Genomic DNA, 72,089 nt, shown 5'->3' with positions numbered 1-72,089 from the left:
ACAATACTAACTTCCTCATGGTCATTGCTCAAATTCCTGCCTATTCTTCTCATTCTCTGTCCAAGAAATGTATGTCACTGATGACTGAACAGAATGCATTGAACAGAAGTTAGTGAAATTTGGCATCAGAGACACATGGATTCAAATACCAAATCTGCTTCTCCCTAGCAGCCCGAAAAAGGACAAATCAATTAGTCCCCTTGCCAGTGGTCTCTGTATTGGGTCTCAGTTTTTAGGTCTTATCATGAATATAGGACCCACACTAAATTTTTCACTAAATAAGGTGAGGTATAAGGAAAGTGGCAAATGGAGTATGTATTACAGAGTTCACCTCACACATAGTAGGTACTTGGGACATGTGAGCATCTAAAGGAATGATCCCTTAGCAAGAGTGCCATTTGGTAATGGTCATGGCATCACCCAGGTTCTTTCAAAGAGGCTTCGTTGGGTCTGTGGCTGTTCCGGAGGCCTATCGTTTAGTTGGGACTGGTGCTTTGTGAAGAAGGAAAGAAGGAACAGATCAGGTCAGGATTGGAGATCTAATCACCCTCTTCTCATCTGTGCCTTTGGAAGAAAATCAGTATCTTCATTTACTAGCAGAGGTATGCCTCATTGACAGCTGCTAACTGGTGAGTTCAAGCATCTGAAGCTGGCCCTCATACTTGACAGTCTACTAAAGATTTCCTGAGGCCCTGCTAAGTGTCAATCTCTTTATGAGACATACCCATTCACATTTGCCCATGTGAATCCAGCAAACAACCCATGAGTAAACTCTGGAAAGATTAAACTGTCCATTTTTAATGGAGGAAATTAAGGCTTGATATCACCCAAGCTTGTTTAACTGCTAAAGTAGGTGGCCACAATTCCAACTCTGCTATTCTTCGTCCCTCCTTCAGGGTCATGATACATAGCTGCATCAAGTCACCATTATGGCAGTACCCAAGAGAAAGTGGCCAGCAGTGTGTCAGGACTGATGATATCCTCAGTACTGACTCAACAGGTAGGACAAGTGGTACCCTTCTCACACTCCGGTTTAGATTTAAGTAAGTATCTACTAAGTGGATGACTCATTTCAGAATTTCACATCTTCTATTGTGCTTTACAGAGAGCCATTTGGAAAATGTCTTTCTTTAAAGCTGACTTTCAGAACTTCTTTTGCAAAGAGAAAAAGCTTTGCTTCATGTTCACCGTCCATTTAGGGTACCATGTTCAGATCTCACGGACAGACAGAACACTCGGGCCTCATGCCTGCCCTTGAAAATCTGATACTCATTTGGACAGAACACACTGCTCTGTCGAAGGATAGCACAATCTGAGATCAGATGGATGCCACAAAAAAAAAGAAGTCCAGAATGTGTGTGCATCGGGGTAGATCTCAAGCTTGAGGGTCAAGGAGCACATATCTGATAAGGTGATACTGAAGAGCAAGCATAGGATTAGCGAGCAAATGGGTGGGTAATGACTCCCAATCGACAAAATGACACTTGTGAAGTCCCCAAGATTAGAAAGGAACATGACACATTTAGGAACAAAAAGAAAGACAGTATGGCTGAAGCGTAGTGGCAAAAAGAGGAAAGAAAATGAGAAGCAGTCCAATGAGAAGACAGCACAGAGTTTTTAAAAAAGAAAAAAGGAACCGGCATTGGCCCAACACTCCAGCCCAAGGCACACTCTGGCATCTGACACTTACCAAAGCCAGCCTTGAACTGAGGAAGGTTCAGTTGCTTGACTCTCTTTCTCTCAATTGACTTCTGATAGCTTCTTTCTCTTCTCTAGAACCATCTTGTTTTATAAGGAGGGGGAAATGGAGAGCAGGGAGCTCCTACAAAACCATGTGGATTGTCCAGCTTTATGCCCTTGTCTCTAGAGGAAAAAAAAGAATGACCAAAGCCAACCAACTAACTTCAGGATCAACACTTTTTTTTCCTTTTGCAGAATACAAGTAGAAACACCTCAGTCCATTTGTGGAAGTGAGTGAGGTAATGGGTCTGGGCCTAACAAGCTTCACCCTCTTTCCTCTGGGTAATATAGGAACCAAGAAAGGTGTATCAATGTGGCAGATGTGGCTGCTGTAACAAACAAGTCCAACTCACAGTGGTTCAAACATCATAGAAGCATATTACGTGATGCTATGATGTCTGAAGTATCTACTATTAACTGGTAGCTACCCTTGTCTACATAGTGAATGGAGTTTTCCTCTCCTCCCCAGCCTGTGCTCATCATGCTGACAGAATAGATAAAACAAAACATGAGTGTATATAGCCTGGGCTTGAAAGTGAAAATATCATTCCCCTTAGATTTGGTCCCATGATCACACCTAAGTACAGAGAAGTGTGTAACGCACCTAGGAAGAAGGAGAAACCATGTAAGCAACTAGCCAACCACCTTGGTACTACACACACACACACACACACACACACACACACACCAGTAGAAAGGTATTGTCAGTAAATCAGTTTGCTTTGTCACTACATTACCTCATCATAAGTAGAGGTGCAGCAATGTGAATAATAAGACAGAACCTTCCAGCCAATGTAGAAATCCCTACTCACATTACAGGAGCCTAGCTCCATTTGCAATCACCCAGTCATAGGATCTATTTGGCTTCTTCCCTTAAAATGCATTTAAAAAAATCATTCCCTCATTATGATATAATCACTGTCCTCTATTTTCTCTCACCAGAGCTATATGATTGCCTTTACATTACCTACAAGCACATTGGCTCCCATCCATCCATCTTCACCTCCTTCTTCACCTCCACCTCCACCTCCAACTCATCCTCCCTAGAGTCCCCATTGCCTAACTCTTCCAAACTGAACCCCCAATGTAGCAGGCACTGCCATACTTCAAATCCAACTTGGCCCATCCCAACCTTCAAGGCAGAGTACAAAATCTTTCGCATGACAACTTCCAGAAACTGGCCCTCCTCCCACACATCCTTCCCTAAACCTTTCTGTACCTTGGGCTCCAACATCACAAAATTATTTCTCGTTTCCTATACTTATTGACATAATGAAGTTTCTCGAACATAATGTCATGACTCCTCTTGACACTTTATGGGCATGTATGCCATTTAATTGTATCTCTGGCATCTCCAAATCATAAAACCTGCCCCTCATCCTCATACGGTTTCGTTGTGCTCCCAAATTTCCCAGAATATAAACCTACCAGCAATTTTTTCAATGCAGCATACTATTTGTGCTTCACTCATCCACCTTATGCTCCCTGAAAGTCACAGAAAGCAGACAATGTTGATGGCATTGAGGGGCATTCTAGAAGTTTGAAGGTTGATCTTGTGATTTAGGGTTTGTGGTAGAGGGAGTGACCTAATATAACCAATGTGTCATGAGATGCAATTTCAGGAAAAACTAATAAGCAAATCCTGGGAAAGCCTGTTGGATGGAAGACAAGTGGTGTGGAGAGGACAGTAGGTAGGATTGCATCAGGGCTGGGAGTGTTCTAACTCTGTGACAGGTTAGCTGAGACTCATTGTGTTTGTGAGCAAAATAAAAATAATAAGTTTTTCTAGACAATCTCAGCTAGCCTTAGGACATTGCACAATAATGAATGCTAATGTGATTTATAAATTGCAGTGGAGTTAGCAGAGCTAGTATTTAAAATGCAAATCAATCTGTAACAAGAGAGGCTCACCAGACCCCCAGTATCAAGTCAAGTCCCTCTTGAAGGGCTAGAAGCCCTCAGTATTACTGAGTGTTATCTGAGCCTAATAATATCCTAGTTTCCCTGTCACCAGAAAGCTGGTTTGTAGTACTGGAAGACCTGTCAGGAGGAAGAAAGCTGAGATTAACTCTACTAGGTTGCATGGCAGTCACCAGGAGACAAATATTGGCTTAATATGGGGAAAACTTTTCAAACTGCCAAAAGTAGCTAAGGGTTGCCCAAGGTTAAGAGTGAACCCCACATGGTTGGAGGCCATGAGGCCAAAGGTGACCACTGTAGACTCTTATGTATGAGAATAATTTGTTCTGTTGGTTTCTGAGCAACCTTCCAATTCTGATATTAAATTGTCTATCCATGCTACCTGCATATACTTTTCTCGATGTATATATTTCTCTGGTTTTAATTAGTTATGTCATAAACTAGTAGATTAAGGGCTATCTTAGTGCATTTGGCCTTGCTATAATAGAATACTTGATCTTTTAAAACTTATGAAGTAAAAAGAGACTTTATTATGACTCAAGGTTGTGCCAGCTAGAAGGTCCAAATAACTTAGTGATAAGGGAAGGCCTTCTGTGTATATGTTTGTCTGATTGGTTGATAAATAAAGCACTGTTGGCCAATAGGGAAGCAAGATAGGTAGGACTAGGAGTCGGGAGGATTCCGGGAAATGTAGTCAAGAGTGGAGAGTCACCATGTGATCCCAGGAAGAGAGGACACTGAGGCTGTGTCCTCGGTAAGATAAGACCTTATAAAAATACATATTAGTAATCATGGGTTAATAATTAAGTCAGAGCTAGCCATTAAGAAACCATAGCAAACGGCCAGCAGTTTCATAATTAATGTAGTGTCTCATGTGTTATTTGGGGACTCAGACAGCAGTGGGACACAGGCAGCTGGCGGGAATCCCGCAACAGCTTGGTATTATCATTTTGATGCTATCTTCTACTCACTTGGCTGTGAAAAAAAGGAACTCAGTGGGGTCACTTATTTCACAACAGCCAATTATAATCATGGAGACTGCGCAGATCATCTCATTTCATCTTTGCACCAAACCCACATACTTATTCACTATGTGTGTAGTTTTTTACAGTGGCTAGGAAACTAGGGCCACCAAGAGGCTTCATGACCTGTTCAAGTTGGGAGGTCCGTGCTGTGGGCAGGGTTCCACTGCAGAGCTCTACCTACTAGCTCCCTCTCATGCGGCACTCCATGCTTCATCACAGAAAACAAATTGATCTATCACAGAGATGGGGACCTGTAGGAGTGAACCCCACAAAGCTATCCGCCCATGAGGGCGGGGATATGTAAACTGACACAGGTAGATATAAAAGGAAGTGAAAGGAAAAGGAACCTCCCTTTTCTCCTGGAAGCCAGCCACGCCTCTAATCCTGGTTTGTGCGACTCTCTCTCTCTCTGGCAAATAAATATATTGTTTTCCTTATAGCATCGAATATCCCTGATAGGGACCTGTCCTGACCCTTGGTGTTTCTGCACCTTTGATGGACCAGTCAAACACAAGAGGTAAGGGTAAGGGTAGCAACTATCAGTGAGCCTTCTGCTCCTTCCCCAAGCAAATGTAGATTAGTACAGTGGAAGTGAACCTAACTGTACAGACTCCCGTAGCCTTGTCTCTCCTGCTTCCTACCCTCAGATATGTTATGCAGTAGAACATTGGGAAGTCTCCCAGACCTCCGTTTCTAGACCTCGCATTTTTCTAGTGTTGACAGCTTAATACATGTCCGCATTTCCTTTTATGGGGAAAGATAAGACCCCGATGGTAATCGGAGCAGCAGGGTAGGAAATGCCACATTCTTCCATGTAAATATTTGACTAAACTTTCTCTAGGCCATGCATCAATGTGCAGAGCCCCAGAGAGACTTTGGGTCCACAGATCAGCAAGAACGATAGCCTGGTAATGAATTATGAGAGAGGGTTGTTTAAAAACCAAGGCCTGAGCCGTGTGTTCTAGGGGTGGCCCTGTGCTACGTGACAAAGAATTGTTCTAAAGCACACAAAGAGAGAGGCTGATCTATTGGGTCGAGTTTTCTTTTCTGGTCCAGGCTTCTATGAAGAAGGAAGTTGCCCAGATGGCATTGAGAAAGAAATAACTACAACCATGTAGCTAATTTTTAGGTCTTTATAAAGTGAAAAGTTGGGAGCAATGTCAAGGTCACTAAGGAATTACTTAGATGCACAAATGCAATTATTAATACTTTTTTTTGTTTTAAAAACAGGGTTTCTCTGTGAAACAGTCCTGTCTGTCCTGGAACTCACTCTGTAGAGAAGGCTGACTTTGAACTCACAGAGATCCACCTGTCTCTGCTTCCCAAGTGCTGGGGCTAAAGGTGCGTGCTACCGCTGCCCAGCTGCAATCACTAATACTTACTACGTGGTACCAGTGCACACAGGACTATTTATTGCCGGATTGTTTCCTACTCTTCATTTTCTTTACAGCACTCGCCTTAACGTCCTTTGCAGTATGTATTCTTGCATTCTATAGCTTCAGAAACAGCAGTAGGCAGAAATTGTACAACTTGGATATAGTCTCACAGTCAGCAAGTCATGGGCCAGGAAACCAAGCCACAAATGGACTTTCATCTGAAGAATACCTTCAAGGTCTATTACTTACAACACATCATTAAGCAGAATAGGTGAATTCCTCATTTGGTTCTCTCTTGGTTTTAATTAAAAGAAAAGGAGGGTCACTGCATATACAGGAGGATAACACCTTTGACACAACAGCAAAATAACTGTGAGAATGTGGAAAAAAATTTCACTCAGCACAGGATTATGAAATGGTGCAAATTCTGTGGGAACCATGTTATATTGTTTCAGAAATGTAAAAATACAAACATATAATAGCCATATATCATCTAGTAAATCTGCTTCCTAATATATACCCAAAAGGACAGAAAACAAAGTAGGTACCATTCACACCTGTAATCTTAACACTCAAGAGGTTCACTTCAAGTTCAAGGCCAGCCTGGGCTACATAGTAAGTTCTAGGCAAATCAGAGCTATGTAGTGAGACCCTGTCTAAAATAAATGGGGGTGAGCTGCAATTCTGCTCTCATGTACAAATGCAATTATTCATGACAGCTACAATGTGGAAACCCACAAATAAATGAATACACAAATAAAACATAGCATATGCTCACACTTGGATCATATCCAGCCTCAAAAACGCAGGTGATTCTGATATAATGTACAACACAGATGAATCTTGACAGTAAAAGAGCTAAATAGTATAGTCACCAGATATCAATTGCTGGATGATTCCATGTGTACAGGATGCCTTAGAAAGACATGTTTATAGGTGGAAATAGAAATATGGGAAGATGGGGGGGTAGAAAATTGTATACTAAGCACCAAGTATCAGTCTTACAAGAGAAAAATTATGCCAGAGATGAGTTGTCCCACACTATGAATGTGCTAAGACTATATGGAATGTGCACTCTTAATTGCTATGGACAAAAGGAAAACACAGAAACAAAAGCAAGAAAGGTGCAAAAAAGAGAAACCATGATTATCGTACTATGATTTTAAAAATGAAATGCCCTACTTTGCCTTGTGTTAAGCTCTTGGACCCCAACTGGTTGTGACAATCCTTTGATAGACACTAGAAACTTTAGGAGGTAACTGAAGAAAGTAGCTCATGTGGAGGCATGACTCTGGGCTATTTCTGTTTCCCCTACCCCTTCCAGCAGAAATGAGTTGTCTCCTCTAGCCCACCCATGCTACCATGATATTCTGCCTTGCCTTGCTCTCCAAATAAGGTACCCAGCCAAACTTGTATACAAACCTCCCCACATCATGAATCTAAATTAGGGTTTTTCCTTTTAGATGGCTTCTCTCAGATGTTTGTCACAGCAATCAAGCTAAGATATTAACCACATCTGGGACATTCCCACGCCCAAGAGTAGTTGACCAGCACAAAACTAATTCATGGTATTTTTGCAGGGTTTGCTTTGTTTCGGGTGCTTTTTTGTCTTATTTGTCTTTTGTTTGTTTGTTTTCATTTTCATTTTTGTGGTTTTGTGAGTTATTTCTTTATGTCTTTCTTGTTGTTGTTGTCTTTGTACTGTTTGCTTTCAGAGAAAGAGAGCATAAACTTGGGTGGGAGGGAGGTGGGGATGATCTGGGAAGAATTTGAGGAGGGGAAAACATGATCAAAATATATTATATGAAAAAATTGTCGATAAAGTGGTTTTAAGCTGACTAAGACATGTAAACACAGGGAAAAGTCGTATTGTGTATATATCACTGAGCTGATAGTGATTTGTGTTGTATCCTACTTTGAACTTATCTAAAATGTATCATTTTTCTATCTATATGTTACACTTGTATAAAGATATTTTAAACAATACAGGAGGGTAATGGAAGAAACATAAGAATGGAATAGAGGGAAAGGAGGGTCCAACTCCTGGACAGACAGACAAACTGAGTTGTAACTTCTTCAAGCAAGCTGTCCAAACCTGGTCAATTCTGCCCACTGCTCAAATTGGATTCTGGCCTCCAGGGCCCAGCCAATGAAAAAGTCTTATAAGGACAGCCTGACCAATCGGAAACAGAGGTCATCCCGTATTTTGGACCAAGTTTCATTTGTGCCTTAGTTTCTTCTCCTGTGGTACTCATAATACACATACCACCTGTATATCCTAAAGTCTGAACAACTCATACGATAGAGCTCCCAACAGCAGCAGAGATTGAATAAAGGATGGTATCTCCTCCATCTTTACAGTTTGTTCAGTAAAAGAGTGTTTAAACGTTCATGCCAGCTGTGCCTATTCCCCTTGTTTCAAGGCCAACTTCTGAACTCAAGGAACAAAGATAAATGAGGGTCATGTGTTTTTTAGATTTGGTTAAGGAACTAATTTGGTAATATTGACCTAGTTAAAAGGAAAAACAATAACAACAACAATAAAATCCTATGAACTACAGCCTGGGGACCAGATTTTTGTAAATAAAGCATTTTTGGGGGGTTTTCGAGACAGGGTTTCTCTGTATTGTTTGGAGCCTGTTCTGGAACTCACTAGGTAGACCAGGCTTGGTCTCGAACTCACAGACATCCACCTGCCTCTGCCTTCCGAGTGCTGGGATTAAAGGCATTTTTAAGGAAGCAATTTTATATACAAAAGGGACCAAGTAAATAAACTTATAAAACATCACTTGCTATAAATAAAGTTTCACTAGAACACAATTATGCGCATTAATTTGCTAAAGACCTGTGGTAGATCTTTGTACAATGGCAGAGTGTACTATTTCAGGCAGAAAACATATAACCGCAACTAAACATGTTGACGATCTGCCTCTGGGGATAAGCTTTGCCTCCACTTGGTTTAAGGTACATGTGGATATATATACAACTCAAGACAAAACGGACCTATGCATTTTCCTCAGCAGATCTCCAATATGAAGACGTGTCAACTGTTAGGACTTGAAAAGAGGTGTCTCCTACGGTACTCACGTGCAAAGCTACAAATTTAACCAAGTTCCTCCCACCGACCCCCCCCCCTTATTTTTTACTAGTGATTGTTGGCAAGTTTCACAAAACCAGAACATGGTTGCCAAGTGGTAGGGGATGGGAAACTTAATTAGTTTTCCACTGATTAATACATGTTAAGTGGTTAACCCTGCGGAACAGAGATGACTGCTCAGCATCCTTAACTTACTACTATTGGTTTCCGTTAGTTTCGCTCTCCATTTGCTGCGGTTCCCCCTATGAGGCTTTGATGAGCAACAGCTACTGGTATGCGCCTGGGTCAGCCACACAACTCTTGATGGCCCTAAAGGTCTCTTTCTGTTTTCTTGTTTCTTTTCTGCGGTGGCAGAGATGGGAAGCAGGGCCTCACACATGCTGGGCAAGCACTCTACCTCTGAGCTACACCTCAGCAATTGGGTTTTGTTCAGATGGGATTGTGCTGTGTAACCCAGATTGACATAGAATATGTAGATCAGGCTAGACTTGGGCTCCAATATTCTGCCTCTGTTGTGTAAGTGCTAGAATTGCACAAGTATGCCAGTACACTGAAGAGTGCTTCTCTCTCTCTCTCTCTCTCTCTCTCTCTCTCTCTCTCTCTCTCTCTCTCTCTCTCTCTCTCCCTCTCCCTCTCTTTGTCTCTGTCTGTCTCTGTCTTTTTGTGTGTCTCTGTCTCTATTCCTCTCTCTCTCTCTCTCTCACACACACACACACACACAGAGAGAGAGAGAGAGAGAGAGAGAGAGAGAGAGAGAGCAGCTGAGTACACTGCTAGTTCCTGCTTTGCTTCACACCTTGTGGTTCAGCTTTGAAGCCACTGATTGGGACGATAACAGCGAGGAGGTGCTAAAAGACTGCCCAAGAACAATGCTCTTCATTCAGCCTGGTGTTTCACAGTCTGAATAGGAACAAACCAGACTCTGCATGTTTCAGGAAGAAAGAACCTTGATGCAAGAAACTAAGGGCATATCTGTTGGGTAAGGTCACAATGGTGAGGAAAGCTCAAAAGGCTGGAACCTAGGAAGCCGTGCAGAAGCAGATGAGCAGGATGGGCAAAAAGAAGCCAATGGGAACATCCCACGCCTCCTGCATGAGCTCTGACTGGTGCTGAGAATAGAGTTCATTGTTTCTTCATGACTTGCAAGTGAAAGTTGAGGAGACGTGACCCAGAAGCATGCTCCTCAAATACTGGGAAGAATGTAGGAAGAAGGAGAAGGAAGGGGTGTTGTTGTTTGATACTCCAACATACTAAAAAATCCGAGAAGACTTCCCAAAGAATGTGGTGCCAGAGGCTCGATTTTGAAAACTTGAGGTCAGCCAGGCCTGGCTTGGTCAGTGATTCATCAAAGGAGTTTCCCTTTCTAGACTGCAAGATCCCAAAGTACGGAAGTGCAGCCTTCCCAAGAAGAACTGGTCTTATGCAACCAAGTGAAGAGGAAGCTATAAATAGCTTGATTTGTTTCCTTCCTGGGCAAAGGCAAGTAAAAGTTGGTTGTTAAAGTAAAACAATAACTCTCATCATTTAAAAATGTATGTAGAGAAGGGTTTTTTCTCACAAGCTAGCCAGGGATTGTGGTACCAAGCGATTGCCTAAGGTAGAAAAACCTACAGACTCCAACAGCTGCAGGACAATGAATAGAGATGAGAGCCCTAGCCCCTCTCTGGGTCCCAGCCTCCCTCCATTTTCTGGCCTAGTTTCCTTCTTTCTAGAGACACATCGGGAACTACCTTTCAGACAACCCCTCCATTGACAGCTTATTCCTTATCTCATAATTCTAGGAGGGGGGAAAAGATGACACAGCATTGGATAAGCACTCACTCTTCCCAGCTAAGTTCACAGCTCTGAGCATCTGCTGTCTTCGAACTCTGCAAGAGACTTTGAGGTGAGCCTTTTGCCCACATCTTCCAGGTGAGAAAGCACAAAACAAGAGGGGTAGACTCAAACATCTGGTGTTGTATATCAAAGGTCAACTCCAGGGGCAAAAAAGGAGACATGTGCTTATCATACCTCTACTAGCAGCAAACCGCGAATGCTATTGGGTGTTCCTCAGTCACAGCTGTATGACACCACGGAGAACCTTATCTGTTGCAGCTTTCTTTCCTACCTCTTCTACCATGCCCCAATGGGTGACAGCGGTGACTTACCTTTCCCAAGAACCGTAGCCACCATAGTGATTCCACAGCTACTTCCCCAACCTCCCTCTCTGCCATTTTCCCACAAATAAGGATTTAAAGTTATAGTGGGCTCTTTATAGATGAAAATTCACATAGATTTAAAGGTCCTCCCCCTCTCTCTTCCCCTGCCCCACCCCAGCCACATTAGCCTTCGATTGTTGTCTTCCTTGTTAGTTTCTATTTTCTTCAACTTTATTTATTATACAAATACTCTTAGAAAGCAGAATGTAGAAGTGCACCTCTGAACCAACAACACAAACACATTACAAAGATAAAATTCTTGCTCCCTCCATAGGACAACGAGTTCATCACATTGTGTTTCCCCATCGCATCCCATCTTGCTATTGCCTTGTCTTTGTTACTACTTATCTGAAGGTCCAGATCATAGTTTTTCATATTATAAACTATCTTCTAGATGACTTTTGTGATTCAATTCAGTTTTTTAACTGAATTTTCTATTCATTTTACATACCAACCACAGTTTCACCTCCCTCCTCCCCTCCCATTCCCGCCCGCACCCACTTTCTGCACTCCTCACAAAGGGTAAGTCCTCCCATGGGTGTCAACAAAGTATGGCATATCAAGCTGAGACAGGATAACCCTCCTCTCTGCTTGCATCAAGGCTGAGTGAGGCCTCCCCCAAGAGGGAATGAGTTCCAAAAGCCAACTCATGCACCAGGGACCGATCGTGGTCCCACTGAATTTAGTGTTCTAGTCGTAACACTGATTTTAAGATTAGGCTCTTCCTTGGTGCCTATACTTACTTTCTACTGGTCCTGGTAGGTTGGACTATTCTTTGTGTGTCTTTACTCTTTGGATAAGATGTCACAGGCAAATGTCTTAGGGGCTATAATAAATACATGTGCTGTCCCTTTTGCTTTCTCGAGGGGTACCCCTCTATACTCTGCATATGTGAGTATGAACTAGAATAGAAATGGACTATTCTTCACTCTCTGTGTGTGTTTTCTGACATTGAGTGTTCCAAGAAGAACAAGATCCTGGTCAAGCTAATGTTTACCTTCAAAACAATTTATATGCCTGGATGTTGATACAATTTTTGTTTTTAACTCTGTAGCCTGAAGCCTTCACCATTCCACATAGATGTAAGACTGACTTTTGAGTTTTCCTGAATTGCAGTCAGCTCTCTGGCCTCTGGAGTATCCCGTTCCTCTTGCTCAGTAACAATAAATGTATCAGGTGGTTCCATGTGCTCCACCAATGTTTCTGCAACTTCCATTATTGTTAATCCTTGTTCCTCTTCCCAAAGTTCAAGGAGAGTTCGTGAACTATGTTCCCTACATGAATGGCACACCTTTGTAGAGCACTAATATGTCCTATGGTGCTGTGTTACCACCAGGGGATTAATTTCTTATCATATCTGAGCATGCAATCTTTTTGCTTTATTTCATCACCATTCCCCCATTTAACCCTCTTTCCTTCCCACATGTCACCTTCAGACACTGTGCATCTTTGTCAGAGAGGCTCTGCTTGCTGTCTGTGACTGTGTAGGCAACTTGTCTAAAATAAGCAGATTCTCTAGTAAAATGTTTCCAGAACTGCCAAGCTTTTTTCAGCTTAGTCATTTCTTCTGCAGTACATTTTTTTGCAACCTCTTGTGGCTGTTGATGTTTTTATTAGTTGTATTCCTCCTCAGACAGAAGGAGGTCACTTTGTCAGTATTTGTTAACTTCAAGAAAAATATTTTTTCAGTGTGCACTGCCTTCATGGTCAATGTCTTCTTTAACTCATAGTTTCTGTTTGTCCGGTGCCTTCCTTACAACCAGCTCTCACCCAGGATGCACCTGCCTTGAATATACTATCTTCTCAATAAGTCCCAACCCCACTTCTGGTACTTAGAGATAATAAAAGAAGAAACAGCTCAATCCTGGCACATAGAGCTATCCCAAGCCATCATTCCTTGAAAGCAAACCTTTAGGGATTTGTCAGGCTCACTTGCTTCCCTGTAGTCCCTTTAATCCCTTTCCATTTTCTGCACAACATTTGCAGCGAGCCCCTGCTTCTGCCTGGATCGCAGGAAATGCTAGGAGAGGGAGTCTGTCAAAGGAGCAAAGATGCTTAAGAGAAAAACACATGAGAAAGAGAAAGGAGCGCCTACTTCATTTCAGTTGACACAAGGCTAGAGCTGAGACTGGATACCGATATGGACAGGAGAAAACAGCATCACTGCCTGTAGGGAGTGGCCCATGTGCAGGCAACATGCTCTATTCTTAAGCCACGGCAGGAGTTCCTCCATCCAGATCCCTCTGCCCTGCCACTAGTGTGAATCATGACAGGTTTCCTCATGAACTTGCACCATCTTGGCTACAGTATAAGTTTAATTTAAAAAGAAAAAGAAAAAGAAGGAAGCTGGATGGCAAGGTTTGAGACAGACCAGCTGTCACTTTTTGAATAAGCATCTTTCTCTGAACTTGTCTAGTTTCCAGGTAGCCATTATCTCAAGGGATCAAAGCAGAAAAAAAAATATTCACTGCACTAAAGCCATGGATGCTCTCTTTTGCCTTTTACCCAAGCTAGCGGAAAACTTCTTCACAGAATGACAGACAAACTGTGCTACCATTATTAGTATTAGTTGTGAATCTGCTTCAGTGTTGGTTTAGTTTTCACTCAATGTCTCATCACTGGCAAAAGAAAAGAAGTGTGCTTTGAATTGCTCCCCCAAGTCCCCAGGGCTAGGTCTGTGAAGTAACATTTCTCAGGGACACAAGATGGGCCATATCCTCCCAGCTAGAGATCTAGTGGTTTATTCATGGAAAAGCAGGCAAAATAGACACAACTACTAAGTATCTGAGAAGCACGCCCACCCCATCCCCCTTCTGACTTTCAGCCATAGATTGAGATTTCCCTGCCACTTATGTGGCTTCTGGTCATCCCAACCTTCCATGAGATTTGCACAATGAATGTAAAAGATAAATCAACACCAGACTCCATAGAACAATACGCAAGCCAAGACAGAAATAAACTTGGAAGCTAACAAGCCTAGCATGAATTCCTATGATGGGTAGTATAACAGTTGAGCTGCACACTTTAGAACTCTCTCTCCAGATTCAAACCCCAGCCCTATCATTTAGCATCTGCCCAAACTTAAGGAAATTATTTCACCTATCTGCACTTTATCCCCTTGCTTTAAAATGTGAAAAAATTACCTACCCAATAGAGCTGTTAAAAGGAATAAGGAGTTAGCATCTTCCCAGTGATTTGAGAGGGAGTAGATACCTATTAACAATTAATAGTGCCTTTGGGGGTGGGTGAGTTCCTTCAGACATGTCTTTGTTAGGTATTCCACATTGCTTAATTCTTTCCAGGAACCTTTGACCACCTTACAACATACAAAAGAAATAACAGGAAATAATGCCAGATCCTTAATCGTAGGTGACAAGCACTCCATTATCACTCCTACTACGAAAGGGGCATTCCCCAGACAAGCCCAGTCATCACATGCTGCTTAGGCTAAGTGGATTCGTCTCCCCACTTTGACTAGAAGAACTGGTTCTACATGGAAAGCCTCCCCCCCCCAATGTGTGTACATATGTGTGGGGGGGGCCAGAGGACAGCAATGGCTGTTACTACTTAGATACATTCATGTTGTTTTTGGAGCAGGGTCTCACCCTTGTCTGGAGATTACTAAGTTTGGCTAGGCTAGCTGGCCATTGAGTCCCAGAGACCCTGCTATCTCTGCTTCCAAACATTTGAATTACAAGTGTGAAACACTATAACCAGCTTTATTTGTTTGTTTGTTTGTTCGTTTATTTATTTATTTACTGTGGCATTTAAGATCAAATTCGGGTCCTCTTGGGTCCTCTTACATGCAACTAAGCCATCCCTTCAGTGCTGTCTGTGGCAGTCCTTGAGTTCCTTCATTCGTATCTATACAGAAGCAAGGATGTCTAGCCTGCATCTCACAGTCCCAGACACTGGGAAATGGCAGTACAATGACTGACACGTTGATGGAGACATGGTCTGCTTGCACATGCTGCCAGATGTAGTTTACTCCGTTTGGGTGTGATCGCAAAGTTTGTGCCTTCTGGAGAGCAAACTAGAAGTCATTTCCTTAAATTTCATTTTCCAGAGAGAGCAATGAATATACTTCCCCTTTCCCAGCCATTTCCATGCTGCTGCCTCACAACCCAGCCGAGTGCATGTGTTTGCTCTCACCGTATAGCTGAGGAAGAAGAGGTGCTGACCTTCAGGGGGAAGTAGGTTCAAGGTGTGAACCAGGTGATTCTTATGATGGCTCCCCTCTACCCCACCAATGACATGACAAGCAAAGGTGAGAACACAGCTGGGCATTGAGAAGAGCCCAGATACGATACAGAGTTTGGGGCGTATGTCAATGGCTCTCTTGTAACAAGCTATGCTAATGTGTCAATCATCCTCATCTTTCTGATGTGCCGAGTCTCTCCTGCTCCTCCTTGCATTCCAGTGGTTAGACACAGTAGCATCATCATTAATAACAATAATAGTGAGAAACCATACTTAATTTCTAAATGTTTAAGTATCAATTCCAGATATAGAGAAACATTTCACAAAGAGGCCCTTTTCTATCTGTTGAAACTACGATAGAGTTCTTTAAAAGGGAACCCATCCTCTCTCACCTAAGTAACAGGTGAGGATGGGAGAGTAAATATGGGCAGAACTTCTTTAGCCCTCTGAACTTCTTCTCTGTACAACGCACCAGCCAAAAAAACAAATTATGTAGCTATATCACTTGAGAAAGGGAAGAGATCCTAAATTATTAATTAGTAGGTTTGTTTCTACCACTGAGAAAGGAAAACTTAATAGATTCAAATGCATAGCATGGAAGAGAAAGGAAACCACACAGCTTCATGCGGGGTCTTACGTTTACTGTGTAATTTGAATTGCTGTGGAATCTAGTAAAAGAATATACAAAATTAACTGCCAACCAGTGAAACTCAAAGAGAGAAACGGGGTCATAGAACGCCCCTCCCTTAATTCCCAATAAAATAAACACATTAGAAAAGACCAAGGCAAACAGACACTGACATGTACCAGAAGCCACTTAATCAGGAAAAAGCTACAATCTCATTCGATAAGCATCAAAAAAATGCTTGATGAGGACAGAAACCTCAGATTCCATTCCACTGGCACGTGTTGTCAAGCTCAATGCCCAGTTCCTTCATGATGGCCTCTCCGTTGGAGAGAGAGCGCTATTAAAATCAATGTAAAAAAGCAACCCACTAGCAACTTTTTGCTAGCTAAGAGGGATATGTCAGCCATGTTAGTGTCAAAATTAAAAGGCAGCCAATGTCGGAGGCTGAAGACAGAGAATGAGTGTGAATGTTGGCCGTGGGGGGTCTCCATCTTCCACAGCAGAGTTTGGAGCACCAAGTCGGTTCCCGAAACACTGACCAAGGAAGCAGTGGCTGCATCTTAGTTGGTTTCCTGGAGGTTTTACTCAGCCTCGGGGACGTACTTGAGGAAACCGTCATTGATGATTAAAAAGTCTGACGCAGATTTCAGCGGTTTCTTGGGTTTCGCTGCATTTTTCTCTGACTGCCTCCAGTTGAACTAAGTGAAGTCCATTTTAATGAGCACACAGAGCATGCTCTCGTTTAGATAGAGATTTTCCTGTCTTCATAGCCCCACCCCTTCACATAAAATGAAGAGAAAACACAAAACTGCGCTTGAATAATTATCTTATGGCTACATCTTTTTTTTAAACTTCCTTTTTTATTTTATTCAATATGTCTTTCAAATGTTGCATCTTGATAGCATTCACCTCCCCATCCCTTCTCATTCACCCTCTGTCTCTGCAACTCCCCCACTCTCCCACCGCCAATAAAACAATTTTTTTTTCTTTTGGTTTTTACGAGACAGGGTTTCTCTGTATTGTTTTGGAGGCTGTCGGTCCAGCCCGGCCTCGAACTCACAGAGATATGCCTGCCTCTGCCTCCCGAGTGCTGGGATTAAAGGCGTGCGCCACCACCGCCCGGCCCAATAAAACAAATTTTAAGAGAAAAAAAGAAAGGAAAAAAATTTTTAAATCTCATCATGGAAGCTACAGTTTGGCACATCAAGTCACACAGTAAGCCCCTTCGTCCATTATCTTCACTTGTAAGTGTTCATTGCAAAGCCATTGGTTTGGTTCGAGGCCTCTGGTTTCTACAACACTATCGATGCTGGGCTCTCACAGGGACTCATCTTGGATATCCTGTTGTTGCCCTGTGTTGTGGAGATCGGGCAGCTTAGAGACCGGGGATCAGTCCCCTTCACATGCTCTAGCAGATCGCAGATGGGGTGGATGTTGGTGCGAGTCAGGTCATAACCCTAGTTCTGGGCCTGAGCAGGTGCAGGGTTGGTCAGCCTGCCAGCTCTTCACTGCCCTCACCACCAGGGAGAGCTCTCCAGCATTGCCCTGGCTAATTCACCCTTGCAGCATTGAGCGAGGAGTTCGCATAGTTCTGCGTTCATACCCTCAAAGTAGGCTCTCCCTTACCTACATCATCAGGAGCAGCTCTACTGTGTTACCCAAATGCTGCAGCTGGTGAGGGGCAGGGACAACCCTCCGGCTCTTATGACCCCAGGGCCAGCTAACCCTGCCTCAGGCATTGGTGGGGGCAGTGCATTTCTCCTCTGCCCATGGAGCCACATGTCGGTACAGCTCACTCTTGCTCACAACATCGGAGCTGGATCACCCACACGTCCTACAAACAGCAGGGCCAGCTCTGATGTGCAGCCTAGGAGGGGAACCTGGTCCACTGTCCTGAGTGCTGCAGCTGGCAAGCAGGAGGGTAATCTCTCTCATCTGTTACAGGTCATAAGGGGCAGGTGGGAGGTGGGTAAGGGGGTATCTCTCCCCTACCAGACAGATGAGCAGGGCCTGGTCTCCTGGAGTGTTGTAGCTGATGGGTCACAGAAACAGCTCTCCAGTTCTGGTGACCTCATGGCCAGTTCTCCCAAATGCCTCAGGGTTTGACTGGGGGGTGGGGTGGAATCTTCCCCACACTCAAGCAGATTTTGTGGCTATTTTTTGGTGTCAGAATTTTGGGGGTCAATTCTTGCTTTCTTTTTAGTGCTGTTTTGACTTTTGTTTGTTTGGGGTTTTTTGTTTTTGTTTGTTTTTTGTTTTTGTTTTCAAGACAAGGTTTCTCCGAATTGCCTTGGAGGCTGTCCTGGAACTCACTTTGTAGACCAGGCTGGCCTCGAACTCACAGAGATCCACCTGCCTCTGCCTCCCGAGTGCTGGGATTAAAGGCGAGCATCACCAATGCCCGGCTAGGGGTTTTTGTTTTTATGTTTGGTTTTTTTTCCTGTTTTTTTGTTTGTTTGTTTGTTTGTTTGTTTGTTTGTTTGTTTGTTAGATGGATGGATGGATGGATTCTTTCTACATAGCCCTGGCTGGCCCGAAACTCTCTATGAACACATAGAGAACCACCTGCCCCTGCCTACTTGAGGGTTGGCATAAAATGTGTGTCCAGGATTTTTTTAAAGAAGCTCTTATTTACAAGGGGAGGAGAGTGTTTGGGAGAAACATGAGCTGAGCTGCTGGTACCACACCAACCCAGCACTGGAACCGTTTCCAGAACAGTGGATAGCTCATATAAACTGCCCGGTAAGCACTGGCCAGCCTCAACTGTTCTCCATCCATATCTATAGTTCACTGCATAAAGGGCTTGTTTTATTTTTAAGTTGTAGACAGAAGAGTTGGCACTGGGTCATGTTCAAAGGTCTACCTGTTCGTCCACTACATACAAACAGTTCAGTGGGGACTCTTCCGGCTAAGGAGGACCTCTCTGTGGCTTGTTGACCTCCCAGTAAATCCATGCTAGGGTAATAAGACCATCTTTTTTAAAAAAAATGTAGAAGGGGCAGAAGAGTCTGAGTCTGGCTACAACATAGATTAGGCTTGAGGATATTGTATCAAGGTTTAGCCAGTCACAAACACACACGCGCGTGCGCGCACACACACACACACACACACACACACACACACACACACACACACACACACACACAAAAACCATGTACTGGGTAATCCCTTGTATATGGCACAGCTAGAGTAAATTATTCATAGGGACAGTAGAGTAGTGGTTTCCAAGATCTGGGGACAGGGGTGAGGACAGCATTGCTATTTAATAGGCATAGAGTTTTAGTTTTGCAAAAATGAAATGGTTTTGGAAATGGACAGCAGCAATAATTCTGGAGTATGGATACACTTAATACCAATGTACTTTACAACAGTCACCATGGCAAAAAAAGTAGCCAAGTTGGCAGCTTTTATAGCATAGCATGTTTCCACAACAAAAGGTTTTATCAAAAGAAAAACCCAATCATCTTAGAATATGGCTAATCTTAATGATGTGATAGGTCACTATTTGAAGCGACCTTAAGGGCTGATTTATTACTCACCAGGAACTGAAGCCTTAAGCTCTTGCTGTGTACTGAAAGGGGCTTTGTAGAAACAGAAGCATTTACTTTGAACCTTGAAGCTGAAAGAACATGCTTGTTATTTAATGACGAAGAAAGGAGAGCTAGCTCATGTGTGCTCAGGAACAAGTATGACAACCACCTATTTGCAAGCTCTGTGAAAAGTCTCAAACCCGTGTTTAAACTCCCAGTCTGTTCATCCATTCATGAGTTTGCTTCTGAGGCTCCACTCTGTCCCACAGATTACACATGACCCTCTGTGGCATAATTTCTAGACTTCCTCCTGATGACTAATGCTGACTGAGAATTTCCTCTTTAGTTTGTTAAAGAAAAGCACATATCAATATTTCATAGTGATTTAGACTCTAATTCATACACTGCCCCCAAATGCTGCACCTATTTTGCTTTCTTTTCATTCTCTCTTTGAAGATGAAATGATTGCCGGTGTTACACATACTCTGCAGATTGAGTTCATTTCAGAGGAAAGCAAAATGATAGAATTAGAACCTCTGTGTTTCCTTAAATTCCTCTGGCTGTACGTCTGTGCTTGCAGCCTTCTTTTGTGTGTGACACTGTTTCACAATGCAAGCAAGGCTTCTGAAAAGAATGATTAAATACAAACATCATTTATCAGCCTTCTTCACTTGATTCAACTTCAGTCTGTGATTAATGGTAAAACACAAACAATTAAACATTTGTATCATTGCATGTAAGATCATGCATTTACCTCTATGTAGTGAATGACTCAATTAAACATTTGTGTCATTGTATGTAAGATCTTCTATTTACCTCTATGTATGTAATAATGACTCCTCAGATTAGTGTCTTATTACAAACAAATCCATAGCCCTCACAGACTCTTCATCCAAAATCTGCGCAGTATTCAATGGCTCACCTTCTCACAGAGGGACAATGATATGTGATTCGGGGTCACCAGAAAGATCCCCTGAGGAACTAGCCATGTAGTTTTTGGCAGCTCATCCACTCTGACTTGTTGTTGATGAGAAAATGTACCGTATAACATGAACTTCTCAATAAAAATATGACAACATGGCAATTTGCTTCTCTGGGCTGAGAAAGAGAAAGGGAAACCCAACATGCAACCATTAGCCTTTTAATAACCTAGTCTCAGAAATTACATCCCAAATCCACTATAGTATTGCATACATCCAATCCTAGCATTAGGGAGTTCGAGACCAACCTGGCTACATGAGATCCGGTATCAAAAAAAAAGTTGTGTCTAGTTACCATTGTTTAATTCTGCTGACCAAAACTGCAGTGCAGAATCTAGTCCACAGTCCAGTGAAGGAGCTGACGTAAAGACATATGGAGAAGGATATAGTGGTTAGGTGTCATTTACCGTGAGGCCACTATTGTGGACTGGCAGGCCATGTCCCAAAATGAGGTTAAAATTCTTGTCGGTTCTCATTTGGTATTTCATCTGTTCCAGGCGTTAAGAACACAGTATAAAAGAAGAAAAAATATCTGCACCTTAAAGATTCACTGCATGGGGTTGAAGAGATCTTTCTGGAGTATTCCATGACTTCAGTGATGTAAATCAGTAAGTGAGCAACAGCTATATATTGAGCACCTGCTGTATGCACACTATTGTTAGCATGGAAGTAGAAGCCACAAAGAGCTTATAACCTAGTACAAAAGAAAATGGATACATAGTTTCAGTAAGAGTGTATCAGGCAAGAAAGGCAAGATAGCTCATTTGGTAAAGAGCCTGCTGCCAAACCTGAGGATCCAACTTCAAGCTGGGGAACCCACATGGTAGAATGAGAGGACCTGCCCCAGGAAGTTGTCCTCTGACCCTGACATGTATGCTATCATAAACATATGCCTATGCATGTGGATAGAGACAGAAAGATACACGTGACAAACACAATGTGACACTTTAAATTTGTTATTAAATGCTGTAGCAAATGCTACAATGAGAAGAAAGACGAAATTAGCAGAGATAGAAGAGCAGATGGAGAAGTAGTCCATGAAACCTCTGTGAGGAAGGCCACACAAAGACCTAAGCTGAGACTCTTGTCAACCAAGGCAAGAGTTTGAAGATGTGAGTATTGTTGAAGGAGAATCTAAACAAACATGAGGGTCAATGACACTACAAGATGACAGAACTGAGAGACAGCAGGCTGAGCAGATGAGACAAGTTAATCAGGGCCAGGTGTGGAGTATGCAAAGCTGCAGACGGCAGGAGAGAGGGTTCGTGCTTAAAATCTACAGAGTAATGACATGGGCAAGCTCTAAGGGTAACATGCTTCCCCCAGGGGAACTCTGACAAAGACAAGATCAGCACCTGGGAAGAAGACGCTGACATCGTGAGTTGAGTTCACCCAGGGATGCGCTCCCAGGCCAATTCCTTCAAATGCTTAGATGGAAGCCCATTGTAGCTCTGTCCAAGCTGACAAAGCTACCTGGTGCTTGAAGAAACCATTCTCATCATGGATTGAGTATGAGAGAAAAAGTAGAACCCTGTAGACAAGTCAAAATGCTCCATCCTAAGTTAGGATCCCCGGAGTTACCTTCTCCTATGGGAATATGTCAGGGAAAGCAATGGGAAGGCTGAAAGAGAGCAGGAGAACATCCTCATTTGCACCATCGAAGGGCAAAGGTCTGAGTTTCTTAGTTGGGAATCAGTGTGACTTTGGGCAAATCCTTTCATCTTTTTGACCCGAGTTTCCCAGCTGTAAAATACACACTATCACTTCTGTTTCATAGAACTTCTTCAGGGATGAAATGACATCATCACTCTGAAAGAAGCAAAGCACAGAGCAGCTGTGGGCACCACGAACTCCACTATTATTATTAGACAGGGCCTGGAGTGTCCTCAGTGCTTAGACTATCAGGCCCATGTTTTACTTCAAATTCCATGCCTTGTGTTTACAGGCTATTTGTTTTTAAACAAGTGACTTAGTCTCACTTATCTACACAACTGAAGAAATTATGGAAGAGTATTATGAGTTACAAATGCTTAACTCCTGGACAAAGCTTAAATATAACATATTGCAAATGTTCAAGCAATGTTAACTATTGCTACTATTGTTGCCATCAAGAGTAATAGTAGTGATAAAGGTAGTAGTAGGAACAGCAGTATTTGGGGGCTCAAGAAGACTAATTTTTTAGGAGATGGCTATGTGGGTGGGAAAGAATTAATGCAAAGGAGCTTTATGTAGCACCTCCAAGAATTGCTGCACATTTTATGGTTTTACAATCCAAGAGTGAAGTTGTGCTTTTATTCTGGGATTAAACATGAGACAAAAGACTTGGAGACATTACTTGAATTTCTTGTCATACAATTAGAGCAGGCTATGTGGAGAGTCAAACACATTTCCCAACACCAAATCCATGCTCTGTCTCATAAACCAAGCTGTCTTTCTGTGTATCATCCTTTAAAAAGAACAAGTTGGAGGGATCTCACCAGGGATTTATTTAGATGGAACTAAACTCAGAGTGTATCTTATTCCTAAGTCTTACTGTCCTCTTACAAAGCCCCGGGCTTCTCTGATACTGTCTTGAGCTTTCTCCTCCAAGAAGGAATTTTCAATTACCCATTAGCTGATGTTGAAAACATTTGTTTTTAAATGCATTCACTCATTCATTCTTGTAGGTGATTAAGGATGATGGGTATATAAATATACAAGTGCATAAATGACAAATCAGACCATGTACATATGGTAATTTAATTTTGAGATGAGTACCATGTTTATGTACTTCTACCAGGCTGCCTACTTTTGATGAATGTGCAATTTCCTACCCACCCTTTTATCACTGCCAATATCTAAGTAAATATCCTAAGTGCAGTACTAGAGAAAACCATCAGTGCCATCCAGATAATTTGTAGCTGGGAAAGATAAGCCATGGACCCTTTCTACATTACCTGATGCTCTCTCTCTCTCGTTAATGCTGCATGTTCAGCAGGCGCCCATTGCTTTGGAATGTGCTACCAGGTGAAAGAGTTTTGATCTGTATCCGGAGTACAAACTTCAGAAGGAGTTACCATGCCCTTGAAGATTTCAAGAGTGTTTTAGAAATTATCACAGATTCCAGTTGATCCTTGGTGTCTGCGGGAAATTGGCTCCAGCACACACAGATTCTACACCATGGATACCAAAATGTCAGGAAACTCAACTCCCGTAAAAAAAAATGATGCTCGTTCTGTATATAATCAATGCTTGACTGCCCAGACACTTTAAATCATCTCTATATTACTTATGGTGCCTAATAGAATATAAATGTTATGCAATGACTGTACCTTACTGCATGGGAGTAACCAAGAAAACAATTCTACATGTTGTTTATGGGTGAGTTTTTCTTTATTCATTCATTTCTGGAGTTGTTGAAACTCTTGGATGTAGAATCCACTGACATAGAGGTCCTAGTATATGAAATATTAGGGTTGTGTAAATAAGGGGAAGCTGCACCAAAAGGAGGTTATCTATGTGGAAAAGAAGGGCTTCAGCTTAGGTAGGGTCTCCACTGCTCTAGTAAAACCCTGATCAAAAGCAACTTGGGCAGAAAAGTGTTTATCTTAGCTTTCACTTGTAGGTAAGGATTCATCACTGAGGGAAGTCAGGGCAGGAATTCGAGCATGGCAGGGACTTGGAAGCAGGAACTGAAACAGAAGCCAGGTAGGAGTGCTGCTTACTGGCTTGCTTTCTCATAGTTTGCTCATCTGGCTGTTTGAGAGGAGTCAGGACCACCTGCCGTTGGGTGGCACCACCGATGTTGAGCTAGGTCTTTCCACATCAACCTCTAATCAAGAAAATTCTCTACCAGCTAATCTGGTCAGGAGAATTTTCTCAGTCGAGGTTTCTTCTTTACAGATGGCTTCAACTTGTATCAAGTTCACAGAAAAAGCCAACCGGGACAGATCTCCAGAAGGGGAGAGTTGAATGAAAATGTTGGGTGGTTCTGTGAAGAACCTACAGGAAATGTGGTGATGCTGAAAGCGATGTGGCGGTGAGGTGTAGAGGTAGGGAGGGCATGGCTGTAGGGGACCTTTGCAGTCCATGCTAGGCAGGGAGTGGCATGGCCAAATTTAGTTTTCAGTAAATAACAACTGTGAAAATATGTAAGATAACTGGAAGATTGTGTCTCATTTATATAATGGGACAGAGCACAAAGCCATCTTTTCCCATCGCTTACTGTTAAGTGTGGTCTGAAGCTGTCCAAGCACATTTGTCTTCTTGCACAGCAAGCAGGCTCGGAGAATCACTCAAGGAACACTCTGGCTTGCTAAACTCAAATGGAAAACCAACCCTGACTATTCAGACAGTCAAAATGTTCAAGGCATCATGAGGTGCAGTAATAGGCTTGGCATGGCTGTGCAGACATGTTGTGAAAGCAGAATTGAGAGTCCAGGTGGCCATGCACTCTCCTTGTAGCTGTTGCACACCCCCCAGGGTGTTGACTAGCACTGAGCTGTTGTACAACTGTGGGTTTTGCAAACCTGGGTTCAAAAGTCCCTTTCCCAATGCCGCCTCCTCCACACACCCCACCCTGTAACCTCACCCATCTGTGAAAATTTGGGGTCTCAGGGTTGAAGTAAAACTGAAAATTCTAAAACAAACAACACAGGAGACCTCTGCTCTATGTCCTCCTCAGTTGCCCTTGACAGTGTGTTATCCAGCTCTGACCACACACACAATTCAGAGATGCATTGAAAGAGCACTGGACTTAGATTCCAGATTCTTGCTTTTGATACTTGACCTATAACTGTTATATATCTGACCAGAAAACCCCTCTAGCCCTCTGAAGCCTCCTATATTCAATCTGTGAAGTGTAAAGCCGACAAGAGAATGCAGCCCTGCATGCTGAAAGAGGATAAAAGGGACCAGCTATGATCCGAGCAGCATAAGATAGCCAAGACAGAGATAACAGACTCCCAAACAATACTGTAAGCAAGTGCCTAGAAACACAGAAATCCCTCAACTCAATTGCCAAAGAAGAGAAATCTGCACAAAAATACCTTACATTCTTATTTCTACAAAATAAGCAGACACATAGAAATACACAGAGAACCTTTTCAAGGTCATCACTGGCCTGAAATGTTCTTTGTTAGGGTTGCTTTTATTTTCTCATAGCTTTTTACAAATGAAGTGCACTACTGTCTCAGCAATAAATCTTGTTTATAACTCCTGAGCATCATGGATTTGTCGTTCATCCTCCTGGAAATCAATGAAGACTTTGAGATAATGTAACATTTAATCTGAAACAAAATAACTAAATAGGAGCCAGTTTTTCTAAGCAACTCTTCCATCTATCAACTCTCTCATTTTTTTTCCTATACACATCTTAAGGCTTCACAAAGATAAGCACTGATGTTCCCGACTAAACTATTTACTTACTGAAAACAAAAAAAGCAATTTTCCTGGCCCTCAAGGACCCTCTCTACAAACCACAAGTGCTTGGTCCCATGAAAACACAGACCATACTAACTTACACTCATGACAGGGGCCTTAGTTGATGGCAGTAGTTGTGAGTCACACCTCAGTCTGTGGGCAGATGTGCAAGAATCTTATCTCTTGTTCTCAGTGGTCAGCGTGTCAGTCTCTCCGAGTCAGGGCTGTGAATTCATTTCCTACATCTGTCATCCTCAAGGCTTTCTTTGTACCTTGGACCAAACTCCCAACAGTATATCGGTTAGCGTACTTGGGAAACCAAACAGAAGCAAAAAAGTGAAGTAGAAAAACACAGGAGGGTGTGGGTGGTCCTTTGTAGGACAGAGAGATGGAAGAAACAGAGAGGACAAGCAGTTCAAATCTCTATTTCATATACTTACATGAAAGTAAGAGAAAAATAGAGCTTGCAGGATGGATCAGTGGGTAAAGGCTGAACCTGAGTTCGTTCTCTAGAACCTTCATGGTAGGAGGAGAGAAATGACTCTTGGAGTTGTCCTCTGACAACTACCCACAAGCATGTTCTCTCTCTCTCTCTCTCTCTCTCTCTCTCTCTCTCTCTCTCTCTCTCTCTCTCTGTCTGTCTGTCTCTTTCACACACAACACACACACACACACACACACACACACACACACACACACCATGGACAACAGAAAAAGGTAATCTTGGGAAAACTCCTAGTGGACACTCACCAACTGGCCTGAAGTTCTTTGTATGCCTTTGTCTCATATCAACAAAACTTAAATCTCTCATCCTGCCCCATTTCCAGAGTTATAAAGTATGACAGTTCACTACCAGATGAATCTACTTAGATACCCAACCCACCCCTCAAACTTAATACATGCTAAACCGTACTCTTCCTCCTCCTCGTCAAAACTGTGCCCCTTGCAGCCTCCACACCGCATAACATAGCCACCTGTCTTTGCTGTGTGTAGATCACACTAAGACTCCAGTGTGGTCCTCTGCTTCCAGCATATTCCACATTCCATTCTTCACAAAAGTCCATCAACTGTCTTCTCCCATCAGCCTTAGCATCACTATCCCAATCAAAATGGTCATCTTCCAGGCTGGAGGGATAGCTCAGCCGTTAAAGGCTAGGCTCACAACCAAAAATAAAATGGTCATCTTCCGTCACCCGTATCACTGGAAAATTTCCCAAGTTTCGCCTTCCTTTCTTCACCCTATAATCTAGCCGAGACTCATCAGCCAAATTGATCTTTTTAAAGCATAGCTTTTGCTACTCCAGGACTCACAATATTATACTGGCTTCTTATGTATTATATGTGAGCATTCATGTGTGTAAAGGCAATGACCTAGAAGACCCTATATGAACCCATCTCCGTTATTTCTCTTACGTCATCTACCCACTGAGCCCTCTTCTAGTATCCTCTTACTACCCATATCCAATGTACCCTCTGCTGTTTACACATGATCACCTAACTGATGACTAGCATGCCAGCTAGTATTTGAAGTCTCACATGCGCATAATACTCCGTAGTTTCCGAGCCATTTCTGTATATATTTTATGTAATACTCACAATAGGGTTGTGAACTGAGTATCATTTTAGAAAGAATAAATGTGAAGTGAGAAATGTTTAAAACTTTGTCCAAAGCATATGATTACCACTTGGTAAATTTGTCTTTTGATATGAATCTATTTGTCTCTGAAAAAATAAAGAAGTTAATGTAGCTTAATTCATTCTGTATTGCTTTACAGTTTAAAGCTCAAGTGTGTTGCCTACAAAGATACATGTATTTAAGGCATGTTTCCCAAACTGATGATACTGGGTAGAATTTTAAGAGGCAGGGCCTGGCAGGAGGTCTTTTGGTCACTGGTGGTGATGTTAAAGAGTATAATGGAACCCTTCACCATTGGCTCCAGACACAGACTAAAATCTGTAAAACTCTGAGTCAAGATAATGCTTAGCTTTCTACAAACTTGCTATCTCAGATATGTTACAATAGAAAGATAACACAAATGTCTTTCTTTGACATTGAATTATTTTATTTATGTGCACGTGTGTGAGCATATGTGTGTAGGGTCACTAAGAGGTTAGAGCAAGGTATCAAGGTATCAGATACCCCGAAGCTGGAGTTAGATTAGTAATGAACTGAGCTCTAAACTTAATCCCTTGCAAGAGTAGCAATCTGTGGTGATACCTTACTTGTACAAATAAAGCCTGTCTGAAGGTCAGAGAATGGAGCATGCCACTAGCTAAACCATAGAGGTCTGGAGGTCTGTACAGGCAGACAGGAAGTGAGCTAGCCAGGTGAAACAAGGAAGCAAGAAGCCCAAGCAACAGGGATAGGCCATGTAGTTGCCGTGGAGGCAAGAGACCCAGGCATCACCTGTAAGCCAAGACCGCATAGAGATACACAGATTAATAGAAATGTATTAATAATTAAGAGAGAGTTAGCCAATAAGAAGCCTGAGCCATCGGCCAAATAGTTTATAATTGATATAAGACTGTGTGTTTATTTGAGACTGAACAGCTGCAGGACCAGGTGGGACAGAAATCACTATCTACAGCAATTACTCTTAGTCACTAAGCCACCTCTGCAGCCCTTCCCTAACAATTCGTTTCATTTCCCTTAGTCTGTTGAATTCTCTACTTTCATTATGTCCTATATCACTATAGGTGATAAACACCATCACCATCACCATCCCCATCACCATCCCCATCACCATCCCCATCACCAAAACCATCATCATATTACTAAGTTTAGTTTACTCTGGTTATTATGGGCAATATCATTTTTATTCTTGAGTTGCAGAGGGGATAGCAAGACGGGAGAATTGAGTTGTGTGGGAAGCCAGTCTTCGTTTCTGCTTCTTTTTGTTTTAACTCACTGTTTTCTCAATACTTGTTCCTAGAAGGATGCTTATTCCATTGAGTCTCCACCTAATTCCCTGCCACCTAGGATTTTAGTTTATCAGTGTTCAACTATGTGGCTCCAATAATCTTTCCCATTATCTTTTGTAAATACATGCCCACTCATCCTTGTCTTATAAGTGGTCAATCTATCTACTTGGGTAGAATTTTTCTTCCCCATTTTGAGTTTGGGCTTTATTTAGTTCTTTTTCAACATATTTATGACTTGGGCAGTAAGTCATTCAACAAATATTTTTGTATCTTTTAATATACACATATAGGCAATCTCTGATTTAGGAAATAGAAATAAATAGATAGAATATTGATCTTGATCTTTTTGACAAAGCAGGGGGTAAAAATAAGAATTGAAGTAGTTTAAATCTATATAAACATTTGAATTTGAAAGTACCTAAAACATTATTTACTTTCCATTTTATAGATAATGAAACTGAGTATCACAAATGTTAAGGCAGTTTTATTTTACTTATATCAATTATTTGATTCCAACATCTTTCAAAAAGATGATACAATCTCTTTAAAAATAATGTTTCAAAACTATTCCAAAATTTCACAGATTTTTAATTGAAGGTGCCAATTAAGTTTTCGAAGGAACATGAGGTAAAGCTGAATGTTAAATTGATTTCATTTTATAAAAATTAGAATAAGATGACATTTTGCTGAGACTGTGCTTTGCTGGGAAAACTAAACTTTTTATTATAATTTGCATAACTTTCATGGGTATCTAGAGATTCAAGGAGCGCATTTAAGAAAACTTGCTAAGATGAAGGAATAATAATGCCAATGTCAAGAATAGAGAGGCCTATTCTCCTAGTCTGACATAACCCTTCATCATTCACTGACTCGGTCCTCTGCAAGAGCAGCAATCATTTTTAAACACTGACCATGTCTGCATGGCCTGCTTTCATTCACTCAAAAGTCACTCCATGAACTCCAGCTGCAATGTGGTCATATGTGCAGATGGTTCTCATCTTGCAACTGTGCCATCTTATGCTTCCACTCAGGGCAGCAAAAAATCAATATACGTACAGTAGAAATCATATTTGAAATGTTGAATTCTTATCTTCTTTCTAGGGTAGCCATATATGGTGTGATCCTGTCTTACAAAGCTCAATAGCAGCAGGTAGCATTGTGATCACAAGCAGAAACAGGCAGTATTCTGTGGTGTACTGAAGTCAAAACACTACATGAGATGCTGAACTGTTATCATAAAACAAACTTCTTCTGCCAAGCGATGTTGTCCAACTGTAAGTTTGTATTCTAACTGTGCTTCAAAGAAGCTAGCATAAGCTAGAATATCAATACATTAAATTCATTTTCAGCTTAGGACATTTTTCAACTTAGGATGACCTTGTCTGAATGTAACCCATGGTAAGTCAATGAGTGTCTACATAATAAATCAGAGCTAGAAAAGTTCATGGGATACAAGAAAGCTGAGAAAGTAGGGGTGTATGAACAACAAATTACTTAAAACAGAAGACACTGATGCAGATGGGTAGAAGAAAAAGAAAGGAGTTTGGTTCCAAGGCATTTATACAGCATAATACTTTACTTTGAATTTTATTTTTCAAGCAGTTGATAAGCACTAGGGACTCAGAATGAGGAAAGGGGTGTCATCACTTGATGTTTTTCAAGTCAAGGATCTGGAGTGTACATGAGCTTCGGGGTGGGGATGAGTGTATGAGAAACAAGGATAGCAACAAAGAAACTACCATGAGAGTCTATGATCTCTATACATGAAGACCAAAACAGCAGATGGTTTCCTGTATTGATCATAACTTTGGCAGAAGAGAAGACTTATAAGGTCCTATGATTTTCCTACACATTGGGATAGCATTCATCCCAGCTTCCTTTCTCAGATCATCATGGTCATATTCCACGTGACCCTTTCCAACTTAGAAACAGAAGGTAGATACCTCACTCCAAAATAGGCCAATTGGTTCTTCACTTTGGAAAGCTTAGACCAAGACTCAGTGAATTATCCACATACTGGAAAGTCTTGGATATTATTAGATTGGGAGCCATGAAGACTTGAGGATTAAAAGCCACCTTGAGGAGAAGAAGGTGGTCTCTAGGCTGGATATAGGAAACAACTAATACAGAGAAGAAACAATAAAGGAGCATCCAGGAGTGGAGCACAAGAGATACTGGGATAGGAAATGAGTTTAATAAGAGATCATAGTCCCTGCATGACAAGAGAATGAATAATGATTATTGTTCCCAAGAAGCTACAAGATGTACCCATCCTAACAGGATAAAAGGTATTGTATTCAATAGAGAGCTTTCAAAAGACAAAAAAGGAGAATCTGCTAAGGTTCATAGAAAGCTTTCTGTCCTAGCTGTCATGACACCAAATATGGCACAATGAAGCTATGGCAGTAAGTGCTTTATGAATGGGACAAATTAAATATTTGCTTGACTTTAAGAAAGAAAGCCTTCTGCAGGAAGAGTTGGGTAACCACAGACGTTATATTTACACATTTCTATAGCAGCAGTAAATTGCAATGCTCATTTGGGGCTTGGGTTTTTTTTTAAGAATGTTTGTGGTGAAGGAGTAACAAAGACTCTCATTGAAGAAAAATGTAAACGCGTATGTGGTAGCCGCTATATCACATGAACACAGAACACAGGAAGGTTGGTGAAACATTCTCTGCAAGGGGACACAGCAGCATGAGGTTAAATATTATGGTGGAAATTTGAACAAGAAACTGTTAGCAACTAGCATAGGATGCTTACAAAAGGGAGAAATATTCTCCATAGAGAAGAAATCTACAGCACAAGTTCACGAGTTACTAGAGTCAAAAAGGGACGTCATGGTGGAGTTACCACACACTTCCTCTCAGTGGTACTTCATAGGTGTGTGCACTGATTCAAAGGTAATAGTTTGTCTCTTTAGAGTATTTAAACTTTTTTTAATTGATCAGATGATTTTTTTTGTTTGAGTCTCTTAACAGTTTTAATACTTAGTCATAAGCCACGTAAACTGTGAACTTTGGAGTCCAACAGACTTGCCCCAAATCCTAACCTTGACATTTCCTAGTTGATTGACATGAACAAGCTACTGAGTATCTCTGGGCCACAATGTAGTGAAACTGAGACTACGCTAGTATTTACTTCATTGCATGGTTCTAGGAATTTACTGTTTTCTTGCAATACAGCAATATTGGAAGCACATTGTTTAAGAAAAGCAGGTATACTATCCACTATCTAACAAAAACATCTCAAAGTTGGAAATATGTTGAAAAAATGGAATTCAGATATTTATTACCTTTTCTAAAATATTGTAGGAAATTTGGCAAAACAAAATATGATGTCATTATAAATAAAACACCTCTCCTTTTGTCTCTTCAAAGAACCCTTTTGATTTTGATTCACCATGGCCTATATTATTAAAAGAGCTAAATTTCTATCACACATCCTATGGCCTTTTCTTTTTTCTCTAGAATTACTGATAGCCTTTTCTTTTTAATCATTGTCAAAATTCTTTAGAACCAGTATTTGAATTATGTTTAATTTTTCAATGCTGGAAATATTGTACTGCCTTCCTTTAGACACATGGCCACTTACTGATTATCCATTAAATACAAGACATTTTACAGTCATGTAGTGTATACGGTGGTTCAAATATGAATGACCCCCATAGGCTCTTATATTTGATTGTTTGGTTGTTAGGGAGTGGCACTATTAGCAGGTGTGTCCTTGTTGGTGTGGATATGGCCCAGTTGGAGGAAGTGTGCCACTGGGGCTGGGCTTTGGGGCTTCAGATGCTCAAGCCAAGCCCAGTGTCTCTCTCTTACTGCTGCCTGAAGATCCGTATGTAGAGCTGTCCACAGCTCCCTCTCCAGCACTGTGTCTACCTGTGTATGTCACCATGCTTCCCACCATGAGGACATGTAAGAAAGTCCCAATTAAATGCTTTCCTTTATCAGCGCTTCTGTGGTCATGGTAACGCTTCGTGGCAATACAAACTCTAAGACAGGTTATAAAGCTGATTCATAGAAGTTCTTCTTACAGAGTTTTAGTGAAGTACAATGCAATTACGTTATTGTGTAGATAATGACATGCAGAAAAAGAGATTGCTTTAAGAGACCTTCAATTACACTTCTCAACAAACGCTTCTTTTTTGTCTACTATTCAGGATTAGTGACGACACAATAGAGATCACACGGCCATAATTGGTACAGACATTTGACAAAAGGTCCTAGAGAGTCGGAGTTACTTTCTACGCATGATGAAGTAGGGACAGGGGAGGCATCATTGAATAATAGTTAAAAGTGAAAAGGTTCAATGATAAAAGGTTTGTAGAACAAATATATATATATATATATATGAATATATGAATACCTTGGAGCTATTGAATAGATGAATATTTAATGACTTGAAAAGTCAGATCACAAAGCAATGTATCCAGTGTGACTCCAAGTTTGGGTCAGAAAGAAAAAGTAGATAAGATCTGAAAAGGCACACACTACCATACCCTTATGATTGTTCCTGAAGATAGGGATTAGAGCGATTTTCTTCCTCCCCTTTGTCCTTTGTTTGCCTTTTTCCAGTTTTAGCTTGGGCGCTGAGGCCACCTCTAAGTGTTCAGGATTTGGATGATGTCCAGATTCTATTACTGCAGTCAATGCTTTGATAAAATGCTTGCCCGTAAATATCTGTGTGTGTCCCCGGACAGGAACATGAACTCGGTGATTTCCTGTCTGTGATCATGAGCAAAGTGCATTGGCCTTCAGAGCCTCATTCACTGTCTTTGCTTTTGTTCTTCTTTCCTAGTCTCCCTATGCTGCCCCTACTCACATCAATTATGCATTCCTAAGTAGCATTACAGGGATGTGCCACTGGGCTCAACTCATGCCATTTCTGTGGGAGCGTGTGAGGGAGGGAGCACACATGTGTGTGTACAGGTGCATGCATTTGTACATGTGTCTGCAAATGGCAGACAGTCTCATCTGTCATTCCTTATGTGCTGCCTACCTTGTTTTCTGAGACAAGATCTCTCACTTGCCCTAAAGAGTGCCAGGCTGACTGAAGAGTAATGGCCTGGGATCCACCTGCCTCCATCTCTCTAGCCCTGGAAAATAAGCATGCAGCACAATTTCTGGTGTTTATGTTCTGAGGGACTGAGCTCAGGTCCTTGTGTTTGCAAGGCTCACACCTTACTGACTGACTTATCACCCTGAGCCCTCATTTCACTCTTCAAAACAAGGGTAATAATTTACCTTCACCAGGATTCTGTAGACCTTGTATATATCAGCTCCTATAAAACATAAAATGAGTATTTAGTACATGTTAGAAATTGTGGGATTTTTATTAATAATGCAAGAAAGTTTTCATATTTTCTATTGCTCTAGGGCAGTGGTTCTCAACATTCCTAATGCTGTGACCCTTTAATACAGGTCCTCATGTTGTGGTGGTCTCCCAATCATAGTTTTTTTTCTTCATTTACACTTCATAACTGTAATTTTGCTACTGTTGTGAACGGTAATGTAAATGTCAGTGTTTTCCGATGGTCTTAGGTGACCAGTGTGAAAGGGTTTTTCAACACCCACGGGGGTCCTGACCCACAGGTTGAGAACCACTGCTCTAGGGTTTACTGTGGTGTTCCATAAGGACCAGTGGGATGGCTCATGAAATTAAGGCACTTTATTCCAAGACTGAAAACCTAAACTGAGTCACATGGTCGAGGGAAAGAGCAGAGGCCCAAAAGCTGAGCTTGCACTTTGACCATGACATGTGATCTATGATGTATGAGCATTCCTAGAGACACCACACACATACACACACACACACAATACACACACATACACACACTACATACACATATACACACTACCCACACATATGCTATACACCACATACACACACTATAAACCACATATACCCACTACATACACACACTACGCATACACACACTACGCACACACACTACACACCACATACACACACTATACACCACATACATACACTATACACCACAGAGAGAGAGAGAGAGAGAGAGAGAGAGAGAGAGAGAGAGAGAGAGGCTCCTTCTTCTTGATAAGAAAACTCATTTGTTGTGTGATATTTATTCTTTTGGTTTTTTAGTCTTTTGGGGGGGGGTCCCGGCACCCAGCTCCCAAATAATTCACACATGGAGGCGTATTCATAGTTATGAATGTCTGGCCTTAGTTTGGCTTATTTCTAGCCAGCTTTCCTTAATTTAAATTATCCCTTTTACCCTTTGTCTCTGGGATTTTCCTCTTCTTATTTCTGTATATCTTGCTTTCACTGTTACTCCATGCTCTCTGAGTGGCTTGGTGGCCAGCCCCTGACGTCCACCTCCCCCTTTTCTCTCATTGCTCCTTGCTGCTCCTTTTATTTATACTCTCTGCCTGCCAGCCCCGCCCATCCTTGCTCCTGCCTCACTATTGGCCATTCAGCTCTTTATTAGGACCATCAGGTGTTTTAGACAGGCAACATAACACAGCTTCACAGGGTTAAGCAAATGCAGCATAAACAAAAGTCATGTACCTGAAAATAACATCCTACCACACTCATTTAAAAACTATTTTAAGCTGGGCAGTGGTGGTGCACACCTTTAATACCACTACTCAGGAGGCAGAAGCAGGCACCTCTCCAGGTTCAAGGCCAGCCTGATCCATGTAGGGAATTCCAGGACAAACAGGGCTACTCAGAGAAACCCTGTCTCAAAAATGCAAATTTAAAATAATAATAATAATAATAAATAATTTAACTTGCCCAATCACTCTGCTTAATATACTTTGGTCTGAAAATTAGTTAGAATGTAGGTCTACAGGGTCAAAATGAATTCTCAAAGAACACTGGGTTCCCTAAAGGATTTCATGCCTCGATTTGCTACCAACATTTCCCGCTGGGGCTTAACTGAGACATAAGATGAAACAAGGGGTGGGGTGTCTTTTTCTTTCTTTAAACAAGCACGAACACACAGCTGCCTAAGGTAGTTACACAGAACTGAAGAAAGCACGATTGAAATTTTTAGAGTTTTGTAGACCATAATCCTATCACATGAAATATTTTGTTAAACAAAGCAGCACTTGCAAGACGAGACTCCTCATTATTCAAACACACTTTGTCTTCAGCAGAAGAAGTAAGTGTCTTTACAGTCCTCTGTGCTTCCCACTACGTGTGGCTCCCATGAAGGAATTTGGACATATGGCCTTTAGGTTTGCTGAGTCACTAATTACGTGGGTGACCTTGTGCTAAAGTTAACAGGTAACTTCTTTGAACTTCCGTTTCCTATCTGTGGAATGAAGCGTGGCATCAGCTGATATCCAAGTCTCCACACAATCCAAACATTCCGTGGTGTTTTTCTGTTGCCTTGTTTCCCTCCAGAATTGTTTCAGAGTCAAGAATGCAGGAGGCAGTCATTAAAAGTTACAACAGCATTCCCCTTGGCGTGAAAAGAAAAAGGGTAGAAATTCACATGCTAATATTTCTTTCCTGACATGCAACCAGTAGTTACAAGGCACCTATTAGGTGTCAGATGTTGTTACATACTAGCATGAACACATGGTGAGCAATTTAGAAATAGCCTCTGTCCTTTGAAGTTCTGAAGATCAGATAAATAAGCAAGTGACAACAATTAAGTTTGATAGGTGCATTGACCTCACAGAGTGCCAGTTTTGAAAGGTTGTGATTTGAAAGCTGGTCCAAGGGGAAGAATAAGCTAATTGCACCGATGTGTCAGCTCCTAGACATCATCTTCCTTAGTCCTTCCCAACATTCTCTGTCCAGGATGGGTAAGCCACTATCTTCTAGACTTTCGGGTGTTTAGGACCCACTTTTGCCTACATAGCACTAAACATGAACATTTGTTATAAGTTGACAAGTTATCAAGCTGTCTCCTAATTACTTAGGTTTATACACACGTGCTACCCTCAGCCTTCTCCAAAGAAGCTTCTTTTTGCAAGGAAGAGCAATTAATGCAGACACATGGCTGCCCAAAGTGAAGAGAACGGATACCTGTTATTTGCTTGGCCATAACTAGGACATCCATCATCTCCTCCAAAGCTCAGCAAACATTGGGGGAGAAGGGGCAGGAAGAATGTATGAGCCATATAACGAAGAGGAGGGCTTTGGAACACCTTCTTACAGGCATGTCATGACTCTGGCATTCACGAACTCACAGCATGCTCTAGTAGGTAACTTCACAGCCATGTAAGTGGTCTTGATTAAACCCAGCAGGCCACAAAGCAAAAACTAAAATAAAACAAAAGCCATGGAATTTGGATGGGACTCGGTGGGAAGAGGGATTTGAGGTGGGAGAGGACGGTAAAGAGGGTAGGGAAAGGAGGGTGACCAAAATTGATTCTATGCCTGCATGAATTTGTCAAAGAATAGGTTCATTTTTTAAAATCCATGCTTGTGTCTATCCTGTTTTATATATGGTCTTCAAGATAGGACATTTGAAATCATATATCTGCATTTCCACCCACTATCCTTTTTTGACACATAGTGTGATCCCTTTCCTTATTAGTGCATGTTGCTTGCACAAAATTTCTTTGACGTTTTTGTACATGGAGACAAGGTACTGTGGTTTGCCTTTATCTCTCACATTTATTTTTCTTTTCTCCTTCTCTTGCTCATCTTTCTCTTCCCAAGTACACTTCTACCTTCATCCTTCCTTTTTTTATTTTTGTGTAGATTCCACACAGTTAAGAAAACATAAACTTGTCTTTCTGAGTCTGTTTGACACAACAGTCTCCAGTTCTACTGCTTTTCCTGAAAAAAAAAATGTGATTTTGCTCTTAATGGTGGTATAACACTTGATTTTGTATAAGCATTGAATTTTTTTAACATCCATTCTACAAAATTGATGGGCATCTGGGCTGGTTCCAGGACTTGGCTACTGTTAATACTGTAGCAATAGACCTAGGTACATGGCCCAATTCTTGATGCCTCGTGTAGGCTTAGAACATGCTATTTGAACAGATATGAGACTCAATCTACATACCACTTGAGAGAAACAGTGGCAGGTGATGGGACTCAGGATCAAATCAGAGACCAATCAATAGCTACTGAGAAGGACCTTTAGCCAATTAAGGGCTGGCTCCCAAGGGGGCTGTATACAGCAAGGCACTACTCCATTGCCACTCCTGTGAAGAGTTGAGAATTTTGTTATTTGTACTGTTGTTGGTTACTGAGTAAGTGTCTCTATTTTTTCCTATAAAGGTCATGTGAGGTCAAGGGAAAGATGCTGGAAAAGTCCTTCAATCACTGAAAGGTTGGTGAATACACATGGGTGTACAGGCACACACATACAAATACAAACACATACATGAATATCCTTCAGTCTTTTCAATATTCTTTTTTATTATTTTTCCAACATAATTTTTATTGATTATTTGGGCATTTAACATCATGTATGCCTATCACACTCACTTTCCAGTTGTCCCGGGTCTGAGGAGGAAGACGAGGAGGAGGAGAAGAAGGAAGAAGAGGAGGAGGACAAGGAGGAAGAGGAGGAAGAGGAGGAGGGAAGGAAGAAAGGAAGGAAGGGAGGAAGGAAGGAAGGAAGAAAGGAGAAGAAAGAAAACAAGCCCAATTTGTATTGCTCATATACTCATTGGATCATAGCCAAATACCAAGTGGCTAGCTGCTTAAAAACTGAGTCCCTCCCCACCTGTACCCTGTCAAGAGTTCTCAGTTGTATAGATCTATATACTTCAGCATCCTTATCACAATTTTTAAGAGTTTTCTTCAATGACTTTCTGTCTAAGGTATTTCTTTGGGAGGGGTTGGAGAGGATGGGGGTTGTTAGTGACCCATGTTGCCACTGAGGTTCAGGCAGATGTACATGGTCTGTGCTGCTGCCTAAAGCCATGTAGAAGTCCATAGGCCAGGATCCATATTGGTGTCTGCAGTCAATGCTGCCTCAGAGGCCTTACAGATGCCCTTGGCCTGTGTTGATGCTGAGGGCTCCAGTGGTGTCCATGGACCATGCTGCGGCAGAGGCCCTGTTGATGTCCACAGTCTGTACTGCCACTGGAGACCATGCTGAGGTCCACGGCATGTGCTGATGCTGGAGACCATGTGGGTTTCCGTGTTCCATGCTGTCACCAAAAGTCATGTGGAAGTCTATGATGCATGTTCCCCCTGACTTAAAGGGCAAGGAAGCTGCTTTTGCCATGATGTCTGTAGAATCAGTTGTGAAAGCGGGACATAGAGGCTTTTCAATGTCGTTATCAACAAGTGTCCTCCTACTCCCACTTAAGGATATTATGCTACCTACCTAGGGACTTTTAGTAAGTTTTAATAGAGTCAGCAGAAGGCTGTAGTAGACCAAAGGTCTGAAAGACAGCTCAAAGGCATTGATCACCTTGCTGATGACAGGAAGTACACTAGCAGCATCCCGTTCAAGTTGGGGAGCTTTACCAGGCTGCCGCCTGCCTGATTTATATCAGGAAAGTAAAGTTTTTTGTTTGTTTTGTTTTATTTTACAGTTTCCTTTCTTCCTTTCCTTTCCTACCTTCCTTCCTTCCTTCCTTCCTCTCTCTCTCTCTCTCTCTCTCTCTCTCTCTCTCTCTCTCTCTCTCTCTCTCTCTCTCTCTCTTTATTTTTTTAAGCCTACAGATAATTTGGCATTTGGTGACCCTGCCTGCTACTCCCTTACCATGTGTCCCTGGCACCCCTACATTTATTTTCGCTCAGTGTTTCCTTGCTCCCAGCATGCCTCACTTCAATTCTTTCAGTGTTCTTCCATCTTGGTGCCTTTGTACAGGCAAATCTAGCAACCAAACTCTTCCACACTCACTTCTCCAACCATCTCTACCTTTCTTGCTCTCAAGGTTCAAGTGTCACTAAACAGTGCTTAGGAGTTTGATACATTTCCTCCTCTGAGCTCTCTGTTTGCCCACTCCCCTCTTGGTGCTCCCTTCACAGTGCTTTATGAGTTCAGGCATGGTTCTTAGCTTCACTGAAGGAAGCTCCATTGTTGGATCTTGAGCTACTATTAAGCAGGATGCTCAATGCTCTGGAGTCCGTAGAATCAACTGGGTTTACCGCCCACCTGATATACTGCTTGCTCTTCAAGATAATTGATGAGTCTGGTCCTTGGAAAAAGCAAGAAATAATTTAGAGGTCTAGTTGCTACAAAGCTTCTCCAAATTGTCTCCATTGCTATGTCTTGTCTTCACATGAATTCAGCTGCTCTTGGGTGGAAAACCTCAATCCTAAGAGAACATCAGGGCTCAGACACAGCCGTATGATCAATCTTTGACTTCCTGTATTGACTTAAATCCACAGTGAGGGAAGAGATGTCACTGGAAAGGCATACAGTGCTTCAAAGGGTAAAGGGTGCCCTACATTAAAGGATGGCATAGGCCACTGTGTAGACCACCTGGTGATGTTAAGCAGGGGAATCCAAGGTGCATTTCCAAATATGAACATGTATACTTTATCAACAGGGAAGTAATCACAGAAACAAGCAAAGGAAGTCTGTTGATGCTCATTGGCTATACAATGGCTTTTGAGTTATCCTGGGGTATAAGAAAGAAAAACAGAAAACTTGTATAAAATGCAAACACTCTTCACAACAACAACCAATAATCTGTGAAAAGGAAATGAGCTTATTGTATTCAGAAGTCTAAATAGAAAGAAGACAACACAGATGTAATAGATGCTTTCCCTCGGGCTATGGGAAGGGCATGACTTCAAATTAAGAGTTCTTTCTTAGTCCTCATATTTATTCATTTCATTCATGCAGTGATTTACACCTTTTTTTTTCTCTTCAAAACACTGAATCTTCCCCCAAAGGGTAGCAAGCTTGAGTAGTTTGGGGGTGGATGGTGCATAACACTGGCTTCATTTGTCATGCTCAGACGCCTTTGTGTAAAGATTGATTCATTCCAGGATGGGATTAGGAGTAGAAGCCAAGAGAACAACTAATGCTCTCTCAAAAAGACATTCTCTTCGTCTCAGTTCCCCTTTTCTTCCGTTTCTCTACTTGCCTCTTGCTTGTCATCTCGAGAGCTCCAAAAATAACTCACAAAAAAAAAAGCTGATCAGTAGAGAGAAATCTGAGGAAAGGAAGGGACTCGGTGTCAGCATCCTGCCTTGATACAATGCTTCACTTTTGATGGAGTGGGGCAGTGAATGAATGTCCACATGGCCAGAGGTCTTTCCTGGGATCTGGTGTGAACTTCTAGACTCATGCTTTGTACTCCATTTCCCACCCACATCACCGGTTGCTGATCCGGTTAGAAGTTCAAACCTCCCCATAGGTTTATGTGTTTGAGCACTTGGTAATGTTTAGGAAGATTGTGGAACCTTTAGAAGGTGCTTCCTTGCTAGGAGAAATGCAGTCACCAAGTGTGTGTCTTGAGGTTTTATATAGCAGTCCCATTTCTTGTTCATGTTGCTTCTTGACTAGGTATTTGGTGTGACCAGCAGCCTCCCAGCATGCTTTGCCGGCCATGATGAACTATAACCCCTCAAAGCATAATTTTAAATAAATATTCTTATGGACACATCCATGTTTTATAGACTACCGTCTTCTTGATGATCGTTGTCACTCCTTATACTCACCACAGAACCCCTCTTGAGAAGTCTGTTTCCACCATTTACCCTCTATTACTCTGTGTCTTCCTCCCTCAGGGTTCCACGTCAGATACTTTACCCTAGCAATGAGAAAGGCTACTAATACAAAGGATAATGATGACACATGTGTATGCACACTACCATCGGGACGGGCAGCCGTGATGCGCAAACAAAATCCAGCATTCCATTTGAAGTAATATGGCTAGAGAACCGAAAATGATTTTTATATTTTTGAAGGACTGAAAAATAATAATGGCATTTCATACCAAATACAAAGGCACAATTCAAAGACATCTGTAAGTTTGTTCAGTTCAATCACTCCCACTCACTGGTCTATAGTGTATAGTTGCTGTCCACTGAGGAGTCATAGCTGAGCAGCTGAAAAGTAGGGACCGTACACCCTCAGCATTTAACATACTTAACACCTGGCCCTTTATAGGCAAACATTGCTGAGCTTCATTTCATTTTTACAACAAGCCTATGTGGGAATTGCTAGCAGTCTTTCCAACTTTGTGATGAGGAGAGTGAGGCATAGGACAGCATCTAATGAATTATCACACATCTAATGAATCATCACACATCTGGAAGATGGATTCAGATCCACACCACCCAAATATTCTTATGGACACATCCATGTTTTATAGACTACTGTCTTCTTGATGATCGTTGTCAATCCTTATACTCACCACAGAACCCCTCTTGAGAAATCTGTTTCCACCATTTAATCTCTATTACTCTGTGTCTTCTACCTCAAGTCTGTGTCACTTTTGAACCATGTCATTCTCACAGGCTCTTGGCCATGTTCTACGAAATCACTTGTTTGGTGGTCTTGCTTCACAGGCGAAGTTTTTATCCTTACCCCTACCTAGCCATTAGCACAAAACCTGACTCACAAAAGACATTAAGAAAATGGGAATTTGTTGTGTGAAATTTAATTAAGCAGCCTCCGATTTGGTGTCTTGTTCTCTCTGCCAAGGTAAGCTACTGTGTGGCAGGGATTAAAACCTCCACCTCAAGGAAGAATGCATGCAAGTTCCCAGAAAACCATGGTTAGAGACTCCCTGCACTGAAACATTAACTTCAGTCTTCCTCAATTAATGTGGATGTTTTTGACCCATACAGAAGATTTACGTCTTTGGGAATCTTCTGGAAAAACACTTCAGTTTCCTCTTTTGTCAATCCACCTTTCACATTGTTAGTTGGCTCAATATCCACCAACATCTACAGAATCACATAGAACTTCTTCACCTCAGCATTTAGGAGCTTCTCCAGATTTTTCCCAAGACAGCTGTCCAGAGACCTCTTCCCCTTTGTTGTCTCACATCCTAGACTCTTCAGTATTACCCAAACTACGACTGCCATACAGTAATCAAGTCTTTGACTGAAAATCTCATCACCCCACGTGTCTATCCATCAACATCTTTAAATACCTGATAGTGTGGTGGAATGTCTTATCTTCCGTGACTGGGACAAACACTAATATCTCTCCTTGTACAGTGTTTGACTTCATGTTTATGAAAAGTGAGTACCTAAAGAAGACACACTTTATTCCTGTTCTTGCTTGGAGCCATGGTAGTCATAGAGAGCTAGGGACATTCTGAAAACACACAAAAAGAAACAAAGAGCTATGTGCTTTATTCCTTAGACTCAACCATTTGCCTATCGTTAGTTAAGGGCCCGTAGTGTGACGGGCACTGTGCTCAGAAGTTTACATTCTGTATCTCTCTTACAGTTTCCACCAATTTGATCAGGTGGACTGTGATTAGCTTCAATGCATACAAGGGGAAACCTGGGCTCAGGATGGTGGCAATTTGCCCAAGGACCCAGAGCTATTTGTGTCTTGACCATGAGACCAAATTCCACTTGTCTTTTCCTCATGTATCAGCAACCCAAGATAAATGCCCTCTGGTTAAAGAGCTAAGTTGCTTGCTGTATTCGTCATTGGTTCCACAACCACTGTGTCGGGTAGCTGGAGCCTAGAAGAGAAGACACAACATTAAATGACAGAAATGAACAAATAAACAAAGAAAAAAGTATACTTTAACGATTATTGGATTATTAGCAAATACTTCATAATTTATTGGAGCTAAAGGGAGTGACACAGAGGAAAGTACCTGGGAGAAACCAATGTTCGATGTAGAATTAAAGGCAGGACTCTTAAAGCAACAGACACTGAACTGTATCATGGAGGACGAGAATGAGACAGCCATAACAAGAAAGCTTTCCAAGCAGATGAACAGCTATGGCAAAGAACTGGGAGCACATGGTACAGGAAGCCTCATCAAAAAATGGAGGATCCCAGTGTGGCCAAGCAAGAAGAGACGGTGGACAGGCAAAGCCAGGTGCATCTGGAAAGCTGAAAAGCAGGTATGATGACACCCAGTTGCTCTGCTGAGAGAAGCCGTCTCTCACCTGAATGTCAGCTCTCTGTGAGTGGTAAGCACACTGGTGAAATCACAGACTGACTCGGATGGACAAACTGCACACATCTTCATATCCTGATGTGATTTGCCAACTGTGGTTTCATGGTTTCTGGAAACCTAAATAATGCACATACAAGAATCACGAAATAGCCCAGGTGTGCACGAAAACATGCTAATTAGCATGCTGATTCTGCCATGACACATATGCGTATCCTTAGTAAGTGTGGTGGCCGCGTGTAGGGAACTTTGTATTAGCTTGGGACAGATGTTGCTGAGGCGTCACTGTCAGGTAGTGGTTCACCCAAATGAGTTGCAAAATTGAGTTCAAGGCTGTACAGGGATCACAAACTGGTACCTTTGCATCGTCTTCTCCCCTTCCTCTGCCCCCCTCTCAGACTGCTTCTCATGTAAGTCCCTTGTATCCACATTCCCAGGGGAACTGGTCCTCTCGGCCTCCCCTGTTCACTGCACATACTGAAGTTGCCTTCCAGAGTTATGTCCCAAGTCACTGTCTGTACATCTCACTGCCCTACGTAGCTCTGAGCCCCTGAGAGTGGCAAACATCTCTCACTCATCTCACAATGGGGCTTCATTCAAAATCTCACTGAGGAAGTGTTTGTCAAGTCAAACTATAATGACCTTCCACCCAGACCTCCTTTCCTACAGAACAATTCTTCAAAAGATTCCCACAGCTTCTTCTCTGGAAAAAGACAACTGTCACAATCTATTTAAGAATTCAGTAAACTTCCCTCGATAAATTTATCACTCAGTTTCTCACCCCACATGAGCCATCAGGACATTCTGCCCCTCATAGTTATTTAGGGCCCTGGTAGCCCTCTATCACTGTTGAGTTCACAGATATGGCATTTTTCACTAGACATTCTGTCTCCAACCATTCGGAAAGGGATGAAGGGGAACATGAGAACGTCTTGCCCCATGTGGGGTAGGTCTGGGATTGTCAGTTACTGGTTCTATCAACTTCACCCTGACTGAGTCGGACTGGGACCTAAAGATGGTCAGGGAATGCCATTCAAATGTGAAATCAGAAAGTGGGGAAAGAGATTCACTGAGCAACCAGTTCATCTCATCCTGGCCTATTTCATACCAGCAAAAAGAATTTTTCCCATGGGGAGGGGAACAATTTATGTTCTCTGAACGAATCCAGGCACTTTCAAACAATCTTATAAACAGCCATCTTCAGTGATTAAAATGCCAAATCCCCATGACTCCTCAAGTCATTCTGTGAGTGGAAGACAAGTTCTAAGAATAGTTCATATTTAGCAAGGCCTATGACACTTTCTCAGTCTCTGAAAATGTTTCTTTAGAGTGGTTGCCCTCACTGATATAGATAAATTGAAATAAATAGATTATATATAGATAGATAAATATAGACAGACAGACAGACAGATGATAGATGCTTTTCATTTTTGCCAAAGCCCTTTGGATAGCTGGTTTCAAATTGGTTAGGCCTGAAGGTAGGGCAGTGCAATAGCTTGACTTGGGAGGCTTTCTCCAACTCAAGAGATAAAAGGTGGGAAACTCCTGCAGGGCGTCATGACTCATTGAGAAGGTAAAACCAAAACTTCTCCACTGGCTTTGGCACATACAACTTCATTTTGATGGCCAAATGAGGAACTTCACCAACTTGGGTGGGGTTTTCACCATGATTGGTGTAGCTGAAACATAGAGAGGAAGTGAAAGCCAAAGAAGGGAAGGAAACACTGATATTCTGTACAAAACCTACACTATCACTAATGGTCTGGGCTGTCGTGTTTGCTCCCCCTCCCCAAAATAATGGATTTCTGCCTTCAGCAGTGAATCTCTTCTCATTTAGAGACTAACCATGACAATGCTCTACACATAGATCTGCTATGGAGGTAACTGACTGTGTGTCTCAGCTGTTGGGGCCTGTTGTATCCGTTGGTGTGCTCTTAGCCAGGGACTAAGTGGGGATCCGAGGGTTGTAGCTCAGACTTCTCTCTGCAATGTGGAGTTGCTTTAATGGATGATTGTGGCTAGAGAAATCCCTGTTGTTAAGATAGTAATCTGAGACTTTTTCAGCCTGATTTCCCTTCTTCCTCCTCCTCTCCTATCACAGATGTGAGACCTGCATGGGGGTCTGAAGCCTCTCCCTACCTTCTCTTACTTCCTCCCTGTTTTCCTTCACACACAGGTGTTTCCTCAAACAAATCTTCTCTTGGGTGCTTGTCAGAGAACCTCAACGTGTGCCTCCTACTGAGATTTTTCAAGTGGTTAGAAGAGAGAGCTTTGGGGACCATCTTCTTACCTTTAGTGTGAAATATATTCATAAGAGTAGCAAAGATGTAGCCAGAGAAAGCCAAGCATCCTCCTGACACACAGAGCGAACTGCTTTTGAGAAAAAAAAAGTCAACTTACTCACCAGAGAATCATTGATCAAACAAACTCATTTCATCTTTGACGGCACGAGATTCCTTTGAAGGGCATGTATGGATATTAACTCACTGTAGAGACCAGGGCTGAAGTCTACAATGATGAGGTAACTTCCTTTGAAGAGCCAAGTTTTAGCAAACAGAAATGGTAAATACCAGCAGGGCCCCCCTCCTGGTTTTAGAAGTTTGCCACATTCTCTGTTACATAATGCAGAATCAATCCAGGCTCTGATTTTTACATCTGTAAGAATGAAGAAATGTCCATTCTGGGAGAGTTTTCATGGCACCATTAGTTGGTGGTCAGTGAAAAATTTAAAAACAAGTGGTCTCATCAAGTGTTCATTATAATTCATGGGCCCAAGGACCATACAAAGAGTCAAGAAGGCTCCTTACAAATACAAGCTGGCTGTTGTCAGATGGACTGACATTGGGCATACTCTGCCTTTCACAGTTAACTACTGCTGTCTTTGCAAAATGTGTATTTCGGTGACTGGCTAAGTATTGCATCATCTGAGACTGTTACGGTTATTTTATATAGCCTTCACTATGCGCTAGACACCACCCTCGATCATTACCCAACTTTGCAGATGTAGAAATTAAGGCCCAGGGACATTAGGCAACTTGTCCAATATGTCATATTAATAAGCGATGAAGATCAGATTCAACCCAAATTAGACATTTTCTGCTACACTTTCTCCTTGTTATGAAAATGGACAACGTAAATGTAGAAATCCTCATCTTGTTCTCACAATGGGAGTAAGATTGAAAATGGCTGGGGAGATGGATTAGTCAATAAAGTACTTATCTTGAAACATGAATACTTGAGCTCCATTCCCAGGGACTACAGTTTGAAACAGCTGAGTGTGGTCGCCCCTTGCATTCTCCATGCTGGATTTTGTCTTCCTTGAGCTTGTGCAAGTCATGTGCATGCTTTATAGTCCCTGTGAATTCATATGTGCATCTGCCCTGTTGTGTCTGGAAAATGCAGAAGTTCTCTTCTCAGCTTGATCTAATTCTATAGTCCTGGAACCCACAGGGAGAGGAAACCCCAATTTTCTTCAATGGAGTTTACACGTATCTCAATCACACTCGAGAACAAGCTCCACACAGAGTAATTGGCCAAAACAAATCTGACTCCATTTTTCTAAGAGAGAGAAGGAATATGAAATTGGATGAGTGATGAGTTGGAGGAGGATCTGGGAGCAGCTGGGGGAGAGAAAAGAATAGGAATAAAACATATTGTATGTAAGTCTAAAGAATAAGTAAAAATACAAATGATGAGAGCTATGAAAAGTGTATCTGTCAGAAAAACCAGGTTGAGTCAGGTATGGTGACATGCAGCAGTGATGATTTAAATAGGTTTGTTAATGTGACAGACTCTGGAATCGTCTAGAAGAAAAGACTGTGAGCATGCCTGTGGTCGGTTATCTAGGTTAGCCTCTGATTATGTTAGGTTAGCTTCTGGTTTTCTGGTTATGTCTCTAAGGGATTATGTAGTTTAAGTTAATTGAGGTGAGAAAACCCACCCTGAATGAAAATTTCACTATTCTGTTGGCTAGTGTATTATATTGCCTAAAAAGAAGATCTTTACCTATATACAATCATTCACTGCCTGCAGTACCCTATCATATATTCCTTCTGAATGGCATTGTCTATGAAAGAATGAAAAGCATGAATAAAGAAATTGTACTCTGCTTCATTATATTCTAGTGGTGTTTTGGTATTATCCAATCACGTCTTCCCACTCTCCCTGCCTGTCTCACTCCATCAGTAGAGTTATCTATTGCTCAACTCTGAGGCCAACATAAAGAGACACAATACAAAGAGATGGTCAGTCAGTAGAACAGAGTTGCTCCCCAAAGTGAGTAGTGATGGAGCTTCAAGTTACTGGAAACTGTGGCTCTGCCAGTACAGGTTTATCTCCAGTTGCCTTCCCAAGGATTTCTAAATCAATGTGTCTATTTTTAGTACAATTCTTCCATTTAACACATCATCTGACAGAGAGCTAAATTCAGAAACTAGATTTAAATCCTAACTCAAATATCAATTGACTACATTTTCCTAATTTACAGAATGGGGATAATTAGACACAGTCTACAGACGTCATTTTACTTCTTGAATGAAATAACATTCAGAAAGTGTCACTCAACCCTAGGTGTAGCATTTCAGTCATTCAATAAAATATGGTGCCACTCATAGACCAGGGCCTAGAAAAATCATCATCAGAGAGGCTTCATCCAGCAACTGATAGAGCAGATAGAGACTCCCAGCCAAACATTGGATAGAGCTTGGTGAATCTTGTGTAAGAGAGAGAAGAAGGATTGTAGAAGCCAGAGGGGATCTTTGTGGCAGTCAATCTCAGAGAAGCTAAATCATCTCCTCAGGGTCATAGGCAAAGCTGACACTCAAGCTCGGGTTACCCCTACTACATTGTATTGTTTGTTTGATTTTAGAGCATGTACAGGACGATAAATAGTAACATTGGTGATTGTAAGATGACAGAGCAATGTCTTCTACAGTAGCAGCTGAAGACTTCCCTAGCTCATTTCTACCCCTCTCAAAGTCTTCTCCCACAGAACAACCAACTTACTGTCCTTTTCTGGCCCCTTTGATTCTGCAGTGTCTTATCAGATGCTGTGGGTTTCCACAGGGTTTTTCTCATGACTCAGAGATCTCTGAAATGTATATGACTCACTCAGGGGCAGATTAACACATTCCACAGGAACTCGGGCACAGGGCTGTAGCCCAATATTGATTATTAGTTATGTTAGGTTGAACAAGTCACTTGACCTCAGTAAGTTTTCTTGGATAAACAATGTCTGTCCTACTAACACATCATGTTCTCGAAGGTGAAGGTAATGCCACCATTTCCTAATTCTCCTCCCATCACAACCTGTGGTGATACATTGTTTATGATCTAGTAAAGCTTGCCTGAAGATCAGAATGCAAAGCTAGCCACATTCATAGAAGCTGGGCAGTTGTGGCACACACATTTAACCCCAGGACTCAGGAGACAGAGGCAGATGGATCTGTGAGTTCAAGGCCACCAGGGGCTACATGAGAATGAATCAGTCTGAAAGAGAAATAGAGCTCATGTCTTTAATCCCAGCACTAGAGAGAATATAAGGAGCTCATTGTAGTCTCAGACAGCAGTCTGAGATCTGGTGAGGAGCAGTACAGTCTGGAGATACAATCTGAGGTTCGGTGGATCGCCCCTTCAGTCTGAGTGTTGGCAGAGGTGAGAGCTCTCTGATGGATTGGCCACTTTGCTTCTCTGATCTTCAAGCAAGCTTTATTAGATCACAAGCCATGCATTACCACAACGACCTATCTAGGAAGATGCTTGCTCCTCAGTTGTGTTTTACAACAACATTCTTGCAGAGCATCTGTCCACGATGCCATGCTCACTTGAGTCCCTCAGATCTGCGTCAGTCTTCCCTCCCCCTTGAGCATGACAGGTTAGCGTAGACTGTCGATCCTTACACTTGAGTGTGCATCAGTAACATTGAGAAACCTATTGAAGCCCAGACTAATGGCCCCGCCCCCAGTTTCTGACTCAGTGGAACCAATAATTTACATTTCTAGCAAGTTGCTGGTGGGCATCAGAACTTCGAGTTCTAGGACCACATTGGAATCCACTGGCATCATCTCTTACCATTGAACAAGTACCCACAGGGATAGAACTAAGAAGCCAAATAGCCTCAAGTGTGTAGGACGTTCATCCACTTTATACCTGTTCAACCATGGGCATGGAAATCTAAGACTCAGTCATCACTGTTAAATGGAAGTTTCAATTATATGAGCCTAAGAAAATAATTCTGCAAGGGACACAGAAGTTCCAATCTATATAGGCTTCAGCATTGTCCCCAATGCTTACTAAGTGTTGCATGTTTGGAAACTGTCAAAACCAAAAGGCCCCTTGACTACTAGGATAACCTCTCCTGCAGGCCATCAGGAAACTATCCAAGTCCCAGAGACTAGAAAGCTTTTCCAAGCAAATTTGACAATGACAATGAGTTACATGTTCCTAGTCTCTGAGATGACTTATATCCTTGCTATAAGGAAAGAACTTGGGATGTGGCACTCAAAGCTTGAAGTCTGCAGCAAGGCACCGCCAGTTCCTGGCTGAGTACTTTAAGCAATTTCAATGTCATTACCATGACAACTTCCTTGTCTATTCAACGGGGTTCAATCATGTTCACTTCAAAGCAAATGAACTGTCAGCCTGCTTAGTGAGCAATGCCTCCCCTGGTTGTGAGAACCCAAGCAGCTACTTAAATATTTGTGTCCTTTTCTGATCCAGGCCACAAAGGTGCCACTGCTGATAACCTGAGACCTACCAACGCTCCTTGTCCTTTGACTGAGCTGCTACTGGATTCTGTTGCACAATGAGCCCTCGTTTCTGAGAAATGACAAGTGAAAATTTTCAGGCCACACTCCGAGCATCAGACCACCATCATTTCCAGGGAATACCATTGGCCTGGCCAGTGTCTCTAACTGCACAACATTCCAAAAGAATACTGTTGGCAAAAGCTACACACAGCTGGAATCACTAAGTCCGTGGGATACAAATTCCATGATAACAATAATGTGTGTCACCCTTCTCCCACTCCAAGAAGTTGCTTTTATTAGTTATTGGTTTTGCCTTATAGAACTCAGAAAATCCCACAGCAAAGTGCCGCGGATTGTTTTTTATCATTTTGTTCCATTTCTCCTGTTTGCTTGGTAACCTTGGTAAAAGCTTTGTGCAAACAGAAACCTTTTAATTCTACTGCACACTTCAGTTGTAGAAGTAAATGAAAGAGGTGCCCTAGATTTAGACTTTCCTTATATGGAAAGCTTCTTTAACCTTTCTATAATAATAACATAAGATAATTATGACTTTTGCTATGGCAACAACAAATATTAACAATTTCTAATATCTAATTATTTATCCACCCAACAAGTGTTGACCAAATACTCATCAAACAGTGGGCATTGCCCTTAGCTGAATGTATAACAGAGATTAACATGGGGTCTTTTTTTCCTGTAGAGGAGAGTCAAAGTTATCATATTCCCTATCTATAAAGGGCACATTCCAGGGGATACAAATGCCTGATTACCCGGTATTTATCCAGTGAGCACTACCTCTATCTCAGCACTTAAGGATGCATGTGTTGGTGTAAAAGTACAGAAAGAACATAACTTTAAGAAAGCACCCACATACTTGTTCTTTTACTGTATCAAAAAGAATTGTCACTCTTGTGGTCAGCAAATGAATGATGGCTTACCTAATATGTTTAAGTTCTGCACTACACAAGATACTCATGTATTTGTTCATTTTCTTGTTCAATCAACAGTTGTTCATTTGACCTTTCTTTGTACTGGGTACTAGAACTACATAAATGAAGAAACCCTGCTGCCTGACCTGCTAGACCTGTCATTCTCCTAGAGTCAGATAATCACCATTGAAAATGATGAGTTCTAGGAAACTGGGAATAAATGAGCATAAGGGGAATGTAAATCTTAAAATTTGAGTGTCCCTGACACTGCAGCCGTGCACCGGCACAGTCCCAAGCACCCTACACATATTTATATAACCTCACAGTAACCAAGCCACAGGGGTTAATAACCTCACTGTACAGATGGGAAACTGAGTCACAGGCTCAAGCCATAGAGTTATGATAAGTGCCAGATAAGAGAAGGTAGCTTGACAGCCGGGCAGTGGTGGCGCACGCCTTTAATCCCAGCACTCGGGAGGCAGAGGCAGGCGGATCTCTGTGAGTTCGAGGCTGGGCTGGACCGACAGCCTCGAAAACAGTACAGAGAAACCCTGTCTCGTAAAAAAAAAAAAAGAGAGAGAGAGAAGGTAGCTTGTGTCGAGTCTATTTCACCTCTTCCTATAAAGTCTCTAGTGAGGACTTAGAGACGCAGTCACAGAATAGCTTTTTGTCACTTCTGATCTTTACCTATACATGCCTGCCCCTGCTCCCCCCCCAAATATCAAATATCTTCCCATCCAATGACATTCGTTTCTCATAGAAGAGAGTAAATGGGACTTTTGCAGATTTAGACATCTGAAAGTACTATTGTTTCTCTTTGGATTATGAACAGAGAAATTCCATTATATAAAACAACGACTCTATTATATAGGAATAGAGAACTGGGCCCTTGTCCCAGGTTTGTCTCCCACACCACATGATGCCCAATAAACTGTTTGCATTTAGTAGAGATTTGTAACACCAATCTCAAGCCATATTTTGAAGGGCCTGTGTAGTAAATTGATCTGTAAGCTGCCATATGGAAGCTAAACTTTTAGCATTACCATTGCCGTTATCCTCGTCATTACCATCGCCATCTTCATCACCCCCATTAGAAACTTAGCCCACAGATACACTTAGGCGTATTTGCTCAACATGTGCTAGTCCACGGCTCCAGACTCCTGCGCTCAAGAGAACTGAGTCAGGTCCATCAAAAAGCCCCAGAGAAACAAAAGGAAAGGTGGTAGCATTTGGACTACTGGAGGGAAACCTTCCTCAGCAGAGCTGTGTCTTGCTGACCTGGTGTGAAGGCAGTTCTCTGAATGGCAGCTCACAAAGGCCTCGGAACTGTGTCAGCCTCCAGGTTCACACCATACCACTGACCTACTCAACATCACCACGCATGGTGTCATTCAGTGATTCAGTGCAGGGTACTATGTCAACACAATCTGCCTAGGGGCTAATAAATTCTTTATCAGCAGCATTGTGGTTTTACAGCCTTCTCCTTGTATTTCATTTTCAGAGTCTCTTGCCTCTTCAGCCTTTTCTCTTACCTTTTTTTGAAAAAATGTTGTCCATGTAGCCTGTTCCTCTTGCCTTTTCCATGTTCCACGAATGCCACTAATTAGCATTCTCTACAGTCTTAGCTCCAAATGATTTTTTCGTTTGAGATTTGGGCTGTAACCAGAAGCTCCCTAGTTTTTACTTCCAATTTTTCAAATAAATAAACCAAACCTTTTTGTTGTTCATAGATTAAGATCATAGACAGCATAACCAGAATTAGCAATGATTCTATCAATGGTACTTATCTCAGCAGAATAACACTATTGTTTGGGTTAGGCTGAGGAAATGGAATGTTCTTTTTCATCTTTCATATTGTATCTCCTATGATTCTTCTATCAGTCATAAAAATGTGGGCTATCTACATTATTTATATTGCTCAATGAGAAGACTATGCAAAGAGGAAAAAGCGACTTGTTCATTCTATGGATGCTCTCTGGGTTTCCCACAGTACATTCAGTAGGCAAGTTATGATGTAATACCAGCCTACAAGAGCTAGTTCCAGGACAGCCTCCAAAGCCACAGAGAAAATTTGTCTTGAAAAAACAAGAACGAAAAAAGTATAGGGAGGAGGGGAGGAGGAAGGAACTGGGATTGACATATAAAACAAGATTTTTCCTAATATACATAAAGACCAAAAAAAAGTATGTAAGAGGTGGTATGTACCCATTCCTGGAGGGTCACTAAGATAATTAACATATTTAATACATGAAAGACTCTGTGAAGATCTGTAGCTCAAGACACAAAAAGATTTTGCTTTGTAATGTTCTTGTACAAGTATATATGACCATGAGGAATAGAGAAGCCATATTTCAGGTGAAAGACTGGCAAGCTCACAGACAGGGGGAATAGCATCAGAAGCAGGTGGGTTCTGAACATTTTTTAAATATGCAATAAGATTTGCTGATGGGGAGGTTGCAGGTTATAAGAAAAGCAATGACACAAGGATGACTCTCAGGTTTTAGGCTCTAGCAACAAATAAAGTCTCTGAGGATGCTGTCCAAGGACTAAGCCCACCTCATCATCGTTACAGTTCATGTTATCGAAGACTCTGCCTTCTGGCATTAAACTGTGTCTCGTTTAAGTTTCTTAAAGTTGTTTGTTTGTGTTGGTAAGGATGTGGCTGAAGCTGACCTAAAAATTCAGTGTAATGGGGGCTGCCTCTGAACTTCTGTTAAACATCTGAGCCCCCTACCTCCACCTCCAAAGTGCTGGGGTTACAGGCATGCACCACCATTCCTGGGTTCTGATGGTACCAGGCAAACAGAGCCAAAGAATTCCTGTATGCTAGGAGATGCTCTACTGACTGAACTACATCTCCAAGCTGATGAAATATGAACAAGCTGTGATAATCTTGACCGTATGAATAAATGCCTAAGAGATGAGGAAAGCATACATCTGGATGTGCCTGAGGGTGTTTTCAAAGATGATTAATCTGCCCTTAATGGAGACAGCACCATTCCACACACTGGAGGATGATGGTGGAAGAAAAGGGCAGGGATTAAAAAGGAAAGTTAGTAGTGCAAACTCTCCCCCCCCCACCCTGCTACCCTTTCTTTCCACTGTTAGGTGAGGTACCCTGCTACACCTCTCTCCTTCCCACGATGACCCAAAACCTCTGAGACAGTGAGCCAAAGTCAACCTGCCCTCTTTTACCTGTGACTGACTGGTATTCATCACGGCAATAGCATGTCCAACTAACACTCAAGTCATTCATGCTTGTGGACTATTGCAGCCATCACATCTAGATCACTGCCTTGTCTTGGGAAGTGGTTCATAAGCAGCAGAATGAAAATACCATGCAATTATTGCTTAATACATTATAGTTACCATGGTGCAAATCAATCGATGTAACTGTTACACTCAAACCAGTATGCGTGGTGGGGGAGGGGAGCTGGAGGGAAAAAAGTTGACTACTAACAAGGGGGTGGGTGGTCAGAATACCTGGTCAAATTGAGCCCTTTGCCTGCATTTCAGAGATGGGGCAGTCCTTTTCTGAGTCCAACTCTTCCAATCGCATTATACAAAGAGGAGATAAAATGATGTCCATAGGCCTGCACCTGACTGCCCACAAGTTTATGTGGAAGCCGAGACTGATGTCCTTGGCATTGTACAGCATCACCCACTACAGAACATATATACCCTTTCTTCTCCAGTCATGAATGTACAACAAATTATACCTCCCATTTGGACTTGTTTTGGAGGCTAGCTTTCAGTTCTTTTTATATATATATATATATTTTATTTTCCAGTTTAAATTTAGATAAGAAACGAGGTTGCTTCACAAGTCAGTTCCAGGTCCCTCTCCCATTCCCTCCCCTCCTCCCGTGCCCTCCCCCCAACCCCCCCCCGTTATCCCCCTCGTTCCCCCAGGGAGGGTGAGGCCCTCCATGGGGGTGTCCATAGTCTGTCATTTCATATAGGGCAGGGCCTAGACCCTTCCCCAAGAGTTCAGGGTGAGAGTGCACCTCACATTGTTCTATGGGAGTCCAGCTGGCAATAGTGTCACCTCTTGAGCATGGTCAGGCACAAGGGATTTTTACTAGCTTAATCGGGGTCAGCCAATAGAGTTAGTGGGCAACATTTTAGCTTTAGTCCATTCATTTTTTTTGTTGTTGTTGTTCTATCGGTTTGCCCAAGGTAGAGATCTACACAAGACTTTGTTCCTCAGAGAATCATCCAGTGCACTGTTGGTTGCCTTAGTGTAGATGTTGGGCCTGCTAGTGTTGAAGACTCTTTCTTTCCCCCACAAGAGGTCACTACCTGAGTTATAAAAAACAAAACAAACAAAAAAAGACAACGGAACTTTGCTGTACCCCATGGCAGCTCAATGCCGTTCAGTGACCAAGTCCTCTCAGTGGTGTGTGACCAAACCACAAAAGCATTACTCAGTCCTTCCTAATGTTCTTGGCATTTCTTTTCTTGTCATTGTTATTGTGTATTGCCTCAGCGTGACAGTTATTTTATTTATTACTTGAAATAATGCCGTGTTGCTAATTAGTCTCATTTGTGATGAGATGACTGAAGAACAAAATGATGACTAGCTTGTGCAATGATTTCACGGAAAAGACTGAAAAGGTTAGACACGAGTCCATGTGCCCTGATAACAGGTTCATGTACTAAAAGGAAGAGCTTTGGGGTTTCCTTGGATGGTCCATCCTTCTAAGACAGAGGTGGAAAATGGGAACAAGATAATGAGCTATCTTGTAAAAAACGAGACACCCTGTAAAATCAAACTTCAAGTGACTTAAAAAACAAACGGCTCATCTACAAGGCAGCTGAGGGTTCCAGGATTTCATAAAAGTAACAACTGGGAATATGACAATAGCAGCTATGGTCCCACCTAATCTCGCAGCCATTTATAAGGATGGGACCAAAGCTGAATCATTGAACCATGGATTCCTCGATATTGAGACAATTTTTTGAGACATCCTTGATGGTCAGTGCTGAGCTCTTGGTTACATGTGCATTTTGAATAAAATAGATGATTGAGTCTAAACTTGTACTGAAAGTTTATGAGGCCTGTGGCAATAGAGTGCTTATAAAACAAGTTCAGAACCTTTAGTTGTAAGTGATTCTGATTGAACATTTAATTTTGAGGCACAGACATTTCAGAATCAGAGAGCAACATGGGGAGAATGCCTACAATCCCAGGTACTTGAAAGAATGGTAGTACACGCCCACAGTCCCAGGTACTTGAGAAACCGAAGAATCCAAAGTTAAAGGGATCACTGGGTTATATAGTGATCTGGGGGGCTAGCTTGTGAAACTTTGCAAGACACTCCCTGAAAAGAAAAAATTTTAAAGACTAGTGGTGTAACTCGGTGGTAGAGTGTTTGCCTACAATGTACAAGATCTCAAGTCAATTAAAAAAGATAAAACTCAGAGCAAGAATCACTTTTTCAGACTAACACATATTCAAAAGTTCTAGAAAGAAGTTGGCAGGCTTGAGTTGGTCACATCTTGAGCATATGCTTGCTAAGTCTGTCAGACTCAATGATGACAGTCACTGACACCTGTGATGAGTAGAGGTAGCTGCTTTCAAAACTTGCTGGTCCCAGGCTATAATCACAGCTTCCTGGAAGGCTAAGACAGAAGGATAAAATATTCAAGGCTAGCCTCCATAATTAAGAGCTCTTGATGCACCCATGTTAGGCAGCTCATAACTCCATTTCCAGGAGACTCAATGCCATGTTCTGGCCTCCAGAGGAACCTGCACTCATGAAACCATACCCCTGCACAGATAGGCACATAAACATGATTTAAATTTTGTTTCAAAAAATCCAAGGCTAGCTTTGGATACAAATTACAAGGCAACACGGGTGACTTTTAGGACACCATCTCAGAAAGAAAAGGAAAACTCAGGCTAAGGTGTAGCTCCATGGTAGAGGACTTGCCTTGAATATATGAGGGCCCAGACTCCATTCATAGTACTGAAAGATCCTCTCTCCTTCCAACATGGAGTTTTATGCCAGAAAGTTCCCCAAATAAACTGTACAGTAGGCTGAGATACTTCCTTGTTAGCCAATGATCCAAAGGTTGTTGTTGTTACTACATAAAAGCTAAAGCATCTACAGTCAATTTTAGTAATGGGTACAATTTCATAAGAACCTGCTGTGGATTAAATAAGACAAATAATCCCCCCCATTACGTGTGCATGCTCACACCTGCACGCGTGTGCACACACACACACTCAAGAATGCACGTGTGAGAAAGACTCTTCACAATAGCCCTCTATGGGTTGTATTGATTCTATTTTTTAAATGAGGAGTCTGAATTGTAGAAAGGCTGTATTACACAATTCACCCTTAGAATTAGAACCAAAGACAAGTTTTCTGTGAAAAGCCACAATTCTTTAACACCTGGCCTGGTGTTTCTAAGGCCTATATAACTTACTGTGTTTCCATTGCAAGTTGGAAAGGACACTATTAATAAGGACTAGACCAAAATTGGCATCTTAAGCAACTTCCCTAAATATTCCTAATAGTGAATGTGCTAGCTTTCATATCATACTATATGGCTCACAAAATTCCTAAGTACTTGTTGCGCAATACATGTACTTGAAAAATTAATTTTCAATTTGAAGGGTACTAAGTACCAAGTCCCTGGTAAGGGAGTGTTTCACGAAAGATTTAGTACCCAATCCTTCTATTCGTTAATAGGTTAGAACAAGTGAAATAGAGATGAGTGGGCAGAGCTGGAAAAGGAATAGCACAACAAAGGCAGAGACAGCGAAGAAACTGGTCTAGCTAGAGTGGGGATCGTGTTGCAAGAGAGAACTGAAAAGACAAGTTGAAGCTGGTATACAGTTCTGAGCTCTGGGCAATTGAAACTGAATATTGATATCAAGAGTGATCGAATTCAAAGTGGGGTAGGTATTTGAACTCACTAGGAAGATGGTCAGCATCTGCCATGGTCCCTAAGACCTAACAGATATGTGCATTTGCTAAGGAACTGACTGAATCCATGTTGTTTGTAAGATGAGCTGGTCTAGACAGAAGAAGCTCTCAGAAACAAAGTAATCTGGACTACATAGGGTAGGGCCAATAGATGGAGAAAAGTTATGGAATGCTTAGAAAGCAATGAAAAAGATATCAGACAATTACAAAAAGATAATACTTCTGTTATAATTCCTTTATTGTTTCCAGCAATATTAATCCATATCTAATTCGAGGGCACATGATTCCACTAATGGTGCTGAAATTGCGTGAATGTGTATCTCCGGCACTCCGAACCCCTAGTGTGGGAGGAAGTGAGGAGCACAGAGACTTACAACATAAAAATGCAACACAGGTTAAGCTCTGATGGTGCTAAGTCAACCTTCTTTCTAAAAGAGTAATGGGAACTCAGTTGAAAGAAATTCAGGTCCTATTAAACCCAGTTAGCACATGGGGAAAATATTAAAAGCTCAGGCTTGGCTCCAGGTAAATCAATCACAAAACCGTTCTATTTTCTGTCATGGCCCTGTTCTGGGAGGACTCACAAAGAAAAGAATAAAAAAAGATGAAAGGCAGATATGATCCTAGTAAATCTCAGGAAATATGTGCTGAGGCTGCTCACAGCAAGAATCCATAGCCAGGAAGACGGCAAAATTCCCTCTCCACCAGAGGCATGGAAACCCACCTGCTCATGTAGAGTCTACTGTGTATGATAATCTGTGTTATTGACTGAGGATCTGTAAATTGTTTTGTTTGGTCTTATTTTCTAATATAGAGACCGAAAATTTGAAACTGGCATTTTTAACACGAATTCTCGGTCTGTACACACCCACCTTCTCCGTTTATCTTCTCTGTATTACCAGTCCTCAAATTCTGGAAGATTCTAGGAAGCCCTCAACCAAGTCAGTATGCCTCAGGATTACACAGAGTTACAGCTATTCCCAGTGTGTGAGATCTTACTGTTGAAATAAAACCCAGATTCTCGGCATCAGCTAAAACTGTCTAACTCCCTCCCCTGGAAGGACCAGAAGGCTGGAATCTATCATTTGTATTCCTTACACTCTCTGTATCCCTTCTGACCCAGCATTTTCCAACAGATAACTGGGCTTCCGTCACAGCTTTATGAATCAGAGCAGCATCCAATGGCTCTGAGCCACAGTCCCCTTCACAAAACTCAGTTATTGGCATGAGCTCTCCAGTGAAGATGGATCAGAAAGGTTGGCTGCATTCCTTTCTGTGTCTACCAGATGGTGAGAAACCAGAACAAATAATGCTTCTTTGGGATGGTTCATTCCAGCCCACTGAGTTCCAGTGGCAAGGTGAGGATACCCTGGAGTCTGCCCATTCCGAATCTAGCTCCTTCTTGGAAGTTATCCCCTGAGAAAGGTGCTGGAACTTCCAATCACAGCATTTAGTTACAAGCTTTCCTTCATTCGATAGAAGCATTAAACATTGAATTAGGGTAACCCACAAGGTAACTAGGAGGTTAAAAGCAAATCCATCCTACCCAAACACAAAAATCACATTTTCCCAGGACAGATAGCCCCTACGTTTTTAGAGGCTCACTCCTTTAGTATACTCCCACCTGCCTAATGCTACCTGGATGGTATCTTGCCTGTTTTATTGACAGAAGTTGCATTCTAGAACCATCCAGAGGAAAAGAGGAGGACTAGATTTGCACAGTCTAGCAGATGTCCTGAAGTCTTAGCTTGGTGAGTGAAGCGGTAATAATGTCTGTTTTTTAGGCTTGCTGTGAAGGTAAACGAGCTAATGAACAGAAGATGGAGTCAGCATTATGCCTGGGACACAGCAGGTGCTCAGAACATAAGATTCTTTACTCTCCTGCTCACTCACATCTCTCCTTGGACATATGAGATAAGTTGTACTAAGAAACTTTCTCATAGGCTGGCAAAAATGGCTCAGTGGGTAAGGATGCTCATTGTCCAACTTTATGATCTGAGATCAATCTCCAGGACCCATATGATGGAAAGAGAGAAGTGACTCCTGTAAGCTGTCCTCTGGTTTACACACGCACACACGCACACACGCGCACACACACATGCATACACACATACACACACAGACACATACACACACAGACACACACGCACACACACACATATAGACAATGCACAGGTGCATGCATGTACTTATCCTCCAAAACCAAAGGAAACAAAAATAAATATATTAATAAAAGTTTGCATTGCTCTCCTATTAGAATTCCCTTAGGCAACTGAACTTCAAGTATGAGTCCTAGGTTTTCAAGTCCAGTGCTGAAAGTCTTTGTGTTCCGGGTCAGTCAGAGGACCAATAGTACAGGTACATTTGATTCTAGGTCATTTGTCCACGTGCACTTTGATTCTTTCAAAGTCTTTTTGAGACCCAGGAGGTCCTGTTAATCGCTGTTCCAGCACAGTGTGGCTCAGGAGCTGTGTGATAATTGGCCACAAGCCACTGAAAATGCATGAAGAATCTGAAAAAAGCCCTTAGATGAGACTGACCTTCTGCAGAGGGGCAGCTGACAAGCTCTGGTGTGGCCTGAAATGCCACCCCCAGGGAGTCAGTCCAGGAGGTGACATCATTGCTGGGGTAAAGACCAACTTTAATAGCTGCTTGCATATTAACAGCTGTTTGCCAGTTAACAGTCTCCCATTCCAGACCCTTAAGCAGATCTGGTAGAAGCCTAATATCCTAAACAACGGTGATGCTAACCACGGCGGTAGGTAGAGTGAGTCTGTACCGTGTTTGTCAGTGGAGACAGGCTGGTTGAGTGTCTGATGAGCTATGTTCCGCAAAAGCTTGTTTGAGCGGTGAAAAGGGCTTGGTCAAGGGCAATTACACAACAGGGCTCCAAAGTTAGCACCTATCTCTTCCTGGGCTTTTCTCTTTCTTCCTTCCACCTACACAGACATGCCCTTTAAATATTTACTTGCCCACCTTGGCTGTGTATGGCAGACTTTGTCTCAGAAGTCAGCTTGATCCCTTTGAAAGTGTTTGCCAATTAGATCCTCCTGGAAGTTGGGCAACTTTAGGTATGTTTATCCCATGTGAAGCACTCCCTGGCCCCTTGCCCCCTAAACAGGCCCAGGGAGGTCAGTACAGGTCCCCCCACTTGCTTTCTCTATTGGATAACTTCTAACAATTTCTCAATTAAGCTGAATTACAGGCTATTACTTTTTCTACCACTAGCGCTAGACAGAGTTCTAGGTAGAACTTAAGAGGAGCTGGAGCCAGAGATCTGAGCCCTCTTAGTAAGTCTAATGAAGTATCTGTTGCACACTGAGTCTAATGTGACATAGCCATAAGAAATTTCCTTAGTGACACAGCACCAGACCATGGGTATTGACTTGAATATGATTTGCCTTGAAAAGAGAAGTGTTACTGTGGTAATCAGGTTCAGCAGACCCACAGGTCACTGCCCTCAAATATGTTAAAATAATCTTTATTGCAAAAAAAAGTCTAAGAACTGCACAAGCATAGGGTATGAATGGTGGGTGAGTGTTTGGGGTGTGTGTGAATGGTGTGTGTGTGTGTGTGGCAATGTGCATATTTCAATTGAAACAGCTTTCCAAAGAGGAAAAAGCACCAATCAGGAGGACATTTTTGTCCTGGGTCCTCAAGTAGCTTCAGTGTATAGTTCACATCCATTTCATTACCTTATACACTTTTAGTCACTAATTAGACCACGTGGTTATGACTGTTGAGGTCCTCCACACAGCAGTATGAGCTCACACTGGTCTCAGACTGGATTTTAGCAAAAAGAAAAGAAATCAATAATCAAGATAGATAGATAGATAGATAGATAGATAGATAGATAGATAGATAGATATGAGGAGAGGAAGGGAATGGAAAGAGAGAAGGAAGGAGGAAGAAAGGGGGATTATGTTGACAGGCTGAGAAAGGAGACAGGAAGCTGTGAAGGCAACAAACAGCTTGGTACCCCAGAACGAACACTCAGGACAGTATTCTCAAAGGAGACTTAGACCGAGACCTGAGAGAGACCAAAGAGGATACCACGGGTGGGGGGGGGTGACTATAACCCAAGAGATGGTAAGCATCCTCACATGAGAGTGATCTTTCAGGATTCAAAACACTAAGGAAGACCAGCATTCTAGAAGATGTCATCAAGCAAAGGAGAGGTACCAGGAAATGTCAAATAATGGGCAGTGACCGTGTCACATGGGACTTTGTTGACTCAATAACAATCAATTACCAGAAGATGATTGAATGGATGGAAGCACTGGCCGGAAACTCTATGAGACTGTATACATCAAAGTGTGCAGGGGTTGACAGCAGAAAGACAAGTGAAATCCCTTCTTATTTGAGAACTATGTCCTGCCAGGGAAAGGGCAGATAAGGGCAGGGCCATGCTCTTGGCCTTCTCCTGGCTCTCAAACTTTAAGGACAGAGCCTTGGTGAGAGCAGTGAGTTCAGTCTATGCTAGCATGTGGCAAACTGTAACTCTGCCTGGAAAGTCAAGGAGAATGTTAAAACAATGTATACCTTACACCCAGCTTTAAGAATTCAGAGCTGGATTGTCCTCACGGGATGGGAAGGACACAGATGCGGAAGACAAACATTGTACTCTGTGGTAGGAGAGTAGGGAACCGAAGGAATCGACACCAAGGCTAACATGGAAGAGGCCGAACGTCAGAGCAACACTGGAAAGGTTACATACAATAGAGTCCTCAGAAAACATACAAGCAAGAGAGGCAGATGCTACGCAAATGACCCACAAAGATTCACAAAGCTTACGGCTACTGGTTTTGAGAGGATGGATGTCTTCAGCAGGCTAGCCCACTCCCGTTTCCAACAGTGTCTTTCTCTCTCTTAGTAAACTGTCTTTGCTGCTTTACCCTGTGTCCTTGATACCATTCTTTGTCCTGAGACTCGAGAACCTGGAGACTTCAGCAGGTGGCCTCTGAAATAAGATCCATGCCTGTAGTAACCTGATCTGGATCCCCAGGAATGAGGTGGACTAAGAGGTCAGTGGAAGCAAGACTGGGTTGAATTCCAAGATGCCAAGTGCACAATGCTTTGAATCGTTGGCCAGCACTTTAATGAGGCATTCAAACCTCCCCACAGCCTCTGTTCTTTCCAATTCCTTTTCTATACACTCATGCATACAACGACCCCATTCATCCTCCCTGCCTGTTGAAACACAAGTGAAATGAAACCACAGACCTTCCTCCAAACTCCTCCCAGGACAGTCGCTTTGAATGAAAGTGTCATTACTGCTGGAAAGACCATGAGCAGCTTCCCAATAGCTGAGCATCCCCATGCACAGAGAACTCCTCTTGCTTTAGAAAGAGGTCCTTCCGTGAAGCGGGAGTCTGAGACTTCGATGATGCTGCTACACCTTGTGCTAACTTCAGTCTCAGAAATGTGCTCCCCAACGACTGGTGGGTGAGATGCATTACTGAAGCCTCAGGGACACCTAACAGGAAGCATTAACTTCTCAGATGTAAGTGTGGGGGCCGGCTGTAAATTTCTACTGTATGCCGTAGGTAACTCTACTGCTTCTCCTCTTGCTTGGGATCACGTGACAAAATAGGACTTGTTGTTATGGTGTTAGAGGAATAAATGGAAACAGGAAAGGTCATCTGAAGTGCCAAGTCTACCACTCTGTAACTCCTGCCTCCATACAATGGTCAAAATAGGTCATGCACCAAGGAAAATGTTAAGCCAAGGTCCAAGGAAGACGGTTCACTCTGCCTACCAAAAAGCTTCAGCAAGAATGAATATGATCCTATAAGAAAGAATTGAAGCCAATTATTTCATCCACCATGGAAGTTCCAAATTCTTTATTCCTCATTTTTTTTAACTAATGTCACATCTCAAGTGATAAAGTCCAAGGTCATACTTGTAAAAAAGATTCTTTACTTTTCAAGTTAAGCTTCTTTAACCTTAAAAATGACTTCTGTGTTAATACTTTGTGGTTGTCATTTCCCAGGAGAGATGCCACAGAACAAGCAGACTCTGGGTCTAAAGGAAAAATTTGGAGGACTGATCCCATTGTCTCATTTCCTGAAAGACCCAGCCAGCTGTGTACCAGGACAGGTGTGCATTGCTTGGTGTCACAGCTGGCTACGGAAATCACTCCAGTTCTCCAGACCCACAAGAATGCAGGAGTAATGTCTCTTAGCCCTCCTATTCACCCTTAAAGAGGAAATAGGAGCCAGGGTCCTTGGACAGAAGATAAGTCTATTTGTGCATGGCCCTGTGCTATCGGAAGTATTGCACATAGATAAGTCTGTAAAGGTGAACCACCACAGCAGGTACTCATAATCTCATCTACTCACTCAGGAGGTTAAGGAAAGAGAGCCCAGGAGTTCAAGGTCAGCCTGGGCAACACAGGACTTTCCTAACCTTTCATCCAGAAAGTTTAACAGAGCCTTTCTTGTTACCCTGGCCTGAACACATTATGTTTTTTATGCATTTCTAGATAAAGATGATGAACACTTCCAGCTAATATTTATTGTACACAGAAATAAGTTTGATAGGGTCCTCACCATAGGCTTGTCAACATGGGGAGGGCTGTGCATGAATCTGCTAGGAGATGATACCTCACAAAACACCTCAAAAGTAAGCGCTAAATTCTCAGGTCAGCAGATCGGGATGGGATGGGATAGGCATGCTTGATCTCACACAGGTGGCAGGTGGGCCTCATTGATTGGTCCAGAATGGCTTTATCTGGGACAGGTGAGGTCCCTCATCACTCCCTTCTTCCAGAAGACTAACCATGGCTCATTTACACACACACACACACACACACACACACACACACACACACACACACATCAGAGTTCCAAAAGTTGAGAATTATGCTCAAAGAACAACTTGTTTCTACCACATCCTGATGCTCCAAGCAAGTCAGAGTACCAAAGCAAAATGAAGAATGAAGGAAAGAGAGTTAATCTAGCAGAAACTGCAAAGTATACTAATAGCTTTTGTAAACTGTGCCCCAGATATGCACAGTAATATTCCATAATGTTATGTCCACAAAAGGCTAAATGCAGCCTCACTTGCCTTGGGTTTAGGCCCATGTTGTGGTGACTACTCACAGATAAGTTAATTAACAACCCTGGACTTTGAGCCCTGAAGTACTGTCAACTAAATTCCTGTCACATTTGTACTTAAACTGTTGATCTGATCCAAAGTGTACTCTCTCCCTTTCATGTCCATCTCTACTGTCTCATGTAGAATTTGTTCCTCCATACCCATCTGGTAGCAATGTTTTATATATCTTTTTAAATAATTTGCTAAATCCTGGACACCATTACGTTTTACCTTGTAAATACAGTATAAGTAACAAGCTACCCCCACTGACACTCACAACCATTTAGAAATAGACAGTGATAATCACACGTCTAATCCTCCTGCCTTGTCCATGCTAGTCTTCCCTGTGCCGGTTGTGTAGATCTTGGATACCATGCTGCGTCATACAATAATGAACCACTATCCAATACATCACAGTTCTGGTGGAGTAAATGATGGCCCTTCAGTTCTTTTCTCTTTAGGGGGTGCCGAGCATACATGATTTTCTGGTTGCTAGGCAAGAGTTCTCCGACTGAGTTGTATTGCCAGCCCCCTTTAGGAATAGGAAATACTATATGAAGTTATAAACCAAGACGCAGAACTATTTTACCTGTAAGAGGGGCTTTCCTGAAGCTCATCCTAATACATTTTTCTATCCCTTCCCCTCATGCAAAGCAAATGAACCCTCCTTAGGTCAAACATAAATTGGAAAACCACTCAATGAAACCAATGTTTTTCAAACTTGGACAGTCATAATCCTCAATAAGAAATACGTTTTTCCCTTGTTGCCCAGAACATATGCACGTATTGATAACTGGCACAGCTGTGTCACAGCGTCACATTGCCCCCAGTGCTGCCACCTCTACTCTTGTCTATTGTATTTCATTTCATTTTTTGGACTGTCGGTCACGAGCTACTAACTTGATTTTACAACCCAGTAACCAAGCTATGCCCCACAGTTAGAATTCATTAGACATGATGACCTTACAAAAAAGTCTTTCCACTCCTAAAGCCCAGTGGGAGGTGTTTCTCTAGGTCTGGACTCTCGGTTTCTTAATCTAAGGGCTGAGAAGGGGTAATGATGCAAAGCACCAGAAAGGGTAGGATGCCTTCAAGATGAGCCAATAAGAGCCTGCTCCTCGGCAGGGATCCCAGGGCCCCAGGGACACTGATGAAATCAGTGGATCACATTTGGGAGCAGAGTTTGCTCGGGACTCATGCCACCTAAGTTGACATCTCCATTGTGTCAGGTATAGCTTAGGTTAAATAGGATCACCGGTTAGATTCCCTATGTGTCAATGACAAACTGAGGTCTCGTCATTGGTATTTAAAGGCCATCAACAGCAATAAATAAGAATTGGAGGTGAGCACAGAGTCAGGAACACGGGAAATACTCAAGGCTGTCAAGTGCTGATAAAGCAGAGGATAAGGTCTTGTTTGCTTCAGACCAGGAGTTCGAGCTTCAGTGAAATACGTCATATTCTTTCCCATTCGCCCTTATTTATATCTATTTATTCATTTGGAGGCAAAGCCCAGGCTCATCCTAACTTATTGTGCAGTCAAAGATGACCATGACCTCTTGATCTCCCTTTCTCCATCCCCCAAACTCTGCGATTGCAGGCCTGTACCACCATGTCATCTCTCGTCTCATTTTAATAGAGAAATGTGAGCTACGATATTTGTTATCACCACTATTGTTGCCTTCACTCAGATTCTGAGGGTCACACGCCTCAATTGTGAGGAACATGGAAAAGTTGCTATGAAACAATGATATAAAGTAGCAACTGAGCTACACAATAAGGGATAAGCAGAAAGGGAGAGCCGGAGAGAGATGGTCCCAGCCCTATATGGCGAATGCAGGAGAAATCAAGAGTGCTTCCAAAGCAGCAATTCATACTTCAACAATTACTGAAGAGCAACACTAAGCTGTGCATGAAATAGCCAATCACAGTCAGATCACCCTAGGTACCTCACCTGTGTTGTATGACTCTAAAATTCAGACCCCTGCTTACAAGTCCTAGCAAGACTGGGTCCTGAAGTTCATTGCTTTTTAACATACCTACGTGGGTACATATGTACATGCATATGTGGATGTGTGTGTGAATATGTGTACATGGAATGTATGAGTGGGAACATGTGTGTGAACACCTACGTTTATGTGTTCACCTGTGTGTGTGCATGACTGTGTCTCTGTGTGCACATGTGTATCTGTGTGTGCAGAATTTGTGTGACTAAGGAGTTACTTCTTATCTGTGTGCCACACAATATACTGAAGCTATGAAATTAGGATAAGTCCCTGTACTCCAGGAGCCTATAACCAATCTGTCTCTCTCTTTGTCTCTCCATCTCCCTTCCTTGATTACTGAGCTCTTACTGTGGAGCAGGCACTGAATAGGGAGGGAGATGACATCTCTTCTCCTGCTCCTGACCCACACAGAAGCAACCACTGAAAAGTTCTTTATTTTCATTTCTTGATCGAGACTCCCGGATATTTAAAGGCAGAGTGAGGGCGTAACACAAGTCTCTGGGAAACAATCTCCTGCTCTACTCCCTTAGGCTGATAGAGGTTGATAGGAAAACCATCTGATAGGACGTAGATACCAGTCATGTGGCTCTCGTGAGCATATCCTAACTGCATAGGAAAGGGGCCATACCTGGGTTTGAATTCTTGCTCAACACATAGTGATTTGAGTGTGTGTGCATGAGAGAGAGAGAGAGAGAGAGAGAGAGAGAGAGAGAGAGAGACAGAGACAGAGACAGAGAGAGACAGAGAAAGAGAGACAGAGACAGACACACTGAGAGAATCAGAAAGTCTGATATACAATGGTATATCGGGGACATTAAGTAAGAACACATATAGACACACAAACCCCAGAGCATCAACTTCAATATCCTTTACTTTATGGCTGAGAAAGGCTGAGAAAACCAACACTGCGTGGGAACTCCCTGCCTGTGCTCCCCAGGGAGCGGCTGACACCAGTCTGACTTATGACCCCCACCCAGGTCCTTGCTTTTTATGGGATTCCATCCCATGTCGTTTCCACAGGCTTTCAAATGCCCCGCCCCAAATCCAAGGGAATGTCTGCTCCCAGCCAGGCAGATTCTTGTGAAAGAAGCCAGCACCTCTCATCTGCTTTCCTTCTATCTGCTCGCCGAGGTCAAGTGAAGGGTATGAGATGTGCCGATGACTGGACTTCTGGGTCTCCCAGCCAACTTCAAATAAATCAGACTGCCGGCAAGAATTCAGAAGGGCTCCCCCAAGTTCCAGGTTTCCTTTTCCTTGTGGAAGTCACCAGCTGTCTTGTTGCTAGGAGACCAGTGTGGATGGAAAGTACAATAGCCATAGTTTCCTAACTTATCTGAAAATGCAGTTCTTCCCTCGGGCGTGGACTGGGTGGAATGGACTGAGGGTGGGTGGGGGTGGAAACATGAGCCATTGGGTTGGGGGAGGAGGAATGTAGGGGGAGAGTAAGGAAAGAGACTACTGTAAAAGGTAGTGGTGAATGCCGGGATCAGGTACAAACCTGGCACAGGGGACTCTCCCAGGAATCTACAAGGAAGAACTCAGCTAAGACTCCTACCAATCTCAGATAAGTAGCCTGAACTGGCCATCTCCTGTGACTAGATTGGTGCCCATCCCAATTGTCATCAGAGAGGCATCATCCAACAACTGATGGAAACAAATGCAGACCCACAACCAAACATTAGGCGGAATTCAGGGACTCCTGCAGAAAGGGGGGGGGGAGAAAGGATTGTGGGAGCCAGAGGGGTCAAGAAACAACAAGAAAACTCACAGAATCAGCTAATCTGGCCTTACAGGGGCTCACAGAGACTGAACCAACACCCAGGGAGCCTGCATGGGACTGAACTGGGCACCCTGCATATGTGACAATTGTGTAGCTGGTCTTCCTGTGGAGCTTTTAACAGTGGGAACAGGGGCTGTCTCTGACTCTTTTATTGGCTTTTGGGACCCTACTCCTTATACTGGGTCTCCTTGCCCAGCCTTAATACATGGGGGCATGCTTAGTCTTACTGTAACCTGATATGCCATGTTTTCTTGATACTCTTGGGAGACCTGCCCTGTCCTAAACAGAAACTGGGATGAGAAGTTGGGAAGGAGGGACTGGGAGGGGAGGAGAGGAGGGAGCCCAAACTGTAGCTAGAATGTAAAATTAATTAATTAATTAACTTTAGAAAGAGCAGGCAGAGGGATATCATCACTTTTTTTGTAAATGTATACACAGCTTTTCTGGGTACAGAGCGTCATCCAACAGAGACCCGTGAGCTGCCGATGACCTACTAATCTGATGCAATGTTTGGGAAAGAGTTGCTGAGCACGCATGACTCAACAAAATATGACAATTTGCATTCCTATCTCTTGGGAAGTTGTACTTATCAGAACCAATAAGAGCTGTGTGGTCAGTAAGTGCTCTGAGCTGTATTTATCATGAGGGAATTAAGAAGGAATTAAAACCCCAAGGATTTCAAGGGGATGAAAGGATTTGAGTCACTCTGTCCGTCCGGGACTTTCCTTTTCGGTGGCATTCCATCTGCACAGACCTCACCCTGGCAAAGCAGCGCATTGCTCAATATTAAAAACATTTGCCTGGAATGTGGGACATGTGAACTCCTTCACCCCCTGCCGCTTTCCGGTGTGGACCCGGCACCCTGCATTCACTGTAAACACCACTTTCAGGAGAGCAAGGGCAGTGTCCAAAGGTGACACAAACCACATGCAGAAAGGCAAAAAGCACAAAGTTTAGAAACGATACTCCTCCTAGCCTCTGCATAAGACTTACACCACACACTGATGATTCTAGCAGAGATGGAAAGGGAGCCCATGGGAGTAAACCAGTGCATTCTTTTGTCCTTAGGAAAAAGCAAGAATGTAAATTAGTTCCTCCTCTGGGGGGGGTGCTTGTCTGTCTGAAAATGAAAAGAAAAAAAGGAAAAGAATAGGAAGGAAGGAGGGAAGGAAGGAAGGAAGGAAGGAAGGAAGGAAGGGGCAGAGGGAGGAAGGGAGGAAAGGATGGGAAGGAGGGAATGAAGGGATGGAGGGAAGGAAGGGAGGGAAGGGAGAAAGGGAGAGAGCGAGGAAGGGAGGGAGGAAGGGAGAGAGGGGGGGAAGGAACCACACAATAATTTATCCCCAAAGAACTTTAAGAGTGGAAATATAGGGTCACCAAATTCCCTATGCTCTCCTTGTCAAGGGCCCCTCCCACTTCAGCTGAGACAGTGGAAGTAGCAAGCCTTTTAAACCAGTGTGAGTGAGAATATAACTCCCTATACTCAAAGGTCTACTTAATCCATGCATCATCTCCCAGAGCACAGGATCTTTCCAGCAAAGGACTGATGACGAAGAGAACATTTTGACTAATCATGACAAGTTACCCTGCCCCCCCCCCCGTTTCAAAGTCAGAATAGAACCCTTGCTAAAACAGTGCTGATTGCTCAGGCCAGCTGTCAATGATGATACCCTCTTTCACACAGGACAGCAAATAGCCAAAATACTCTCAAATTGTGAGTCTCTAATTGCCCATCTGGATTTGTGATTTTGTCTACAGAGGGGGAGGGAGAGAGAAAGAGACAGAGAGAGAGACAGAGAGAGACAGAGACAGACAGACAGAGACAGAGAGACAGAGACAGAGACAGACAGAGAGACAGACAGAGAGAGACAGAGAGACAGAGACAGACAGAGAGAGAGAGTCATTTGGAAGGGCCTATAGAAGGGTTATGCAATGAAGACTCCTGGGTAAACTCAAGCATGCATGAAGACTCCTGGGTAAACTCAAGCATGCATCTTCAGAAGCAGGTGGCCAAGTTCAGGGAGGGCAACGATGTAGTCAAGAGGAGCTGTGTAACCTTTACACTAGGGAACTGAGAAGGAGGAGAGGATCATGGGATGAGAGGACAGTCTCATAATCATACTGACTTGGGCTGATCCCAGCATAGAGTTGATTGTAGACTGACTATGTGACATAGTCACCGCATTTAAGGGAGCATCAAATTATCAGCAGTCTGTGTCACTTCTGGAGTTTACTTGGACACCTCATCTATGACCTGCATAAGCCAAGGTTCCCACCTGGGACAACTTTTACCCTTCCTCTTAAGTATGCTGGTGCTGAACCTCACCTATGAAATGCCTCCCAACTTTTTTTCTTATTCCTGCTGTCATGTTTTGTTCATGGTGGTGTGATAAAATATGCTAACAAAAGTAACCCAAGGGAAAATGGAGTTATTCCAGGCTAGTTGATCGGTCCAGGAAGCAGGACTTGTAGCAGCTAGTCAAGAGCAATAAGCGAATGAATGTATGCGTGCTTGCTCAGCTCAACTTCTCCTTAGTCCAAGAGATGGTGCCATCCACTTTTAGGCTGG

The sequence above is a fragment of the Mesocricetus auratus genome, unplaced genomic scaffold (assembly GCF_017639785.1).
Source record: "Mesocricetus auratus isolate SY011 unplaced genomic scaffold, BCM_Maur_2.0 Super-Scaffold_100023, whole genome shotgun sequence".
Classification (NCBI taxonomy): Eukaryota; Metazoa; Chordata; class Mammalia; order Rodentia; family Cricetidae; genus Mesocricetus; species Mesocricetus auratus.
This window is presented reverse-complemented; position numbering follows the sequence as displayed.